Source organism: Eupeodes corollae, chromosome 3 (assembly GCF_945859685.1).
Source record: "Eupeodes corollae chromosome 3, idEupCoro1.1, whole genome shotgun sequence".
Classification (NCBI taxonomy): domain Eukaryota; kingdom Metazoa; phylum Arthropoda; class Insecta; order Diptera; family Syrphidae; genus Eupeodes; species Eupeodes corollae.
The window spans coordinates 71,468,380-71,540,468 of record NC_079149.1 but is presented as its reverse complement, the minus strand read 5'-3'; the positions used below and the strand labels follow the sequence as shown (position 1 = coordinate 71,540,468).

The 72,089-nt window shown below is 31.9% G+C and overlaps 3 protein-coding genes across 8 annotated transcripts; all 3 read right to left on the bottom strand.

The window, feature by feature from the left end:
• Nucleotides 1–14,491: 14,491 nt before the first annotated feature.
• Nucleotides 14,492–15,918, bottom strand: LOC129950291 (pleckstrin homology domain-containing family G member 3-like). Its single transcript, XM_056062184.1, has 4 exons — nt 15,777–15,918; nt 15,598–15,702; nt 15,394–15,525; nt 14,492–14,986 (listed from the first exon to the last, which is right to left on the bottom strand). Exons 1-4 carry the CDS (start codon nt 15,810–15,812, stop codon nt 14,579–14,581), a joined length of 681 nt encoding a protein of 226 aa, XP_055918159.1. The 5' UTR covers nt 15,813–15,918; the 3' UTR covers nt 14,492–14,578.
• A 3,687-nt stretch (nt 15,919–19,605) lies between these two features.
• Nucleotides 19,606–30,725, bottom strand: LOC129951798 (pleckstrin homology domain-containing family G member 4B). The gene is made up of 7 exons (XM_056064119.1): nt 30,468–30,725; nt 30,066–30,152; nt 29,653–29,980; nt 20,891–20,977; nt 20,712–20,816; nt 20,508–20,639; nt 19,606–20,100 (listed from the first exon to the last, which is right to left on the bottom strand). Exons 1-7 carry the CDS (start codon nt 30,587–30,589, stop codon nt 19,693–19,695), a joined length of 1,269 nt encoding a protein of 422 aa, XP_055920094.1. The 5' UTR covers nt 30,590–30,725; the 3' UTR covers nt 19,606–19,692.
• Nucleotides 30,726–39,750: 9,025 nt separating this feature from the next.
• On the bottom strand, nt 39,751–65,080 carry LOC129949875 (guanine nucleotide exchange factor DBS). Of its 6 annotated transcripts, none has more exons than XM_056061579.1 (9): nt 64,673–64,969; nt 64,297–64,560; nt 47,574–48,351; nt 44,197–44,295; nt 43,837–44,137; nt 43,683–43,769; nt 40,700–40,804; nt 40,513–40,647; nt 39,751–40,448 (listed from the first exon to the last, which is right to left on the bottom strand). In XM_056061579.1, the coding sequence occupies exons 3-9, from the start codon at nt 48,344–48,346 to the stop codon at nt 39,942–39,944; spliced, it is 2,007 nt and encodes a 668-aa protein (XP_055917554.1). In that variant the 5' UTR covers nt 48,347–48,351; nt 64,297–64,560; nt 64,673–64,969; the 3' UTR covers nt 39,751–39,941. The 6 variants fall into 6 exon arrangements, with proteins under 6 accessions (XP_055917554.1, XP_055917555.1, XP_055917556.1 ...); XM_056061580.1 differs by having other exon boundaries at nt 64,703–64,969; XM_056061581.1 differs by having other exon boundaries at nt 64,897–64,939.
• Nucleotides 65,081–72,089: the final 7,009 nt, after the last annotated feature.

The following is a 72,089-nucleotide window of genomic DNA, read 5'->3' as shown; positions in this document are numbered from 1 at the left end:
GATCTTAAAAATTTTCTTATCATCCCCAAACATTAGGATATCTGAGTTTTTTAATTTAAGACAGACATCGTTAACAGATAAGACGAAGAGAAGGGGGCCAAGGTGACTACCTTGTGGGACTCCAGAAGTTGCATGTATAGGACTGGAGACTGAGTTAAGGAAAAGGACTTTATGTTCTATTTGCAAGATAGGAGCGTATCCAGTTTATAAATATAGATGGAAATCCTAGGGCTCTTAGTTTGAGCTAAATTATCTTATGGGATATTTTATTCTAGGCTTTGCTGCAATCAGTGTCTACAACATCAACTTTTTTGCCATTCTCAAGGGATGACAAAAATTTGGATATAAATTCAATTAAGTTAGTCGTAGTGGATCTACCTTTAAGAAAACCATGTTGAGCGGGGGAGAATAAAGGTTTGCAATGGAAATAAACGAAATCATAAACTAAGCTTTCAAAAAGTTTTCGAATGCATGAAAGTTTAGGAATGGGTCTATAATTGTTAATTTCATTTTTATTGCCTTGTTTATGAATGGGAAATATAAATGAATCTTTCAATATATAAGGAAACACACCTTGGGAAAGAGAGAGTTCAAAGAGTGCAGTTAGAGGCTTTGACAGAGAATGCATACATTTTTTCAGAACAACTGATGGGAAGCCATGAGGACCAGGGCTAAAGTGGCTTACGATTTTGGCAAGTACCATTTCTTCAGTAATTGTGAACGAAGAAAGAGAGGTTTGAGTGCAACCATCTAAATAACTGAAGATGTTCAGTATACGATTTGCTAAAGTAATTAGCAAATAAATATAAATATACTTTCTACTTCGCATGATCATCAAAATATTGATATCTACTTCATTTTTAAGGTCTTTGTTTCTACCTACTTCAATTTTAATAAGAAACAGACTAGATCTACTCCTTTTGTCTCATTATCACATTTGTACGTAGTCTCAAAGTTTGCAAGAGAATTAAAAATCGCTTGAGTGTATGTATTTTCGGTGAGGTTCCGTTTTATCTATGTATTCTAGTTTAACCCTTTTATTATTTTTCCCTGCGACATATAGGACCTGTATGGCTAGTTTTGCATTCTTAAAAAAAAAACTTAAAGTAGATTTGTCTGTATTTCTTTCCTTTCTTAAACTAAAAATAACAATACAATTGTATACGGTCAAAAATCGATGATTCGAATTTTCTCAAAAACAAAACGGTAGATTTTTTTCAATATTTGCTAAAATGTTTATTCTTAGTTTGGCTTCTTTCAATACTAAACAAAAATTGTATTGCTCCAAAAGGGTACCTCATATTGAACCGTTATTTTGTTTTTAAGTTTTTTCAAGAATTAAACTACTTTTTTCTGCAAAAATTCTTATACTGTCTCAATACTATTTGATGACCAAAATTGTCATTATTTTTATTTTTTATTTTTAAAAAATATGATTTTTTCGTAATTTGATATGTTAAAAATGGGACATAATTTTTTACCAAACTGAAATGCATCACGTCTAATTATAAGTTCAAAACTCCATACCAAAAATATTTTTAAGCTAAAATTCAAAAAAAGAATTTCAAATAAAATTTTAAAAATGAATGTTTTTTGAGATCAAATATCATTTACATTTTTAAAACAAACAGTTTTTGCAGGTACATTTAAAATCTTTAATACAGGAAATAGTTTTTTTGTTTTCAATATGAAAAGATATTTTCAAGTTTTCAAAAGAAAAGACAAAAGTTGTGTTGATGTACTGAACTTGTAGAGCTCGTCCTTTGCAATCAAAACATTCTAAAGTCATTTTGTATTGTATTGTATTGTATTTATTGTAGCAGAATATTCTTACATTTTTTCTTAAACTATATTGCACAATTTACAGAGTTACGGTATAAATCTACCTTACTACTGACAAATAATAAATTTTTTAATACAAGTAATGAAAAGCAACTAACAGTATATTGAAGGAAAAGCTACATAAAAACCTTCATTAAATTGTTTTGAGGATTTAGAGAGGAGAAGGGTGGGCGGTGAGGTATTTAAATCAAACCCAACTTAAAGTTTTACATATATTCATTATATGGTAAATAGTTAACAAATGGATTAATAAATAAATAAACAATTAAATAAATAAATATATAAACAAAATTAAATAAATAAATAACAAAACATATATAAGACAGTTCAAAAAACAAACAAAGAAAAAAAAAGAAAAATTAATAGTAAATAAATTAATGAACAAACAATAATAAACAAAAAAATAATAAATAAACAAAAAATCAAATAAATTAAATAAATTAAACAAATAATTGATAAATAAATTAATAAATTAGCTATCAAATAAATAAATAAATAAATTATGAAATATATAAATATATAAATAAATAAATAAATAAATAAATAAATAAATAAATAAATAAATAAATAAATAAATAATAAATAAGTAAATAAATAAATTAATAGATAAAGAATAAATAAATAGAAAAATATTAATAAATAACTAAATTTAAAGTAAATTATAAAATTAATATCACAAATCAGTCTTAAAAGGAAAATAAGAAAAAAGAACGAAAATGTACTTTCAATAATAATTATATATAACTAAGAAGCTAGGTTTGAAATCAATATGTTATCTGAAGATAAACAAGATAAATTATAGCGTATATTGATTTTGTCAATTCTTTGCATAACTGGTTCTATGTTTGACATAGCGTGAAGTTCAGCTGTTGAAAACGACCATGGAAGCTTCAGAATCATTTTTAAAACTTTATTTTGAGCTATTTGAAGTCTACGAATATGGCTTTTTGCACATATCCCCCAACACGGTGAACCATAAAACATAATTGCTTGAAAAACTGCTTTAAATATCAGGAGCTTATTATCATTACTCAGTTTAGATTTGCGGTTTATGAATGGATAAAGAGTTTTGATAGTTATATTAACCTTCTTGATTACTTCTTGTACATGCAAGCCAAAAGTTAAAGTTTTATCTAAATGAACTCCAAGATACTTAGCACTTGAACGCCATTCTGTACTTATTCCACCTACTTGAAGATTATTGCTTGGCAAGAAACAGGCTTTTCTTTTTCTTGAGAAAAAGATAGCCTGACTCTTTGAGGCATTTATTTTTATCTTCCAATCAAACAAATAATCTTGAACTACATTAAGAGCAGATTGCAGATTTGTTTCAATAATGAAACCAACTGAATCTGATGAAAAGATACAAGTATCGTCAGCGAATATAGCTTTATCACAGTTTGTTAAACATGGAAAGTCGTAGGTAAAGATAGTGTATAAGATTGGACCTAGCACCGAGCCTTGAGGTACACCTGCCATGATATTGTAAGATTCAGAAGACCAATTATTTATTGAAACCTTAAACTTCCTTTCAGACAGAAAGGATTGAATGGTCTTTATAAGGTACATTGGGAAATTGAGTCTTAAAAGTTTGTGTAATAATGCATTATGCCAAACAGTATCAAATGCTTTTTCAATGTCAAGGAGTACCATGCCCGTACTTTTACCCATTCTAAAATTATTTTTAATGTGTTTGGTAATTCGATGAACTTGATGTACTGTGCTGTGGTGAGCCCTAAAGCCAAATTGCTCAAGCGGTAAAATATTATTTCTAGTCACTTGAGACACAAGTTTACTTTTTAGAATCTGTTCGAAACATTTGCTTAGTGAGCTTAATAAACTTATTGGTCTATAATTGCTTGGTGAATTTGCACTTTTACCAGGCTTCAAAATGGGTACTATTTTGGCTGTTTTCCAAACATTAGGAAAGTAGCTCACCTTCAAACAACAGTTAAATAAGAGTTGTAAGAACTTAATTCCCGATTTTGGCAAATTCCTTAAATACAAATTTTTAATACCATCAAAACCCGCAGATTTTCTTGTTTTAAGTGCCATAAGTACATCTTTGACGTCTTGAAATGAAACATGCCCATAAATATCATTTGGAGTACTTGAGTTTATAAAATTGATTGAGTCACTGACCACTGACTCAACTGTAGTATTACAAGGGATACCTGTAGTAGTCAAATGGTTTACATAAAAGGTTTCAGCCAAGGCATTCGCTTTTTCAACACTTGAAATCATTACATTATTCCCAACTTTGAAAGCTGGAATATACGTATTTTTCTTTTTGATTATTTTGACTAAATTCCAAAAAGGTTTACTCCCTTTGTCTAATCTCTGTAATTTTTGATTCCATGCTTGGTTCCTATAAGCTAAAATTGAATCCTTTATTAAGATATTAAGTACCTTAACTTCTGAATTATAATGAGGGTCTCTTGTTCTTATCCATTTTCTTCGGTTGCTGTTCCGAGTTTTTATTAGACGTAAAATGTTAGGTGGTAATAAGTTGGCCCTGTCATGACATAATATTTGTTTTTTAGGAACTGAAATGTCAACACTTTCTTCAACAGCAGTCGTGAAACAAGAAACTGCAAAGTCTATTTGTTGCTGATCGACAACATCGATTGAAGGTGCATGTATACATGTCAACTTGGATCTAATTTCTTTTTTATATCTAGACCAATTAGCATTTTTAATGTCTAATATTTCATTTTTGTTTATTCTAAAGTCATTTCATTTGACCAACACAAGTTGGCATTTCCGATGCCAACAAAACCAAAGAAGAAGAAGAAATGTTACATTGAAAAATATATTTAATAATATATTGAATTATATTAATTATGCAATATAATATATATATATAATGTAATGTAAAAAAAAGTAAATTAAAAAGTCTATGTTTCATTTTTCCGATTTTTTAAACAGTTTAATCATTTTAACAAAAAACTTAACTTCCACGCACCTAATACTTGTTTATGTTTATGTTTTTTTGTTAAGAACTTAATTGCTTTAACTTACAATTAAATGTATGTAAACAAAATATGTGCGTCTAATCAGGTGAAGAGCACTGTATGTTAAGCTTTTTCTTAGATAAATGCATTATAAAAAACATTCGACCAAAACAAATAATTAAAAACTTCGCTTCATACACCCACACACGAACATCAATTCCAAAAAACTTTTGAGGAATTTTTTAAAGAATGTTGTGAATATACTAAGAACAAATTTAAACGGTTCATTCGTTTTCGCAATTTTCACCCCATACGTATTAAAAAAATATTATGGAAATGTCGCAACACCCCAAATACTATTCTAACAATATCTTTTACTCTAATTCTTCTACTCATCTGTTGACTAACTCTCATTCAGAATTCATGAAAGTCGTTCCGAATGCTGACAACCACCCTGTCATGGTCCTTTAACCCCAGGGACAAACATAATGGATTGGTTCGTAAATAAACGAGGTGGGATGAAGATGCAGTGGGTTAATATAAAGCTTAATTTGAAGATTCTACATCTGTGCGTTTGAATGGTGGCAAAAAACTTGTTCTATAATGGGATGAAATCACGTATGATTCCGTAACCTTCGGGCAAATGGGATCAAATAAAAATGGGGAATTCATTTACTGCTAGGGTGCTTTAGTCTTTGGAGTTAAGTTAACTGTATTCAACAGACAAGCAAACCTTGATAATGAAAATGGATTTAGTGATGATTCTGAAATGGGTCTTAACAAAATTTTTAGGTGAATAGTGTGCAGACGATTCCCAAAAAAATATTCGATCGAAAAATGGTTTTGTGATAGTAAATTTATCCTTTCTTCAAAGCAAGAAGTCCAGATGGCTTTAAACGAGAACAATATTTCGATACAAATTTGTAACTTTCCTTGGAAAGTTATTGTAAGTTGTCATTCATTTTTTTTTATTTCTTGTTTCAACGTTCCTAGAATCTTAATTCAGGGTTTTCAGAAAGAAGCCGGTGTGTGAGTGTGTAAGTATGTTCATAAGTCCGTAAGTTAGGGATACTTTTTGTTTTTGTTTAACCGATCATAGGATTAGGAGATGGGGAAGAATTGGGGAATTGTAAGTATGCCAATTAAAACAAAAAGTTAATGCCCCTAGTATCTCCCGAGCCAATAACGCTTTGGCATCTAGTGTAAAAAATAATTATAAAAAATCGAAACCCAAAAACTTATGTAAATATATTGAGAACAAATCAAAATGAGGCTGGGATACCCACATCGATAACTTCCCATCCAGTTTGTCGATTGGTCTTGCTTGAAACTTTAACAAAATATTCATAACAATATTTTGTGTGAGATAAATAATTATAAGTCAAAAACCATTTCTTATTAGTTTTTGTATGTTTTCGTGTTTTCTTTAAAAAAGTTGGGCGTTTATTTTCTGTAAAAACTAAAAATTACCAACAATATTTTGGATACGATGAAATAGTTTAATTTCAATATCGATTTGTACTTTAGAGATTTTTACTCGAAACCCAATAATTAGAAATGTTGGTAGCATTTCTTGAAAGTTTTTATTTTTTATATAAACAAATACAGATTGGATTTTTCTAAGAAAATTTAGCACAAAATAAATTCAAGTATTTTTGAAGGTTTTAACTTCATGAAAAAAATTACCAGATATCAAAAACAATATTTTCTATAAGAAAGGTATTTAAGTCGAAGATCTATTTTTACCAACTTTCAGAAATGTTTTTCTTTGGACTTTTATGTTTTGAACAAAAAAAGAACTCGATTTTTCTCAAAACTTTACCAGATTTCAAAAACGTTATTCTTCGTTGCATTAAATTATTTTTGAGACAAAATCATTTTTTTCCATAAAATATTTGAGGTGACATTTATTTGTTTTCAGTTTGTTGTTACTTATAAAAAAAAAATTTAATTGAATTTTGTTTAAAAGTATTATTTGTTTTGTATCACGTCAAATTATATAATTTACATATTATTATTTATTATATATTTTGGGTTAGCCAAAATACTTAAATTGTCTGTTCAAATTGCTATGGTAAGAAACCACCCACTCCAATTTTTTGAGAGTCCTTTGTGCATTTTTCTGTGTTACAATCAGGTTGAGTACCGTAGCCCCAAAACAAAATCTCCAACAAAAAATCCCCAAATCTTAAATCTCAAAAACAAAAATCCCCAAAACCAAAATTCCCAAATTCAAAATCTACAAAATCAAAATCATTAAGTACAGATCCACCAAATTTAGAGTATATCTAAGAAATTATGTATGTTTGACGCCAAACATAATTTCTTAAATATACTCGAATTATGGTGAATCCATGCTTAAAGACTAGTGTCGAGTAGAACGATGACCAGGGTTCGGACTTCTGATTAAAAATTAAAAAAAAAAAATAAGCAGATCATTTTAGAAAAGGTAAGTTTATAAAAAAATGTTTCTTAGCTTAAATTAGTTTATCAAAATTAAAATTGAAAATTGAAAATGAAATTTAATCCCAATCTTAAACTAATGCTTAATAAACGAAAAAAATATATTCCTTCAGATGGTAATTACTTACGTTTAAAGTTTGTTGGAAACAATAGTGCTAAAATTTACTTATACGCTGTAGTTTATCTGTTGTATTTCCATGAATTGATTGACTATTTCGTTCAATACAAAAAGTAGAGCTTGGAAAGCGAAGTAGATTCTACACCCAAGTAAATCTACTTTGTTAAAATTAACATTTTTTTAAGAAAATGCACCACACAGTATAGGTATAAAGTCTTACACACAAATGATGAAAACCAACAGTTATTGAGTTAAAGTGTGGGGATTTTGTTTTTGGAAATTTTGAACTTGGGTATTATGTCGGTATCCCTTTGCAGGCACATTGTTACAATTTATATTTTATTTTTTTTTAAACTGTTCGAATTTTATGGACTATGGCTATATAATAATACAGGAAATGTAATGATCTTTTTTTTTGTAAATTTAGTATTCAAATTTGCCAAGCTTTCCAAAATCAAAAGAAAGAAGATGGAACCAAAAGTAACTCTGTCCAAAGTGATAAATGTTGACTGTATTTCAAGAAATTGTTTTCATTAAATTGAATATTTATTTAAGTTAAATTATTGTATTAATATGGTTGCTTCACTATGTTAATTGTTTTTTTTTTGTATAAGGTGAAAGAATGAACCAGATTCTGGACATTGGACACCAACACAACATTTGTAGGTTCACCCCGGACGGCTGAAGTGATAAACTAAAAACTAAAAGCTAAAACTGCTTTTTGACAATTAAATTGATTGTCATGTATGGTATTTCTAAATGAGGGTAAACAATTGCAGCCCACCTGCTATATTTAATAGGAAATAAGTTAAGGATGTAGTTTGTACCCAACCCACAGAATAAAAGAAAAAAACCCCTAATGATAAGCACCGATGATAGGTCCGAAAGCAGCAAGCACCTAATGATATGCTACTAATTAATGTTTTAACATAAAGGAATATTTCGAATATCGAATTATAACTGTTAACGGGCGGCGGAACTGTTCAAATTGACTAGGAATAAGATATTTTACCACGGTAAAGAGTATTTCTGTGACTGAACATGAAGGAATGCAACTGGTTATTTTAGTACATAAAAATAGCGATAAAATAATAATAAACATAAGACCCTACGACGACGGTGCTTAAGAAATACAAAAGTTTCAGTTAAACAACGGTCAATTATCATTTTAAGAGCTCTTTTTTTAATTCTGTCCTAGACACTTAAGTGTTTTATTGGAGTACCTGCCCAGATAGGGAAATTTTACTGGAGTTTTGGATGAATGTAGGATTAATAAATTATAGCCAGATCAGAAGATACAAAACTTCTTGCATCGACGCGACGGAGAAAACCTAAACACTTAGCAACGCTTTTGGCAACATCCCATTTGTGATCACTCCACAATAGATGGTTTGTGATGCACGTATTTAAAACTGAAAGCTGGTTCAGTCTCCTCAATGTAAGTACCACCAATGGATAGTGACATTGGGGGAGAGTTCCGCTTTTTTTTAACTATTTTTTTCAATCCCTATTGGACTATCCTGTCAAGATCAAAATTAAAATAGCTTATAACCAGGGCCTGGATTTGGATGCAAATGCATCCTTAAGTGGGGATGAAGAACAGTGTAATTCTCAGTTAATGAGGTTGTTTTCTTTGAAAATGCCCCACTTACGTCTGTTGACGTGGAAATGTAGTTTTCTATGCTAAAAAGTTTTTTGAGACCAAATCGCAAAGCTTTATTTTTTGAAAATTTTAGAAAAAAAAACTTCATGATCCCCGCTAACAAAACATAACATATTTAAAATACAATTTATTTATGTATATATGTATTAGAAATACTATTTATGTTTTTGTTAAACCTACATTAATTTTATTTTTTTTTCTAACTTCTTTAACATTTTGCTGTGAATAAAAGATGGTTTTTTTTTTAAAGTTCAGCAGAACATTTTAGATTTTTATGACATATTTAGTAATGTTAATGTTGTTGCATGAGAATCAAGGCACTATTCTAAGAAAAGAGACTGGGATGCGATCCATACTGATAAAAAAAAAATTGTTTATTCGATTTTTCTCAAATTTTGTCCGAATTTTGAAAACAATATTCAAAAAAGAGGCTGGGTGCGACTCACACTGATAACTTCCCATCCCATCTGTCGATTTGTCTTGCTTAAAAGTTTACACGTTTTCGTGTTGGATTAAAAAAGTTTTTAATTGAATTGTTCTTAAAAATTTTTAAATTACCAACAATATTTTTCATATAAAGAAATAGTTTAGTTTGAAAATCTAGTTTTGTTAAATAGATTTTCGGTCGAAAACTAATTTTTACCAGTTTTAGTAACATTTCTTAAATTTTTAGAAATTGGATGAATGAAATTAATTTGAGAGATATCAAGAACTGAACATCAATTTTTACTAAATGTGCGTACTATTGCTTGTAGATTGTATTTGTTTATGAAAAAAAAGAACTGTTGGATTTTTAAAAAAACTACTGAATATCAAAAACATTATTTTCTGTGAAATAAAAAAGTCTGAAGACAATATTTTTAATTTTTGAAAAGCTATTTGAGTCTAAAGAAAATGTTTACCAAGTTTTAGTATTGTTCTTTTTGTTAGGTTTTATTTTTTTGTAAAAAAAACTGTCAATTCGATTTTTCTCAAAATTGTACTGAATGTTGACAGCAATATTTTTCAAAAGATGGTTAAGAGAAGAACTAGCTTCGTTAAGTATCGAGAACATTCATCGCTTACAAGAACCTAGTAGTTTGAGAGATTGAAATAGGCGCTCGGAAGCGAAAGTTCCAATATTGATATTGAAATACGACAAAGAAAATATACTGTGTTTGAAAAGTAATAATTGAAAGTGTTGCATAAACGAGTTTGTGAGCGATTTGAATAAAGTGATTTGTGTTTCATTTACAAAGTTGATAAGTTTTAATTGTTGGACCAAGCCGAATATTACAATTATTTAAAGTCAAGTTTTTTCACAAATTATAAAATAATATTTAAAAAAATATAATTCGCTTAATCTACACACAAACTTTTTCTTTTGACACGTTAAATTGATTCAGTGTGTGAACCGGAAACGGCACACGTGTCACGCGATGTCCTCCGCGAAATATTTCGTTGGACCTTCGTATATACTGCTTTGAAATATTCCACTTAATTGTATTGACAAATATGAATTCTTTGTTTAACCGTACATATTCGCCTTTAAGCTGCTTTATTTTTTAGAATGAAAAACATTTTCCTTTATGTCATCAAAAGGGAATGTCAACACTTTACTTATGGAGACGATGAACCTCAAGAAATTATTTTATTTTATTAGGAAGACATGTGTCAACATTTATAGTGCCCTTCCTCAGATATGAAGATTTGATAGATGCAGTATGCTCGCTGACCGGAAAATCAAAAGGATATCAAGATTCAAGTTTTTGTATACAAAATGGTCTGCTGACTTTGTATCGTTATTAAAGTTCATAAGAAATCCCAAAGGCATTTATGAGACCTTTTCTGGAAAAATAATGGCAGAGACATGAATCACTCTCTGTTTGTAGGATGCAATTCATCAGCATACACATACAGTTATATTTGCAGTATTTTTTTTAAACTAAAGACCCATATCATTTCTTAGTTGGGTAAGTGTATTTGTTTAAAAATTATAAAACATTAATAAACAGGGTCTTCCAGCTTTCTTTTGCGTAACATACATGGTCAATTCCAAAAAGCATTTTTGAGAAATATCATGACAACTCTTTTTAGATATTAGCTAGACAATTTGGTTATTAAAATATTCGAACTAGAAAATGTGATTTTAATGTGTCTGGTATTATTGGCTACCGAATTCATATAAGTGTCAATGGCAAAAGCGATTCCTCCTCGGTCCATGATTTTATCAGTAAGTGAAACAGATGTAATTGAAAAAAGTATTCCTGAATTCGTTTATAGAGAACAAACTGGAATGAATATGAAATTCCTTTTATCATGCTCAAAAAAGTAAGAAACATGTGAAGTATAAAAATCAAACTAAAATATATATAACGTTTTTGGAAAAATCCAGAAACCATTGCTCTATCAAAGAAAGAAGGTAAGAATAGAACAGAAGTAACTTCTTACAGTCAAATCTCTAATACCAATCATGGCAAAAGTTTTCGAACTTTCTTACTGAGTGTCTTTTGAAGATTTCCATCGGATAGAAAAAAAGTATAGGGTGTAAACCGTGATTTTTTAAGAGCTTGAGAACTTTAAAAAAAAAACGCATAAAATTTGCAAAATCTCATTGATTCTTTATTTGAAACGTTAGATTGGTCCATGACATTTACTTTTTGAAGATAATTTTATTTAAACCGAGACCGCGGCTGCGTCTTAGGTGGTCCATTCGGAAAGTACGATTTTGGGTAACTTTTTCGAGCATTTCTGCCGGAATAGCCCGAATTTCTTCGGAAATGTTGCCTTCCAAAGCTGGAATAGTGGCTGGCTTATTTGTGTAGACTTTAGACTTGACGTAGCCCCACAAAAAATAGTCTAAAAGCGTCAAATCGCTTGATCTTGGTGGCCAACTTACCGGTCCATTCCTTGAGATGAATTGTTCTCCGAAGTTTTCCCTCAAAATGGCCATAGAATCGCGAGCTGTGTGGCACGTAGTGCCATCTTGTTGAAACCACATGTCAACCAAGTTCAGTTCTTTCATTTTTGGCAACAAAAAGTTTGTTAGCATTGAACGATAGCGATCGCCATTCACCGTAACGTTGCGTCCAACAGCATCTTTGATTGAAAAAATACGGTTGTGAACGGCGACGAATCGACATTTCACGGTCTTCAGCAACACTCTCAGAAACAGACGCAATATTCTCTTCTATACGCACTGTACGCATTCGTGTGGTTGGTTTAATGTCCAATAAAGTAAACTGAGTGCGAAACTTGGTCACAATCGCATTAATTGCTTGCGCACTTGGTCGATTATGTAGACCATAAATCGGACGTAAAGCGCGAAACACATTTCGAACCGAACACTGATTTTGGTAATAAAATTCAATGATTTGCAAGCGTTGCTCGTTAGTAAGTCTATTCATGATGAAATGTCAAAGCATACTGAGCATCTTTCTCTTTGACACCATTTCTGAAATCCCGCGTGATCTGTCAAATACTAATGCATGAAAATCCTAACCTCAAAAAAATCACCCTTTATTTATAAACGTAAACCTAACTAAGAACTCCGTTATCTGCATTCATAAAGTCAGATTTTCGAACGAACTAACCTAGTCGAACTGCAGTACCTACCGTTTATGAACGTCAACATGTTGTCACCGTCGGGCAGATTGTGCAGCTGAATTTTGTTTGGCTGCAGAGAGAGCGGGAACTATTAAAATAATTTTAACAACAACAACAAGGAGTAAGCGGCACTGACTCGTAAAGAATATAAGTAATGGCAAATATTTTGCTAATTTTTTGATAAAAATAATGTAACTATTGTTTTTAAAGGAAAAATGAAAGTACTGTAGATACTGTGTGGATAACTAACCACATTAAACTTTTAATTACATAGCGATAATCACAAGATATTCGTGCCAATTATAATTTTCTTTTTCGGTAAGCAAATCAAAAATCAAGTTTAACAAAATTTGTTTGGCAGCCATTTTTCTCTGACATTTATGAACTCTGTTTACATGCAAATCGGAATAAGTCAGACCTTTCTGTTAACTGCAGACATTCTGCATTGGGAAATGCATCAGAAAAGAAATTCGATTGTACTAGCGCAGATTTTCTGCGTTTATAAATACACCCACAGTCTTTGAACGCCATATAGTTTTTCACTTGTACTCAAAAATCGAGGATCACAAGAATATTGTGCAATTATAGCAATTTAAAATAAAATGCACGGCTGGGTTGCTAGGAATTGCTCATGTTTACATGTTTAAAATTATTTCCTTATTTAAAAACGTATCTGCAAGAAAATCTTTAGATCGTTTTTTTTAAATAATTTTGTACATGTAAAATTTTTCAGTTTAAGTTTAAAGAGCACGTTTCATAGTTCAATTTCATAAAAAAATAACATTGTCGAGATATCGAATTTCAAAAAAAATGTTTGATATTTTTTGTTTTAAATCAAAACTTAAAACAATGATATTTTTGTTCATCATAATATATTATAAAAACAATATAAGAGCTTTTGCAGAAAAATTAATTAGGTTAATTAATTCTTGAGAAAACTTAAGAACACCCTTCTGGACCAACATATTTTTCTGTATATGTTTTTCGAGGTCTACAACTATAACCAAAAAACAAAAATGTCGCGATGTTTTGTATTGTGAGTGCAATTTTTTCGATGGTTAAGAATAAGTACTACATATATTTTTTAATTACTAGTTGGAATATATTTTTATATTGAATTTTTTACTTTTAATATTAAAAGGCGAACCAACCTTTTTCATTTTGACCTATTTTGATAACCTTTTTGTTCTATATAAAACATTCGTCCGCCCCCATCTTCAATACGCTTCGAATAAAGCTTCTTCAGATGCACTTTACCCCAACCGAGGGTTAATAATAATGTTGACTTTATTCACCACGTAGATAACCAATGTACCACGCACTTAAATGTTTAGTTTTTTTACTTAATTGCATAAAACATATAAATTTCCTCAATTTTCTTTCATTTTAATTTAAGAAATTAATTTTTCAAACATTATTCACTCAGACAACTTAATAGTTATGTTTAGATATGGGTTTCTGGCTTTTCAAAATGCGTCATGGTTTGTGCGTGAGACCGCCATATTAGAGATCTTGAGTTGGAGTTCATTCCCTGTCGCTGCTTCTTGTGACGAATTCACATGAAAAGTGCTTTCTTAAATTGACCGATAGGATTCTAAACGGACTATTGCGCCTACCGCTGCCTTATTTATTTTATTCATAATAACAAAACTGTGTACCGTTGTTTTTTAATATTTTTCCTGTTTTAAGTTGATAACAAAAAACACACTTTTCAATGTGTTACTTTCATTTATTTATTTATAACACTGTCTTTCGAAACTTTTGCGACATATTTAACACACATTATGAAACTAAACTGCCTTTGCGATATTGTCCAATAACTGCACAAATTATTTGGCTGAGCTTACCTATTAACAAATCATCAAGTAACAAAATTAAAATAATTAATCTATTAAGTCATTATTTTTGTTCATAGCTTTCTATATTATTTAATCTTATACTTAATTCCAAAACTTAAAATAATCGAAACATAATCCACATCATGAAGACGACAAACAAGACCACTTCCATTGGTAACGTCAACTTTGTTTCACTTTCTAACCTCTCCTTTGTCGCTTCTGTAATTTTAAGAATACAGCGCATCCACTGCTTAATCACGTAAGCTTCCGCTGCTGCGAACTCAAATTCGGGTCGATTATGAACTTTATGGGTAACGAGTAATGATTTAGAACTATTGGCCGAAACTTCAATAGAGTCCCATGCAAAATGGCAACGATAAGCGAGTCTCTTTTTTTTTACTTCAGTACAAAGGAGACATTTTTCGAAAAGATACACCTTACATCGAAATTTCTTTCGAGATTTATGATTATACGCGTCGAATTCACTAGACTTTAGGAAATATCCTTGCTCAAGAATGTTAAGCTGAAATTATACAAGGCAAGTGATTAGAAAATGTTATTTGCTGTAATGGGAAAAGTTTAAATTAAAAATTAATACCCTTAAACTTTTCAGTCTTACTCATCTAACACTTTGTTAAGACTTTAAACATGTTAATGATATTTATAAAATACAAAACAAACATTTTCTTCAAGTAAACAAAATTAAGGTTTGTATAATCATTTTTTTCTAAATCGGTCTAATTTTGGCAACTATTGAAAATTTGGCATTTTTTTAGTTGAAAAATTGCAAAAAAAAAAGGTTTGAACTTAGCAATAAGATATTAACTTTTACATTTTATAATCGTCATTTTGCAACTTGGTTTAAATTTTGTTTGTTCTAAAAAATTTAGAAATATGAAGAAGGATAATAGCAAGTCTTATACCATTTACCTCATCAAGTTCTTCTATAGATTTGATTTCTTCAGATTGGTTGACTACGGCGAGGTGGTTCCTCATTCGAGTGTCTAATTTACAACATGATTTGAGAACAGGCTTGCAATTGATACCATTTTTAAAAAAATCCTATGAAATATAAAAGAAATGTTATCTGAATAAATAATAATTTTAGGTTAAAATTGCTTTCATTTAACTTACCAATATTAATTGCTGTAATAATAGTGGATAGCGGGTCAGTCTTTGGATGGGTTGCACTAGGAAGCTATCAATTCCCAGTTTGTCATTGAACTCTGTTTGGAGTGTCTGTTAAAAAAATGGTCAAAGAATCTTAATATGCATAAATTATGTACCTTTTAATTTTAAACTATTTAACAAACCTTGAAGTATTCTCGGTGCTCCTGGCGCAGTGCCATTGATGTTTTTTTGTTAATAGTGAAGTTAACGTAGCAATAAAACTGATTTTTCTACAAAAAAAATTTGTGGAATTGAATTGATTTGACCATGATAATAAACAAAAGATTTTTAAATATGTTTTAATATTATTTTTTCAAATAGATATTTTGTGTTTTTAAATACAAGTTCTGAAATAATTATGATGAAATTTGGAATTTTAATTGTGAAACAAATTTCAAAATATTAGAAATATCGTTGTTTAAGTTTTCACCACTTCATAAAAATCCTTACTTTTTCAGAAATTCAATTTTGATTTGATTGATATGTAAACAAAATTATTGAAATAAAACTATGTTCAAAAGCATTTTCAAACTAGCTTTGCGTTAAATTAGTTTTAATAAAACTCAATAATATGGGCACTATGAAATCTCAAATACCTACTATTGCTTTTTTACCTTTTTTTAGTGCTATTAATTACCTTTTAAACAGGTCATGTGCCTATTATAAATGTGTTCTTTTTTAGCACATAAACTAACTTGTTAGAATTTTTGTTTTCACCTTAATTAAGTACTTAAGAGTTACCTTATCCTCTTCACATGATATTTACTATTCGTTGAAGATTGATACTGTCTATAAAAGTTTGCCTTATATTTCAAATTATTTAATCAATAAAGTTAGAGGTAAAAATAAGTTCGGAATAAGGTGCTATAAGTACCCTAACAATTTAACTCTTAAAAGAAAATATAAGAAACTTTGTTCCGAACTTAAAAAAGAACAGAAGTAACTTCTTACAGTCAAATCTCTAATACCAATCATGGCAAAAGTTTTCGAACTTTCTTACTGAGTGTCTTTTGAAGATTTCCATCGGATAGAAAAAAAGTATAGGGTGTAAACCGTGATTTTTTAAGAGCTTGAGAACTTTAAAAAAAAAACGCATAAAATTTGCAAAATCTCATTGATTCTTTATTTGAAACGTTAGATTGGTCCATGACATTTACTTTTTGAAGATAATTTTATTTAAACCGAGACCGCGGCTGCGTCTTAGGTGGTCCATTCGGAAAGTACGATTTTGGGTAACTTTTTCGAGCATTTCTGCCGGAATAGCCCGAATTTCTTCGGAAATGTTGCCTTCCAAAGCTGGAATAGTGGCTGGCTTATTTGTGTAGACTTTAGACTTGACGTAGCCCCACAAAAAATAGTCTAAAAGCGTCAAATCGCTTGATCTTGGTGGCCAACTTACCGGTCCATTCCTTGAGATGAATTGTTCTCCGAAGTTTTCCCTCAAAATGGCCATAGAATCGCGAGCTGTGTGGCACGTAGTGCCATCTTGTTGAAACCACATGTCAACCAAGTTCAGTTCTTTCATTTTTGGCAACAAAAAGTTTGTTAGCATTGAACGATAGCGATCGCCATTCACCGTAACGTTGCGTCCAACAGCATCTTTGATTGAAAAAATACGGTTGTGAACGGCGACGAATCGACATTTCACGGTCTTCAGCAACACTCTCAGAAACAGACGCAATATTCTCTTCTATACGCACTGTACGCATTCGTGTGGTTGGTTTAATGTCCAATAAAGTAAACTGAGTGCGAAACTTGGTCACAATCGCATTAATTGCTTGCGCACTTGGTCGATTATGTAGACCATAAATCGGACGTAAAGCGCGAAACACATTTCGAACCGAACACTGATTTTGGTAATAAAATTCAATGATTTGCAAGCGTTGCTCGTTAGTAAGTCTATTCATGATGAAATGTCAAAGCATACTGAGCATCTTTCTCTTTGACACCATTTCTGAAATCCCGCGTGATCTGTCAAATACTAATGCATGAAAATCCTAACCTCAAAAAAATCACCCTTTATTTATAAACGTAAACCTAACTAAGAACTCCGTTATCTGCATTCATAAAGTCAGATTTTCGAACGAACTAACCTAGTCGAACTGCAGTACCTACCGTTTATGAACGTCAACATGTTGTCACCGTCGGGCAGATTGTGCAGCTGAATTTTGTTTGGCTGCAGAGAGAGCGGGAACTATTAAAATAATTTTAACAACAACAACAAGGAGTAAGCGGCACTGACTCGTAAAGAATATAAGTAATGGCAAATATTTTGCTAATTTTTTGATAAAAATAATGTAACTATTGTTTTTAAAGGAAAAATGAAAGTACTGTAGATACTGTGTGGATAACTAACCACATTAAACTTTTAATTACATAGCGATAATCACAAGATATTCGTGCCAATTATAATTTTCTTTTTCGGTAAGCAAATCAAAAATCAAGTTTAACAAAATTTGTTTGGCAGCCATTTTTCTCTGACATTTATGAACTCTGTTTACATGCAAATCGGAATAAGTCAGACCTTTCTGTTAACTGCAGACATTCTGCATTGGGAAATGCATCAGAAAAGAAATTCGATTGTACTAGCGCAGATTTTCTGCGTTTATAAATACACCCACAGTCTTTGAACGCCATATAGTTTTTCACTTGTACTCAAAAATCGAGGATCACAAGAATATTGTGCAATTATAGCAATTTAAAATAAAATGCACGGCTGGGTTGCTAGGAATTGCTCATGTTTACATGTTTAAAATTATTTCCTTATTTAAAAACGTATCTGCAAGAAAATCTTTAGATCGTTTTTTTTAAATAATTTTGTACATGTAAAATTTTTCAGTTTAAGTTTAAAGAGCACGTTTCATAGTTCAATTTCATAAAAAAATAACATTGTCGAGATATCGAATTTCAAAAAAAATGTTTGATATTTTTTGTTTTAAATCAAAACTTAAAACAATGATATTTTTGTTCATCATAATATATTATAAAAACAATATAAGAGCTTTTGCAGAAAAATTAATTAGGTTAATTAATTCTTGAGAAAACTTAAGAACACCCTTCTGGACCAACATATTTTTCTGTATATGTTTTTCGAGGTCTACAACTATAACCAAAAAACAAAAATGTCGCGATGTTTTGTATTGTGAGTGCAATTTTTTCGATGGTTAAGAATAAGTACTACATATATTTTTTAATTACTAGTTGGAATATATTTTTATATTGAATTTTTTACTTTTAATATTAAAAGGCGAACCAACCTTTTTCATTTTGACCTATTTTGATAACCTTTTTGTTCTATATAAAACATTCGTCCGCCCCCATCTTCAATACGCTTCGAATAAAGCTTCTTCAGATGCACTTTACCCCAACCGAGGGTTAATAATAATGTTGACTTTATTCACCACGTAGATAACCAATGTACCACGCACTTAAATGTTTAGTTTTTTTACTTAATTGCATAAAACATATAAATTTCCTCAATTTTCTTTCATTTTAATTTAAGAAATTAATTTTTCAAACATTATTCACTCAGACAACTTAATAGTTATGTTTAGATATGGGTTTCTGGCTTTTCAAAATGCGTCATGGTTTGTGCGTGAGACCGCCATATTAGAGATCTTGAGTTGGAGTTCATTCCCTGTCGCTGCTTCTTGTGACGAATTCACATGAAAAGTGCTTTCTTAAATTGACCGATAGGATTCTAAACGGACTATTGCGCCTACCGCTGCCTTATTTATTTTATTCATAATAACAAAACTGTGTACCGTTGTTTTTTAATATTTTTCCTGTTTTAAGTTGATAACAAAAAACACACTTTTCAATGTGTTACTTTCATTTATTTATTTATAACACTGTCTTTCGAAACTTTTGCGACATATTTAACACACATTATGAAACTAAACTGCCTTTGCGATATTGTCCAATAACTGCACAAATTATTTGGCTGAGCTTACCTATTAACAAATCATCAAGTAACAAAATTAAAATAATTAATCTATTAAGTCATTATTTTTGTTCATAGCTTTCTATATTATTTAATCTTATACTTAATTCCAAAACTTAAAATAATCGAAACATAATCCACATCATGAAGACGACAAACAAGACCACTTCCATTGGTAACGTCAACTTTGTTTCACTTTCTAACCTCTCCTTTGTCGCTTCTGTAATTTTAAGAATACAGCGCATCCACTGCTTAATCACGTAAGCTTCCGCTGCTGCGAACTCAAATTCGGGTCGATTATGAACTTTATGGGTAACGAGTAATGATTTAGAACTATTGGCCGAAACTTCAATAGAGTCCCATGCAAAATGGCAACGATAAGCGAGTCTCTTTTTTTTTACTTCAGTACAAAGGAGACATTTTTCGAAAAGATACACCTTACATCGAAATTTCTTTCGAGATTTATGATTATACGCGTCGAATTCACTAGACTTTAGGAAATATCCTTGCTCAAGAATGTTAAGCTGAAATTATACAAGGCAAGTGATTAGAAAATGTTATTTGCTGTAATGGGAAAAGTTTAAATTAAAAATTAATACCCTTAAACTTTTCAGTCTTACTCATCTAACACTTTGTTAAGACTTTAAACATGTTAATGATATTTATAAAATACAAAACAAACATTTTCTTCAAGTAAACAAAATTAAGGTTTGTATAATCATTTTTTTCTAAATCGGTCTAATTTTGGCAACTATTGAAAATTTGGCATTTTTTTAGTTGAAAAATTGCAAAAAAAAAAGGTTTGAACTTAGCAATAAGATATTAACTTTTACATTTTATAATCGTCATTTTGCAACTTGGTTTAAATTTTGTTTGTTCTAAAAAATTTAGAAATATGAAGAAGGATAATAGCAAGTCTTATACCATTTACCTCATCAAGTTCTTCTATAGATTTGATTTCTTCAGATTGGTTGACTACGGCGAGGTGGTTCCTCATTCGAGTGTCTAATTTACAACATGATTTGAGAACAGGCTTGCAATTGATACCATTTTTAAAAAAATCCTATGAAATATAAAAGAAATGTTATCTGAATAAATAATAATTTTAGGTTAAAATTGCTTTCATTTAACTTACCAATATTAATTGCTGTAATAATAGTGGATAGCGGGTCAGTCTTTGGATGGGTTGCACTAGGAAGCTATCAATTCCCAGTTTGTCATTGAACTCTGTTTGGAGTGTCTGTTAAAAAAATGGTCAAAGAATCTTAATATGCATAAATTATGTACCTTTTAATTTTAAACTATTTAACAAACCTTGAAGTATTCTCGGTGCTCCTGGCGCAGTGCCATTGATGTTTTTTTGTTAATAGTGAAGTTAACGTAGCAATAAAACTGATTTTTCTACAAAAAAAATTTGTGGAATTGAATTGATTTGACCATGATAATAAACAAAAGATTTTTAAATATGTTTTAATATTATTTTTTCAAATAGATATTTTGTGTTTTTAAATACAAGTTCTGAAATAATTATGATGAAATTTGGAATTTTAATTGTGAAACAAATTTCAAAATATTAGAAATATCGTTGTTTAAGTTTTCACCACTTCATAAAAATCCTTACTTTTTCAGAAATTCAATTTTGATTTGATTGATATGTAAACAAAATTATTGAAATAAAACTATGTTCAAAAGCATTTTCAAACTAGCTTTGCGTTAAATTAGTTTTAATAAAACTCAATAATATGGGCACTATGAAATCTCAAATACCTACTATTGCTTTTTTACCTTTTTTTAGTGCTATTAATTACCTTTTAAACAGGTCATGTGCCTATTATAAATGTGTTCTTTTTTAGCACATAAACTAACTTGTTAGAATTTTTGTTTTCACCTTAATTAAGTACTTAAGAGTTACCTTATCCTCTTCACATGATATTTACTATTCGTTGAAGATTGATACTGTCTATAAAAGTTTGCCTTATATTTCAAATTATTTAATCAATAAAGTTAGAGGTAAAAATAAGTTCGGAATAAGGTGCTATAAGTACCCTAACAATTTAACTCTTAAAAGAAAATATAAGAAACTTTGTTCCGAACTTAAAAAAGAAATTCCAATTTGCCGGGATAATTATTATCGTTGCCAATTCAACTCTGCAAAAGGTAATCTTAAAGACGAATGGAAAATCGTTAACACCATTTTAAATAAACCTTCTGTTTCAAAAAAACCTAAAAGTATTTCCATCAATGGTTGCGATGTAACGGACAAGCTCGCTATTGCTTATGCTTTCAATAGTTTTTTTTCTAATATTGCCAGCAGTTTGCAACCATGCCCCTCTCATCCTAATTGTACTCTTTGGGACCGATTTTGTTTCTGATTTACATCAATTCACTCTTTGCACTTGATTTTCGGGGTACACCAACTGCATTTGCAGATGATGTTGGTTTTTCATATGGCTCTAACGGTAGATTCAATCTGTTGTCCGATATAAACCATGATCTTGAGTTATTGAGAATTTGGTTTGCGGAACTTAATTTGGTTATGAGTTCCAAAACTAAAATAATGCTTTTTAGTTTGGCTTCTTTACAAAACTTTGAAGTAAACACATATTTTCATGCTCCAGAATGTCAAAAATATAAGCTACCGAGTTGGAACTGTGTGCATGGTAATTGTTCTCCTACTTATTTTGACAATATAAGCTGTAGCTCTAAGTGCTTTTTGATCGAAAAAGTTGATGAATTTAAATATTTAGGGCTCACTATTGATTCCAGAATGAATTTTTTAAATCATACGAATAATTTGAGACAGTATCTTCGATGCACACTTAGACACTTCTATTATTTGCGTAGTATCGTTTCAACCGATCTTTTAAAAACAATTTATTATGGAATTTTTCAGTCCAAGCTGCAATATGGAATTGCTTATTGGGGTGGTGCATACCTAAACAAAATTCAACCCTTGTTAGTCTTGCAAAAATACGTCTTAAGAAAAATTTGTCGCAAGGCGAGTAGACAACCGAGTTTCCCTTTATTTTGTGACCTAAAAATTCTACCTGTGCGCCATTTGTATTGTTTTAAGGTGCTTAAAACTTTCTTTATGAAGTCTGGTAATCGAAATTTTCGATTAATATCTAGTCACGGTTTGCGTGGAAACTCTTTGAACATGTACACGGTACCTTTTTTTCGAACTACTGCATTTCGTAACTTTAATTCTATTTTCTCTTTTCGTTTATTTAACAAGCTTCCTCAATCTATAAGAGCAATTTCATCACTTGGTTTGTTTATAAAACATTTGAAAATTTGGCTTTTTGGTTTCAATTATTCAAATTTTGAGTCATTCATTTCTGGCACTCTGGTTTAAATGAGTTTTTTTTTTTGTATATATTGCATCTTTTCTTTGCATTTTAAAAATATGTAGGCTAATAATAATGAATTTATTAATTGATTTTTGAAGTATGTAACTTGGTTAAATTTCATATTTTTTTCTTTTCTTTTATTAATTTACTAGCTATTTTTTAATCATTGTAATTTTTTACAGAGGGTCACCCCACCCATTAATTCATTTTCAATTTTTGTATTGCTTTTTTTTTGATGTGGCATTCAACACTACCACCATTTTTCTTATTTATATGATATATTACATTTTATATATATATTATTATTTTGTAATTATGAATTTATAAGAAATAAAAAATTATATCTATCTATCTATCTATCCATATAGTATAGGTAAGGTAGTGTTTAATTGGTGTATGTCAAACCATTTGCATCTATCGTCAAAAGCAAAAGTGTTGAAAGCATTTTATTTATTAGTTTACAAAAATTACTTGCAGGTAAAATTAATTATTAGCACTTTAAGTATTGTTTTTAAAAATCTAATTGAAATTTTTTTATTTATTTTCCCTTATGATTAAGATTTTTTTTCATATCAGTTTTGAATTTTGAATTTCTAAATTTAAAGTATGGAAAAAGAGCACATACAAATAACTGGTCTAAAAAAATTGTAAATTTAAATTTAAAAGCAAATTCAGTAGTTTGGCCAAAGTTATGTTCAGCTGAAACAGCTGATATTTTACATTATAGCCGTTTCCGCAAAATTCAAACTCAATGAAATTGCAACTGATGTATATTTCTTGATTCTGATGTCAGTTTGCTTAACTAAGAAAAATAGTCAATGCATAATTGCTTCAAAATCGACAGAATTTCGTATTTGTATTAATTTTTTTTCGTATGTACATATGTATGTATGTATGTATGTAGATGACTAAATTTCTCATTACCGAAATATTATATTGACTACTTGGACTGAATTTAAGTTATTGTACTCTCCAATCAAAAATACTTAAAACTGACACGAATAAAACGCATAAGCCTATTTTTCCTTGCAATTTAAAACAAAGAAATGATAACAATATTCTATTGAACATGCAGATCTTTTATTTTGAATAAGCGGGTTGTAGGCATCAGATGCCACCTTTTAAGGTGTTATCTTTTGATATTTGGCAAGTAAAAACTACGTCTTTACTAAATATTGAACGATACCGCTCAACAACGTATTCAAATTGTTCAAATTCACTTTAAAAAAATGACAGTCTCAATACGAAAACACCTTTCCGCCTGGCAACAGTAAAGTTGGTTTAAACATTTCGCGATGCTGGAAAAATCGCAAAAAGAGGAATATACGTTTCCCATACAAATCAGTATGGAACTTAATAAACTGAAGAAATTAACTTTTCCGTCACATCTAACATTTTATTTTAAAGTCTTATTTCAATATATTTTATTTTATAATTTGTTTTGTCCCTTGTTTTTAATTTGGTCAAAATATGATTAAAAGCTTAATTCATTTGATTCTTATTGATTTCTTAAAAACTTTTTAATCTAGACACAGGAATCGTTTCGTGTTGTAAGTCACTAATTCTCAACGGACTGCTGTTTTATTTATTTTATATGAGTTCAATGTACAAAATAGTCCCATAATTTGTATAAATTGTTGTATGTTTACAATTAAATGAACGTAACAAAAACTATTGAAATACTTTCTTGAGTAAGGAGTTTTTAAACCATGATTTGCTTGCATCAGATATAAAAAAAACTAAAACTGTCACTCTTTAGCTTGCACACTTGTGTAATGTTAAGAAAGATACATAGCATTATTTACTTCCCATATTAAGTTATTGTAATGTGTGTGTAGGTACGTACTTTCGTACGTCCGCGAAGTTTTCTTCGTTGTCCATAGCTCAATAACCAAAAGAGATATCGACTTCAAATCATTTTTTTATACAGACAAAAAGCAGAAAGATGCAGAAATGGCTCTCAAGAAAATTGCGTGGGCGGTTTTTTTACCATAGCAGTTTAAAAAAGTGCAAATTTTGGTTAACCCTCGAACCAAAAACGCTAGAGACTGGATTAAATTTTATATAATATATTGCATCGTGATACCTAACAAATGTATTTTTTTTAAATAATCCAATTAACAGTTTTTTTATAAATCAAAAAAACTGAAACAAAAAATTGTCAACTCGAAAATTGTACGAATCTAAAATGATTTTATCTCCAAGACAATTTTGATCATTGAAAAATAACGTTTTTAACATCTGGTAAAATTAGAGAAAAATGGAATTCACAATTTTTTTATAAAAAATAACAACCTAAAAAAACATTACTCAAAGTTGGTAAAATTGATATTCGGTTTTTGATATCTCTCAAATTAATTTCATTCATCCAATTTATAAAAATTTAAGCAATTCTACTAAAATTGGTAAACATTTGTTTTCGACTAAAAATCTATTTAACAAAACTAGATTTTCAAACTAAACTTATTCTTGATATGAAAAATATGGTTGGTAATTTTAAAATTTTTAAAAATTATTTAACTAACAACCTTTTTTACCCAACACGAAAACCTACAAACTTTTAAGCAAGACAAATCGACAGACGGGATGGGAAGTTATCAGTGTGGGTCACATCCCATCCTCTTTTTTCATTTGAATAAAAGCCCCTCACCTGCAGTCGCAAGTCTCTTTATAGTGTTTTACTCAAAATTTGATCAGTGAATTCTTTTTTATTTCAATATTTTCTGTTGTTACTATCAAGCCGAATAAATTTCAATACATACATACTCGTACATACATACGTGATTTGTTTTAATTTTTGACTAATTTTTGTTTTGCCATTGAAGCTCAATAAGATGATGCCATTTTTTAGTAGTTATGGTATTTTGCGATTGCGTTGGCAAAACTACCTTCTCTTTATTTCCTTCTATCATCTATTCATTGGTTTACAAGAAGATACACCTCTTGAAACTGTTCATACGTTCATGACTTTGTAAACGTTTCTTTTAACTTAGTAATGCAACAATAAAACCTTTTTTGGTGTCAATTCTTCACGTACATACTCGTTATGTAGTCTGGCTAATATGTGTCTATTCAAATTTCATTATGGAGTTTGATCACGTTAGCTTAACAAAATTGTGGCATTTGTGGTAGAAATATTTTGTGCTGCGAATTCTTTATTTTTGATATTTATACATAATGTGTTTGTATTTTTTTCATTTAGTTGTATATTATAGCTCATAATTTAAAAAAGGAATTTCAAAATAGTGGAATTAAGCATACATCGAGTATACTCCTAATAATTTTAAAAAGTTACCACAAATTAGAAAAAAAATTGAAGACACTTTTCAAGCATAACAGGTTTTTATGTTGTAAAACAAAGAATCAAACAAGCCAAAAGCTCCGATACAATTTCTATGGAAAACCAAAAAAAAGAAAAAAACAAGATGAGCAACCTTCATAATGTATATCAATGTAAAAGCTAAAATTTTAACAGGAGGTTTAATACAATAACCATAAATATGAGGTTTTACTCATTTTTATTAGTGTTTTTTGAAGGCTATTATTTTTCTAAAAAAAATGTACTGAATTTTTCTACGCATTTTATGAAAAGTTAACAATTGTTTTTACATATATCTACATTTAAAGAAGCTGGCGAAAAAAAAACTTTCCCATTTCTCTTAGAACCTTCGATTTGGATTGTTTAGGGAACTTGAAATTTTAATAATTTAAGCATTTTCAATTCGATAAATCAGACATTACTATAAGAAGTTAAAAATACAAAGACAAATAATGCAAAGTTTGGAGGAAGAAATTTCAAGCTTATAGAGATACTTATACGAACATATTTAAAATAATTAACTGAAACTAATGGGCAACTTTTAATTTCAAGAACTATATACAAAAAAAAACGGTATACAAAATAAATAAAGATTGTTTTTGCATTATTCCACTTCATAGTAGTTACTTATTACAAAAAGGTTATTTTATGACTTTGATTCCAAGCATTCAGAGAATTTGTTTTAATTGAAAATAAACAATGAACGAAGCTTTTTTCTGACATATATTCATGAGTCTGAAATATAAACAAAAGGCTTTAATCAGCTTTGAATGAAATAACTTTCAGTACGTGTTTTCAGCATAAACCTGGGTATGTGCTTTTTCTAAATACACAGGTTATAAATCGGAATAAATCACGAGTTCGATTATGCTATCGAAACTTGTTGTTCACTAAACAATTAACAATGTGAATATTAACAGAGTCATTTCAGTTTTAGGTTTTAAAAGTAAATCTAAGGAAAACCTATTTATATTTGGTTAACAATTTGGACTTTACCATTCAATTTTGTTCATTCAACTGATTTTTCTAATAACAATAATTTTTAATCACAACTAGCTACGTTTGGTCACAAAATGAATGAACCCATCACAAGAGACATGGTGTATATGTAAGTAAAAGAACAACTCATTGGTTTATATTATTATTAGTACTATCCTGGTACTATTCCATAGCAATGCAGCTTCAAATAATTTTTAAAGGTGTTCAAGATTTAGAATACACTGAACTGACTCAAATAACATTCCAAAAGTGCAGTAAAGCTATTAGCTTCGACAAAAATATTGTGTGCATTTCTTCATTTCTATTTTTAAGTTTTAAAATTTTAATTATATTTCTTATTAACTTGGTGAAATAATAATAATTGAAAACTAACTATTCTATGGTTATAAGGATATATTCAATACCTTTTTCTTAAACATTCTGATTCATTACAAATACAAAAGGTACAATGTTTTTCAAAATAGTGTTTAACTCTTCAAGACATCATATCAACAACAGAATTTATATAATTTTAAAAAAGTTTTTAAAAAATTCAATGCATAATTATTTTAAAAATTAAAAACAGATTTTATAAATAATGTGCTATAGATGCATGCTAGCGTTTTTTAAAACAAAACAAATTGACAGTAAAAAGAAACCAAAATGATACTGAATTCTTTCAAAATCTTGAATAGGTATTTCAACAGAAGTAATTTTAAACTTCAATTATTGATTATATACTTTTTAAAGTTTAATAAATGACAATTTTGAGTACATAGCGATGGTTAGTGTTTTGGACTGTCATGCAAGGGGTCTTGGGTTCAGTTCCTACCTGTGCCACCTAACTTTTTTCACGGGTACTGCCTCTTGCGAGGAATTGACAAATCCTCCAAGAGTAATTGTTGTCAAGAAAAAGTGTTTTCTCAAATAAGCGGTTCGGATTCGGCATTTAAACTGTAGGTGCCTTCTATCTCTGACAGCATTACTGGCACACAGGAATGGTTAAGAGTTGTAAGTCATTAGGCCCTGGTTCTTCATGAACTGTTGCGCTACCTAATTATTTAATATAAATGGCTATTTGACTTCTAGCAGGTAGCAGCTGTATCACATCACAGCCTCACTTTAAAAGTAAGAATTTTGATAATTTTTAAATCAAATCTATTTTATATGTTATCCGTATTAGTAAGAATAATTTCGAATACATTTTTATCAATGATTTTTAAAAAATATTCTTGACCCTTCTTACTTTCACTCAATTTTTTTAAGTAATGCGCATATTGAATATATAGAAACTGCTACAAACCTCGGCGTTAATTTTAACCACTCTTTAACATGTGACAACCATATCAATGGACTTATAGACAAAGTTAGACTTATAGACAAAGGATGGAGTGGACCTACAGTTTCAAGCCGATTTCGAACGGCTAACTTGAAAGCACTTTTCATGACAAGAATTACTCTTGAAGGATTTGTCAGTTATTCGCAAGAGGCAGTATCCGTGAAAAAAAAACTTTAGATGACACACGCAGAGTTTGGACCCAAGACCTATCGCATGACAGTTCAAGCCAAGGGTACTTAATGTTGCTTTTAATAATATTACTCACTATGTTTTAGGCCTACGAAGATATAGCAGTGTGTCCAATTTTTCTACCCTGCTGTTATACGAGTATATGACCTTTAATAATTACCTTAAACTTCGTAATATGTTTCTACACTCTGATGTACTTCTCATACACCAACCACAATATCTACTATTTTGACAAAAATAATTTCCCTTCCTTAAAAAGATCTTGTCAATTGATTCATCCTCGCTTTGCATATTTAACATTCAAACGTTAATTTTTTATAATCTCTGACCGATTGTGGAACTCTCTCCCACGCGCTATTAAGGATATCCAAAACGCAACAACAATTAGAAAAACTCGAAAAGATTATTTTTCAAACAGCATTTAAATTAATTCAATTTTACAGCTGAAACCATAGTCTTTTTCAACAAAATTTCGCTGTAATATTAGTTTGTAACTGATTTATAAAGTAATGTATCTTATAATTATAAAGTGTTAACGAATACAAAAATGAAATGAAATTAAATAAAATCCACATAATACATATAATTATATTCATATCAATATTTTTGTCTTTTTACTAAGTACCTTTTTTTAATAAGTATTTTTTTTTGTTTGATCTCAACTTCAGCTTCAAATATATGAATATACGTTTGCATATATGTACAATACATATGTACATTCCTGGTTAAACTTTTTGACGGAGTTTTAAAATATTTTTAGGGATTCAGCGGGATGAGCTTTTTCCCGAATTTCGTTTCTACAATCAAACCCGGGTAAGTGCCTCTCTCTTAAGTGCCTAATCTAGGGCCTTCTTTCACATAAAACTCATCTTCAAAATAACGATTAACTACTCGTACTCACTTCAAAATGTTCCGAAAATTCATCAAATAATGTTTTTAAATCTCTTTGGTTGCGTTGCATCATAGGTAGTATAATGTTCTCATGAAGATTCAAAATATCCTCAATGTGTCCGAAAAGCTCAGTTTTTGTTCCCTTTAGAGTAAGCGGCAAGTCGTCTCGAATATAGATATCACCATAATTTTTAAGACCTCTTTTAAGATTATCGACGTAGTTGACTTCCGTTTGTACCAATTCGTCAATAATATAACTTATCTTCTTGGAAGCATAAATCTCTGTCTGATCACAAGGAAAAAGATTGTCCAACGAGAGACTGTCCTCATCCTCGTGGCTGGAAATGTTTGATTTTATTTTTTTGATCCAAAGTTAAGAAATTTCAAAGCAGAAGATAGGTCTATAGTAGTTGCGTTTCTTACTATTCATCATTGTCGTACGGTTCTACTGTAGAATTTTGGGTCACCAATGAAGGCAAGCTCGTTGACCACGAGTCTTGTGAAGATTTCCTAAAAAACAAGCACAATTATCACACATTGAAAATATTATTTTTACATTATGTAGGTTTATCTAATCACTCATTGAATTAGATTTCATTTGCGAAAATGACATCAACCGCTTTTTTAATCACACATTCAAACAATTTTTTTTTCAAACAAACGAAAAACAAACACTGGCAGAGATCATTTTCCCTCGATTGGACACTGATGACAATAAAAAAGCAAACAATTCAACAAAGTAATTATTGGTCACAGCAAATTCATTATAATACAAAATTTGAATCGAATATAAGTTTAAAATAATCCAAAGACTATGGTACGTACTCCAATAGATCAATTATGTGGTGATTTCTTTTAGCCAGTGTCGTCACGCACAGTGCTGCCACAGAAAATATTATACATGAGCAGATGTCGATCCATGGTAAATAAATAATTTCCATAACCATTATTTTGAGGCGTCAAAATATAAATTTTATATTTAAAAAAAATGTCAACAACAATTAAGATTTAAAATATTTCGACTATAACCACCGCGCGCAACGACAAGCGACGAGATCACATTCCGTTCTGGTGGAATCATTTCAAACACGATGTCACTAAAATTTAAATAAAGCACAAATGTGGAGAGAACAACCACTGAGCTTTTCGAACAACAAAAACTTCTGCGATAAGATCGGTACAGAGATGTTAATTTAATGCAATAGTAGCATTTTAAAGTAAATTAAAATTATAAATTAGTACTTATATCTGTCATATTTTCATTTCTATTAATATTGGTGGAATGAAGACAATGGTGCAAAATTAAGCAAGTTATTGTTAAGGGTTAACAATTTACTAAGTGACTCCCAAATTGTAAACCTTTCTTTTGGTTTTGCTAACTAGTAAATTGCTAATTGCCTTTTGTACAGATGCTTAAAGTTAAAGTAGCCATTCCGTGATTTTAACTTTAGCAAATTGTTAAGAGATTGTTAATGTTAAAATCGTTTTAAATCTTTAAACTTTAGTAAATTGCTAAAAATGGCTTTAACATTTTAATGAATCGCTTTAATTTTAACACCAATTACGTTAGTACATTAATTTATGTATTTTTTGCAGTTAACATTTTAAAGCTTTCGATAGACATGAAATATGATATTTTTAATAAGTTTTTAAGTTCCTTTATTCAAAGAGAAAAGGTATAATTCGTAATAGTTTAGATGAATTTATTAAAACAATATACGCATATGCGTAGGGCAGTTAGTAATAGAAGAGAAAATCTGTTGTCATTTAATTAAACTAATAAATTTAATTAATTTATCTTCCAGATATATCTACAATTGTATCTATTCTTTAAGTTCGGTTTTGGTAAAGTGGGCATACGAAGGGTTTTTTTTTTTTGTTTCAAGAAAAATTATGTTTGGGTGGGTTTAGGATTAGTGGGTTACAGTAATAATGGCCATTTCGATTTTTTGTATGCAAAATAAATGGAAGTACTTCGGTTATGTAAGCATAAGTATTGTATTACAATACTTCGACAGCTCTGTTACCGCTCTATCAACATAATAAGAGAAAAGAGTTTCTTCGAAATTTTCTTTGTTGGCTGCTGTTAAGGTACTTATTTTAAAGCAGTTGGTTGTGACAATGCTATTAGAATATTTCACACATAAAGTCATCATTTTTACTAGTTTGTCCATTGATACGTATATTTAAAAACAGATTTAATATAATAATACTTTAGGAAAATAAGAAATACGATTAAAATTATTAAAATAAATGTAAATATAAATAGTTCGGCATTAATGTAGTCTCATTGAAAACAGTAACGTTACTGTTCATAGAAATACATCAAATTTGAATGTATATTGGAAATAATTAGGTAGTGTCAAATGCTTTAATTTGCAGCTGAAGTAAGAAATGTATGACATATCTCGCAATAAAAGTAAGGTAACTGGACGTGTTTATTGAAGCACTACCAACTATGCGGGTTCTGAGATGACATTGACAGCTGTCAATGTAAAACCTAGTGCAGTAAGAAAATGAATTTAGGGTAGGGAAAAAGGGTACTATCTCTTGCGAGGAATTGACAAATCCTCCAAGAATATTTTTTGTCATGAAAAGTGCTTTCCCAAATAGCCGTGCGGAATCGGCTTTAAACTGTAGGTCCCTTCCATCCCTGACAACAATACTTGCACACAGGAATTGTTGAGAGTTATGAGTCACTAGGCCCTAGTTCTAGTAGTAGTTTGTGATAGCACTGTTAAAAACCTTATTAAAAAAAAACAATTATTATTTACACTTCAGAGGCTCATCATAAGTGCATGTATTAGTTGTTAGTAAGATAATAATACAATTAAAGCCTAACACACGCGCAAAATACAAAACATAAATAACATTAACATGAATTAATACAGAACACAAAAGATGAACATTTTAAATTATATAAAATGCTTATTCGACTTAAAGCTTCATTTTTCCATAGTTAGTTCTATTTAAGTCAATATGTATAAAATCAAAAGAACGTAAGTGATGAGTTCCGCCTCGGTAATTCAAATTTTCACAATATAGTAAATAAGGTTCATCAATTTCACCATTAATGAGTTGATGAAAAAATACTAAGTCATTATTAACATGCCCTTTATGGAGAGATTGCAATTGAAGAAGCTTAATACGATGTTCACAGGGAGGCAGATCATAAGGATCTTCCCAAGGAAGACCCTTTAGGCCAAAACGAATGAAATTATGTTCAATTTATTCAATACGTTTTCTATAAATTTCGTAATAAGGAGTCCATACTTGCGATACATATTCAAGATGAGGACGAACATGGCAATTGTACAAAGAAAGAGTAACATAGGGATCATTGAACTCCAAAGCCAAGCATAGAACTTGCCTTATTGACAATAAAGTTAATGTGATGTGTAAACTCTAAGTTGGAACTGAAATAAACACCTAAATCTTTAAATGTGGAGACGCGACAGAGTTTTTGCTGTGATATACAATAATCAAATACACCAACGATTCGTTTTTTAGTAAAAGTTATCGTCTGGCATTTTAAAGGGTTGAGGGCAAGACTATTTTTTCCACACCAAAATGTGAAACTATTAATGTCGGCTTGTTTAAGGATACTATCATGGGTAGTATTTATAATCTTAAAAATGTTCATGTGATCAGCAAAAATGAAAACTTCACTTGAACATAGACATGACGATACATCGTTAATAGATAGGATGAACAGAAAAGGGCCAAGATGGCTTCCCTGGACACCTGATTGCGCAACAAAAGGTCCTGAAAGACAATTTCTAAATTTTACCTCATAAAATCTATTTTCAAGGAATGATTTGATCCAATCTATGAAAAATGGTGGAAAACCAAGAGCTTTTAGTTTAAATAAAATAATTCCGTGGCTTAGTTGGTCAAAAGCTTTAGAGAAGTCAGTGTATACACAGTCAACTTCATAACCCTGTTCTAAAACGTTTGAACATATGTTTGAGAATATGAGGAGATTAGTAACGGTTGATCTTTTTTTCACAAAACCATATTGCTAATCGCAAATGAGATTTTTACTAAGAACTGCCACTCTTTCACAAACAACTTGTTCGAACAATTTAGGAATGCAAGAAAGCTTTGCAATGAGCCTGTAGTCTATTGTATCTACCTTGTTTCCTTTCTTAAAAATTGGTGTTAGAAATGACTTCTTCCATATACTGGGAAATTTGCCTGTTTTTAGAGAAAGTTTGAATAAGAACGTAAAGGTTTAACTAAAGCATTACTACACTTTTTTAGTACTGGGGAATACCATAAGAGATATCGATCTCAAATAAATTTTGTTATACAGATAATACGGCAGAAAGATGCAGAAATGGCTCTCAAGAAAATTGCGTGGGTGGTTTTTTTACCATAGCAGTTTGAAAAAAAGGTGAAAATTTTGGTTAACCCTTAATATCTTACGAACCAAAAACGCTAGAGACTTAAATAAAATTTTATATAATATATTGTAACGTAATTCCAAAGAAGTATATTTTTTGAAACAAAATGACTTTAACGTTTTTTTTTATAAATCAAAAAAACTGAATAAAAATTGTTTCACCTCCAAAATTTCACTACTAAAATATCATCTCATCTCCAAAACAATTTTTTGCAATGAAGAATAATGTTTTTGACATCTGATAAAATTTTGAGAAAAATCGAACTGACAGTTTTTTTATTAAAAGTAAAAATCTAAAACAAACATTACTCAAAATTAAAAATTGAATATCGATTCAAATATCTTCAAACTTATTTTATCTTATAAGAAATATTGTTTTCAACATTCTGAAAAATTCTGAATTGACAGTTTTTTTACAAAAAATAAAATCCTAAAAAAAATAATAAAAGTTGGTAAAAATTGGTTTTCGACTCAAATATCTTTTCAAAAATTATAGATATTGGCTTTAAATCTATTTTTATCTTTCAAAAAAATATTGTTATTAACATTCAGTAAAATTTTGGAAAAAATCGAATTGACAGTTTTTGTACAAAAATTAAAAAACTATAAAACATTTAACAAAAGTTGGTAAAAATTGATTTTCGACTCAAACAACTTTTCAAAAATTTGAAATATTGGCTTCAAACTAATGTTATCTTATAAGAAATATTGTTTTCAACATTCGATAAAATTTTGAAAAAAATCGAATTGACAGTTTTTTTTTACAAAAAATAAAACTCTAAAAAAAAACAATACTAAAACTTGGTAAAAATTTACTTTCGACTCAAATAGCTTTTCAAAAATTTGAAATATTGGTTTCAAACTTATTTTATTTCACAGAAAATATTGTTTTCGTATTCATAATTTTTTTTATATATGTAAATCCAACAGTCATACAAAATAAAATCTACAAAAAATAGTACGCACATTTGGTAAAAATTGATACGAGTACCAGTACCAGTATAGACAAACTTTTAAGCAAGTTTGTTTGACAAATCGACAGACGTTATGGGAAGTTATCAGTGTGGGTCGCATCCCAGCCTCTTTTTTGAGTTTTTAATACAGCTTGTTTGCTGTAAGTCAGTAAGAAGGATTTTATCGAGAAAAGATAGTTCCAATTGTGAAGAAGAGAGAGAGGCTTCAAGGCAAGATTCGTCTTCTAATGGAATCCAGTCAATGTGTGGTAAATTTAAATCACCTAGAAGTAAAATATTGGTGTCAGCGGAAGACAAACTGATAACAAAGTCTAATGCTAAATAGAGTTCGCTATAAACAGACTCTAAACTTTTTTGAGGAATATAAACGTTTAAAATGAAAATAGTCTTGGTCTGTACCATTATCTTTACACATACGAGTTAAATTGATAATAGGAATATATACAGAAGAAGAGAAATATGTATTTTTTACAGCTATAAGAACACCTCCACCTAAATCCCTTGCATTACCAACATGACGATCATTTCTCTAAACTTCGTACTCTTGGCTGAAAATTTCTGTATCGAAAAAGCTTGAATTAAGCCAGGTTTCTGTCAAAACAAATACGTCATGTGGAAATTATTGGGAGTTGTGAAAAATGTCAGCAGTCTTGCTACGAAGTCCCCTTACGTTTTGGTGGAAGAGGACAAGTCTGTTGAGTTTTTTGGCTTGGTTTTCAAAGAAACACCTCGTTTTTGACTTTGTGTAAATTCTTTGACTAAAGTCTCTGCGGGCCATATATTTTTATTGCAAATTGAATCGAAGAACGTGGGATTCGTTACTTATTTAAAAGAAGAAACAAAGCTATGGTTTATTGATCTTAGTACACCTAATGGATGAGGTATGCTCTTGGTAGTAACTAAGTGAGAAGTTATATCTTCTGGCTAACAAAGTGGGTCTAGACGAGACATACAAATTATTTTTAGTTTTAAAATAGCTTTGATAGGGATGTAATTGTTTATAACTGTCCCAGTAACGGTTAAATGATGAGTCCCAGTGGTATCTGAAAGTATTGGGGTGATGTTAACATTAGTTCGTTTTGAGGGAGGGGTAGAATTTCTAGCAAGCACAGAGTTTTCTTGTCTTCTTTTTTAGACTTTTTCTCTTGTTTATCAGGTACACTTTCTGCGTTATTAACACCAGGACCTGATCGCGCGAGAATATCTCCACTTTCATAAGATAAGGTAGGCGGAATTTTGGGGCTAGCTAAATCATCGGTCGAAGTTTAACTATCAACCATGATGTTGGTTGCAGAATATGCATTTAATTTGCAAACTTCAGTATTAAACGAATTCAATAGCACTTCAAAATCTTTAGAAAGATTTAAAAAGTGAGCCCTAAAAGAAGACATTTTAAAAGCTAGTTGAGATAGAGACAGCTTACGGCAGTCGTGACAGTACCAGTAAGAAAATTTCGAGTTTGCTATTTTTTCGATAAACGCATTGGTTGAACCAACGCATTTTGCATGGTAAAGATTACCACAGGGTCCAAAACAGGCAAACAAAGGATTATTATTAGAACTCTTTTGGCAGTTTTTGCTGTAACAATCCATGTTTTGCAAAGAAGTGTTAAATGATATAAATTAAAAAAATAAGAATAAAAATATATTTAAATTGAAAAAAATAAAAAAACAAAAATCACTGGGGCTCAGTTGAATAACGCTCTTTTTTTGTTGTAAATTCATTTTTATTAATTCATTCTTAAACCTATCTTAAAACTAGAAATAATTCATAAAACTAGCCTAATTATCCATAACTTACAACTAACTTAATGGTCCCATACGGACCCTCTAAGTTAAACTATAACACTTAAAACTAATGCCTTTCGGCCCTAAGATCTATTTTACTTCAATTTATATTTTATTTATTTTTGCATTTATTAGAAAATTTGAATAAAAAAAACTAATATCGATATTCTTTTTTATTTTTACTTAAAAACTACTTAAAGTAAGGTCCTTAATATAAAACTCAAAGCTAACTTAAACCACCTAGTCTACCTATAAACTACTTAAAACAAGAACAACCACAGCCGAAAATTTAATTATCTAACATTTTTGTTTTTTATATTTTGTTGTCTTTTTTTTAATTACCCTACTGAACCGAAGGAGCTCTGCTTGTGCCATAACGTCCCGATTGTACAGGAGTTTACTATCCACGGTTCTTCGTCTGACGTGGTCGATTAGCGGAACTGCCAATCTATTCTGTATCAGACTGCATCTATATAAAAAGAGGAGTGTCTCTGATACACGTCATTCGGATAGAACGCCCCGAAAATTAAAGTGTTGGTCGAAGACATAGCTCTTGCAATGTGACCTCGAACGAGTTTTATTACGAAATTGTCAATTCTGATGATTTGAATAATAATGCACGTAAGAAGATTATGCTGTTCGATGTAAGTTAAAACTACCGCTCGAAAACCCGAAACTTCTAAATTTGGGAAGGGGCAACGTTGAATCACTCAGGACAACCGTAAACGATCATCGGCCGTATGAGGGCCATGTCGCAAATTAACTTCACACTAGGGTCAAGCCGACTGCTGTAAAACAGACGTTTTGTCAGAGCGAAGGCTGCTCTGGAACTGGTCAGAGCAGCATTTATACGTCTTTCGAAATATAAATACTGATCTAACCAGATACCGAGGTACTAAACTACACTTTTTCTCGCTAATCGCGGCCCGTGAAGACCAACGATAACCATCTTGCGCCAATTCTTGCACGTTTCTCTTTTGGCCCTAGCCAACGGAATCCTAAACGGAATTGTCTCCGAAGACCATTGTTAATTTGTAATGTTGTTAATAAATATCATAAAGTATAAACAACGGTTTTCTTATAAGCCTGCTAAGTTTTAGGTAAGGACCGTCTAACCATACGGTGTCAAAAGTCTTTCCCAAATCAACCAGAACAGCACCTTGGCATTGTTGTTTTGATTTATTCCATTGGATTTCAAAAACGAGTTTAGACGCAGCATGAATTGTGTCATGACCTGTTTTGAACCCGAACTGTTTATCCGGAATTATTTTAGTCAGAGCCCTATTGATGATCTTTTCGAAAACTTTGCTGATGCTCGGAAGAAGACTTATCGACCGAAGATTTGACGGATTGGAGTTGTCCTTTCCCTTTTCCGGGAGAGGATGAACCACAGCGGTCTTCCAATGCACTGGATAATATGCATTATTCAGTGCATTGTTGAAGAGTGTGGTGTAAATGTCAATTGCTTCCATCGGAAAATGTCTTAGTACAACGTTGGATATACCATCGACACCTGCTGACTTTTTATTTTTTATTGAATTGAAGATGAGCTGGAGCTCAACCTTTGTCACTAACTTGCTCCCGTTTGCTCGGCGATTATGGCATTTGCCAAGGAATCGTCATCGAACCGCAAGAAACCACGGTTTAAGATCGCCATTCTGTCATATCATTTCGAAAGTAAAAGTGATTAAGTAGGGCTCTGTTTTCCAGGTTGTGGTTGGGGCGAATGCTAACATTTACCTCGTACACTTGCTGGAAAGCAGCTTCCATGGCCCCCACTTTTTCCTTGGGTTCTTCAGTTATAAAAAAGTCATCGTCAAAGATGGCTTCATCTGGATCTATTTGAACTGTGTGAAGTACGTCTCTGTTCTTTTCAGTTCTTTGGACTTACAGACACGGAAAGTCATCATCGTTTTTTTTCTTATATATTTTGTTGGTTTTAGGGAACATACTTGGGTCACTGGAATTAACTAACCGGATCTTGCGGTCCCCATACTTGTTAATTGATAACCTGTAGCTCTCCTTAATCAACAGATTGACATTTTTTATTGACGACTTCAGTGTCCTAACCTCCAAGTCGTACAAGAGATTCGAACTTGGTTTATTCATTACTTTTGTTAATAAAACTGCATGCAATTTAAAATTTTTAATATAAATCGGCGCAATTCCAGACTCAACATAAATTGCATAAGTTGGAATTGAATTCTTCTAAATAAGAGTGACCAAAAACTTAAATACCGTAAGACTACCAAGTGCTAATGGTTGCTTGGAAAATTCGGTATTTAGATCCTAAGTCTATGTTTTTGTTTGAGAAGAATGTTCGCCACATTATGTTAAAGCTACTTTAGCTTCTTTATTCTTACGCTGAACATGTTTATTGAAGCTACCGTTAGCAGACATCAACACTTCTAGATATTTGAATTACTGTACTATTTCAAGAGGTTGGTTGTTCAGAAACCACCTTTCTTCTCTCAACCTTCTACAACTCCGTGCCTCAAATACCATTATCTTTGTTTTCTCTGAGTTTATTTTAAGGTCCTAGATATTGCAGTACGTTTGGACCCTATCGATTTGTAGTTGGAGAGAAGAAGGGTTATCCGCTAGCATAACCAAGTCATCGGCATACAAGATATTTAAGATACTTTTTTCAATAAAACTGATTAAATAAAATAAAAGAACTATTAAATTTAATTTTTTAAAAATGAGCACTACTTTTGAACACTCTACCGTTGATAAATCTAAAGTCACTGCCCTTTAATTATGTAATGTTATAGAATTTGTAAAAAGAAGTGTCTAATTTGCTATTTGAACTTTTTTATAAGCTTTAAGATCTAATGAAATGATATGAGTTGGAAGGTAATTGATATAAATATCGTTTTAAGGTGTTGAAAGTAACAAATATTCCTGAAAGTAGATGCATATCAAACAAAAATTATTACAAATGTTTTTTCCATTACGTTTATTAACAATTATTAAAGCTATCATAATTACAGAAACAATATATACAAAAGAAATAAATTAATACATTTGGTAATTAAAAAAACATACATATGTATACATATATGCTTGTATCTATCAAAAACGATGATTTATCACATGTACATTGTGCAATCATATGCAAAATTTAATTTCTCTAAACAGCATACCATGTTGACTTTTTATCTTCATCTTTCATGTCATCAACTGGCTTCGGTAATGACCACATATTTCCAATTCCACTATCTGAACTGAAACGATTTGAATTCCTAAATTGTGATAAGCTAGGTGGTCGACGGTGCGCATGATCGTTCTCTTTAGAATATTTTTCCTTCAATTTTCGACGTTCTTCTTTTGCAAATGAACTAATCATTTCGGTTATTAACTCGAGCCAATGCTCGCATTGAGCTGGATCTGCTGTAAAGTCACACTCCTGCGTTTTTCGTTTTTGATAAAAGAGGGTGAATGACTTCTTATTAGCTATTATTCCAATTCTCTCGCAGGGATAACAACCGCGGAATATCAATCGTTTGTCCTTGATTTCAGTGTAAATAAGACATTTTTCAAAAATAAATACCTTAGATCGATAGCCCCTTTTCAAATTATGATCGAAAACGACAAATTCACTGACTTTTCGGAATTTTCCCTGATAAGCAACATTGAACTATAAAATTGGAAAAAATATCTAAGTATAATAATCATTATTTTTTAATAGATGTTGTACTTACATCATTGGATTCAACAATATCGTTTATAACTTCTGACTCGTTTGTCATTGTAAGCAGAGTACGTATTTTTTTCTCCAGGCGACAACAAGATTCTATGACTGATTTGAAATAGAAGTCCCTATGTTTAAAGAGTGTCTATAACAGAAATATTTGTATTAAAGTAAATACATCTTCAGGCCTCTATTACCGTTATAAACTGCTGAAGAAGAAGCGGATATCTAGCCATTCTTTGGATCGGTTGTACAAGAAAACTATTAATACCCAATTTGTCATTCAATTCGGATTGCAGATTCTATAGAAAGAAAAAAGTCATACATTAAATTAATATTATAATAATTACTGAAATACACATTATAATAATCACTGAAATATACAATCACACTTTCATTTGTTTGTTGGAATGGCGAAACAAACAAAATCCAATTTTCTTGGTGTTATCGAAAAACTAGGCGTTTTCAGAAATATGATATAATACGGTAACAAAAAAAAAACGTTTTTCCTCTTTACCCTCCAAATGTCATAAGAGAACGAATAGAGATATAAATTAACTTTTCTTTCTTTTCGGCCTTGACCTAACAAATGTTCTTGGTCGTTGTTGTTAACCTTAGCGTCAAATTTGAATGACGTTCATTAAATAGGAATTCCTGTATTATTTTGATATTATTACTAACACAGAAATTGAGCACAAATCAACTTTTATTCACGTATAGAAATTGTAACTTAACATTCTTGCGATCTTAAAAACCCCATTACAAGGATGAATTTTGAGTTGATGAATAAAAGTGCTAAAAAACAGTAGTTTTTTTGTAATGGAATGTAAGAAAGCTTAATTTGTTTATCATAACGTCAACCGTTGATTATCATTTTAGAGACTTCTAAACCCAGTAGAAAAAACAGAAATTGCCATAAGGAAGGACTAGATGGAAAATAGGTTCATAACGGATGGTTCTTAAGCAGGGGAGCGGGTAGGGTCTGACAGTTTTTCATGTAATCTTCCCTAGAGAGATCAATAAATTTTCCAAATTGTTGCAGTGTCTTTTAAGCAGAAGTACTGCCGGTTTCTGAAGCTGCTAAGGATCTTTCTTCCCACAATTTGGAAGACAAATGCATAGACATATTTATCTACAGCAAAGCAGAAATTATGGCCATATCTGCCACTATCAAACAATGCTGAACAAACGTTCAGCTAGCCTATGTATAAGCGGATCGCTTCGCACGACCTCATCTGAGGCACTGGCAACCTTATTCAACCTAACACCTCTCGACATTTTTAGCAAACAAATAGCTACAAGCTCTGCTTTTCGCTTTTAAGCTTCGTCGCAGTAGACTAACAACAATATTGACCAATCCGTAATTCTTAGGTATTTAGAAACAATTTCAAAGCACACAGACTACACTATCCCCCACCAACTGCAATTCGACAAAAATTTCGAGATCTCTACACCTCCCAGATCTTTCTGGGAGGATAGGACATTCGAGGAAGATGGGTCAATCCATTTTATACAGATGGTTCAAAAACAAAAGAAGGGGTTGGTGGAGGTGTGTACTCTGAAGGACTGAAATTTAGTCTCTCATTCCGCCTTCCCAATCATTGTAGCGTGTTCCAGGTGGAATTTTTAGCGATAAAAGAAGTCTTATACTAGCTTAAAAAAAACGTGATATCAACATCTGATATCCGTATTTTCTCAGATAGTCAGGCTGCTATCAAATCACTGGACTCAGTCTCTACAAACTCTATAACAGTCCATAACTGTCGATCATCTCTAATGGAGATGGCAGAACAGTTTCATATTCACCTTTGCTGGGTCCCGGCCGTAGAGACATTCCAGGTAACTGTAAGGGAGATGAACTCGCCAGGAACGGTACAGTGCAGCTAATTCTACCACGTTTGGCGCATACTGGCATACCAATCGCTACTTGTAAACTGTTGCTAATGCAAGACGCCGTGAGGAGGGAAGGCACCAAGTGGAACAACATCGCCACTTGTCAGGTCACAAAAAACATCTGGCCAACACTGGATTTAAAACGCTTGGTATCTCTAAGCAGATCGCATATGACCTCGATAGTAGGTGTCATAAGCGGACACTGTCTAATAGGAAAGCACGCACGCGACTAGGCGTATTCTCAAATGACTTTTGCAGAAGCTGTTTGGGCGAGGAAGTGAAGGAAACAGTTTTTCATCTTCTCTGTACATGCGCTGCTGTAGGAAAATTTAGGAGAATTTTTCTTTAACTATCTTAACGACCTAAATCATATCAGCATAATCAGCATCTCACGTTTCGTAAGGAACTCAAACTGGTTCCATTGAGTTTAGGAGAAAGCCCTAAGATTCGTGTGGTATCACAATGGGCCATTAAACTGGCGTAAGTGTGTCCGTTTCCATCTCGGACAGCCACATCAACCTAACCTAACCTGCCACTATCAAAAAGTCAAGACTGGAACACCAATGCATTCCGTAGGGAGCTTCGTTTAAAACAGTCACAGACAAATTGGGCAAAACAGATCAATGGTCAGTCCAAGCTATATGGCATCAATGATATACAGGCCAATAGAGCTGGTAAATGAAAAATTCAACCAAAATTTCACTGAAATCCTTTTGCAACTAAGTAGGCCTCAGCTATCCTTACTAATAGGTATCCTAACGGGTCACAACTTATTAGGCACAAAAATGACAGAATGGGTATTGGCTCATCTGATTTATGTAGAGAATGTGAGGACGAGGACATGGAGGAATATACCTTCCTCTTGCTATGCGAATGCCCTAGCCTAGCCAAAAGAAGAATCACAACACTAGGAAACTACTTGTGCGATGTGTTGTCCTTGCCACTCAGAGATATTCTTGAATTTTCTCAGAAATTAGGATAGTTTAACGGATATATCTGTATGTAAACTATGAGAGTCTAGTACTATGTACTTACATAACAGTAAAGTATTTATGTGTGTATGTAAAACCACATTTTAAATACAAAAATATCTAAAATATCAATAGGTCATATCTCTGGTCTCTGGTCCCCGTGGTGGTTTAGCGACTTGTCACAATAGTATACAATTATGTTTTAGTGACAAGCTTTCATTTGGTGCCTATTTTAATTCTGTTGATTCCCAAATAATTAGTGAACAAATAATTTGTCCCCACTTATTTTATAGCTTAATTTTAAACAAAAAATTACCTTGAAGTAGTCCCTGTGTAATTCACACAACTTTAATGATCTTTTTTTGTTCATCGTAAACAGAACGTATCCATAAAAGCAGTTTTCCTTCATAAAATAGTTGGAAATTATAAGTATTAAATTTATTAATTAGAAATAATATATAGTCACCAACATCAATGAAAGTTGAAAATTCATCAAATAATCTTATAAGATCATCTTTATTCCTTTGTAGCATAGGTAAAAACTCATCCCGGTGGAACTCAGCAATTTGTTCAATATTACCAATCAAAACATACTTTTTTCCTCTCAGGCCGGGTGGAAGATCTTTTCTTGAAAATATGTTGCCATAATTACTTATACCCATGAATAAATTCTCCACGTATGATTCTTCGGTTTTTATCAGTTCATCTAAGATTGGTTGTATGGTTTTGTCGCATTTTTCCCGAAGAATCGCTTCTTCGTTTTCTCCATCTCTATAATCGAAGTTTATATACTTAAGAATTAGATTTTAAAAAATAAAGGATTTACATACACAGTGCTGCCGCAACGAAACGAATTGTACTTATTCGCAATCGTATAATCTGATTGCGCTATTATTTCAGTCTTCCTCCTTGGCTCCGATCTGTAATGTCTAAAATGATAAAATACATATTTTTAAAACCAAAAAATGAATGGAAATGAGAAACACAATGGGCAGGTTCAGGCGATGAAAGTAAGGCAAGTTTCTAGCATCTGATTGGCCTGCTGCCAAAAAATTGTATTCCAATTAAGGCAACTTTATTGGAAACTTGACTGGAAAGTTAGTCAAGACAAATCTAACTAACTATCAAGTCGAGGCAACTTATGTCAGAATGACAATCGATCATTTTTTTTAATTAACTAAAAGTTTAACTTTATTTCTCTACGATTTATTTATTTTTTGCACAATTTCATTTATTATTTTGTGTAAAAGGGTTTCTCGCCAAATTGGAAAAAAAAATAAGTAATATTTCTTTACAATACGAAATGCAATTTGGGATGGACTTGTAGTTTGCCTGAGGACTGTTTAGACAATAATGATTTTGGTAGTTTTTGTACGTGCTCGTACATTAAACTGAAGGTAGAAGTTAGGGAAGTAAAGTTCTGAGTTTGAAGTTTATGACACTTGTAAAACTAACTAGTTGCCTTGGTCAAAATGTAAAAAGAATGCAGTTGACTGCAAATGAAGTCCATTATGTTGTCTGAACCTGCCCAATGTAAGCATCTAAAAGAAAGAAAAACAAAGGGCATGGGACATATTTTCGGGCAGGGATATGTAAATTGGTAAAATTGATATACGACTACGAGTCTTCTTTACTTGTTATTAAATATTTAATGTATATAAAAACTTTTTTAGGGGCAGATTTGTTACAGTTCTGAAAATTACAGGTGCAAAGTTTTATCAAAGAAGCCATTTTAAGCAACTTTAAAATAATATAGTTGAGAAAGTTGCCCAAAAACGTTAAAACATCAATTTTTTTGACATAAAAAAGTCAACGAATAGTTCTATTTCAATGACCCTCTCTTATAATTTGTTACTAAACAATTAAAAGAATGGTGTTGTTGAATTTTTTGAAAGTATGAATAAATGTGCAGTTAAAATCACTTTGGGGAAACCCACTTATCTGAAACAATTTTGTTGACCAATTTTCTTATAAAACATTTCGCTTGAGCAAAATTTGCTTCAGAGAAAACCCTGGATACTTCAAGGTATTTCTAATGACATTTTATAAGTTTCATTGGAAAGTACTTTCTTAAGTGAAAAAAAAGTTATCAAGTTTTAATCGATATTCGATATTTAAATAATTTTATTTGAACTATGCAGCTGCAAGAGTTAGGCTAATGCATTTTTCTAACTGCTGCGACACAATGCAAAAATCGGAGCCGCAGTAGGAGCTGGAATCGGAATAATTGTCAGTGCTTGTTGTACCTTAACAGAAAGTACGCACACAATACGACTTTTTGACGTTTGATATAGATTTAGTTGTATTTTGAAATTATTGATTTGATACTTATCATTTGGTTTGAGTTTGGCTGAGTTTTAAAATTATTAAAGAAAATCGATTTCGAAAACGAAGATATGGTTTTAATAATCCATCCATTTTGTATTCTTTAATTTAACTTTTATTTGATTTAATTAAACTGTTAATTTGATTTAATTTAACTTTTTTTATTTATTCAAACAACCGCAATGAAAAATATTAATTTAATGCACAAACACAAACCACGAAATCAAATTTGATGTGCCTAAAAAGATAGATATCAAAAATGTCGTACGTCAAAGTTAAAAGTTGGTCAACTCTTCCGACTCCGGCTGCGGCTCCGATTCCAGCTCCGTCGCGTTGTGTTCGTTCATCTGCATTTGCGTACTTTTAATATTTTGACAAGTATTCCGGTTACGACTCCGGCTCCGTCACATTGTGGTCCAGCAGTAAAGCATCTTGCACATGAGTCACGAACTGCGAACTGTGGATGTTCGCATATTTTGACTTTTATTTCACATGAGCTTTATTTCTATTCGCAGACAGAGACGAATTGTCAATTTATAATTACCCGTTTCAACAAATAAAAGCAGAGTGGTATAATTTCGAGGTTAAGTTGACCGCGAACAATTTATTCGTTGTAGTGTGGATGGTATGTGGAACGCGAATTTGTTTGAAATTGACTTTTTAAAATGTGTAAAATCACGTTTGTTCGTCCATTCGTTCATTCTTTGTTCGCTCTCATGTGCAATGCTCTTAACTGTGTTTGTTTTTATTATTTATTTTATTGTGTAATAATTTTTGTTCAGGCGAATCCAAAAAATAAATATACATACACACATAACTATATCTTTGTAAATTATTACGCGTTTGTGTTAGAAAGATTTTGAAATATTGAAATGTTGTAATGTATACATATGTATATACGGTGAATATCCGTTCATTTTTATAATGAATAGTCCATTATGAATTAGTGTGTGTCGGACAACATAAATATGTTCATTATTTTAAAAATAGCTCATTATTTTATGACTTTTTTCTTTAAGGAAAGCCTAAACTAAACTTTCACCACTGGATTTTATTTCGAATAGTTATTGTATTTTCCAAAAGTTTTCTTGAGAGTGCACTCCGACTTTTGGAAGTATTGCTTTGTTGAAAAATCCTTCACTCCAAAAATAAATGAAGAGCTGAGGATTACACTCTTTCCTGGGACAAAGTGGAGATAAGTTTAATGTATATTATGAAAAATAGAACCAATATTTCATTTAATGACACTGATGTTTTCGACGAGCTTTCATGTGTAAAAAATTACGATTCTTCAGACGAAATTGTTGAATGGAGGGAGAGCCAAATAAGTGCTGGAGATAGGCGGGTCGAAATTTTCAAGTTTTTCAATAAATAAATGATACAGTATGAAAACATTTCAAAAATCGTAGAGACTTGTTTAACCTGGGCAATGTATGGACAAACGAAAAAAACAATATGAAAATGGAAACAATCAGGTCTATTTAAATTTGCTAATGAAATTATGAATTAAATTGCATCGAATTTAAGAATTATTTAAAAGGAAAGCCAGAATTAATTTAAAAAAATGATTCTTCCGAAAAGTACTCATTAATATATAGTAATTCGATGTAAAAGTTGTATAAATTGCAAATATGATATAAAAGAGTTTAAGGTTTTGTTTATTTATTTTTGTTAATAAATTAGAGACAGAAGGTATGTTCACCGTATGTATACACTACATTTCTTACATCTTAGATGTAATGTTCAAAAGCCTTGTAAATTATCAATAACCTAGTGTTTATATTTTAGATAAATCTAAAAAATCCTAAATACTTAATATATTTCATTTTACTTCATTGAAATCGAAAAACAATATTTTGTAAAACTGAAAGTATTAAATTACCTGGGGAAATCAAAGTTGTATGTTGCACTCTGGCTATTAGAATTATTCCTTGATTCCACAGGGATATCACTTGGCTGACCGACTTCATTAATTTTGTGTTCGTTGACATTCTCACTTTCATTTAAAACATTAATTATTTCAATGTTAGTCCCTTCAACCTCTATTATGCTTTGTTCCCTGGACAATGGTGGAGTTGATCTAGGAGGTGAAGAATCCGGTATTGGTGGTGGTATATCAGGTATTGACTCAGTTTTAATTCCATCGTTATCACTAAACCCATCGAGTTCATCTTCAGTTGCTGCCTCATCTATACTGTGGTTAGTTTCTTGCCGCCATCCACTAAGTGCCTTGTTTGTACTTTTATATGTTGGTGTCTTGAAAATTATCTGTTCCTGGCCATTGAGCTCCTCAAACCTTTGACGTAATGCTCTTACTGGTGTTCGTTGTATTTGGTCAAGTGATAATCGTTGTAAGTTCAAAAGGGATGGCTCACTTTGAGAATTCGACTGTAGTTGTTGTGTTCTTAAACGTTGGATGTCATCGCGAGGAGATTCCATTTTTTCAAGAGCTCTCCCTTTGATCGCCAAGGACTCACTTTGTGAATTAACAGAATATGAGAATTGTAAGGATGACGATGAGGTCGATGTTGGTTGGCTTAAACTATCAACACTACTATTGCTTTCAATGCTGACACGGCGGCCTTTTGAGTAACGTCGGCTTTTTCTGCTTTGACGATTGCGTATGAAAGGAATTGGAGCATCATCATCGTCCATTTTATCTATTTGTATATAAAAGAAATTACATGAATTACATATGTTTACATTTAAAGAAATTAAAACTTTATGTGCATACTAAATTTAAACAATCGTGTTTCGATAACTATGGAGTTTTTTTTTATTTTATTTCACTATTTTTTCTTTAACTTGAAATTTTCAAGGATTCGCGCTTTCACCTCAAAAAAAATATCCAACAGTTTTGAAACTTAACACACTTACTAAGGATGTCTGGTGATGACTCAAAAAAAGTCCTCAAGAATCCGATGTGAGCTCTAGCGGCAGTTAAGAGAAACATGGTGTTTGTTTTTAGTTTTTCACGTTTATCTCGAAAGCTATTTGTCGTCTTGGGAGACATCCCTTAATAAGTGTGCCAAGTTTCAAAACTGTTAGATTTTTTTCAGGTGAAAACCTTTATTAACTGGACTATATATTGAACGAAATTGTTCACATTCGAAATACTATCCCTATGATATTTAGCTAAAATCCATAATAATTTCCAGAAATCAAGTCGATGAATGGAACGTACAAGCTTACAAAGTTTTGATTCATTGCTTATACATTTTGTTTGTATTAAGAAAAAATCTTTAAGGTCCCACCCTATATACATTGTACAAACGCTGTGGAAATAAATTGAATATGCAATCTTAAGCACTTTTCACATGAGCACGACCAACGACTAACGAATAAACGAATATTCGTCGATTTTGACGTTTCTTTCACAAAAGAGTTTTTAATTCGTCGCGAATGAAGTTTGATTTTGACAACGGTTTTTTTTGTGTTTATTATTATTGTCTTTTGTTTTGAAAACACACGATTGAGAATATGCCGTCGAAGCTATATTTGTTTTAAAAAAAGTTACTGGTGTCCTTATTAATAAATAAAACGAGAAAAAGATTTCATGTCCATCCATTTAATGCAAATCTTAAAATTGAAGGAGAATACCATTCACCACCGAAACCAAAACAAGAATGATTTTTTTAGGTTAAGTACGCACGATTATTTTATTCGTTGCGAGTGTGGATAATGTGGAACGCGAATAAAATTTTCACAGTTCGTATCAACTGGAATTTTTTTCACGACGAATAAATTTGTTTTCTTAAATTTATTAATATATGATATTGAAAAGTGTAGTACCCGTGGCATGATGGTTAGTGTGTTGGACTGTCATGCAAGGGGTCTTGGGTTCAATCCCTGCCTGTGCCAACTTTATTAAAAAAAAAAAAAAATAATTTTCGCGGGTACTGCCTCTTGCGAGGAATTGACAAATCCTTCAAGAGTAATTCTTGTCATGAAAAAGTGCTTTCTCAAACTAGCCGTTCGGATTCGGCCTAAAATTGTAGGTCCCTTCCATTCCTGACAACAGTACTCGCACACAGGAATGGTTGAGAGTTGTAAGTCACTAGGCCCTGGTTCACAACGGACTGTTGCGCCACCCCATTTGATTTTTGATATTGAAAAGTAAAAGTATGCATCATAAATCAAATATAAACTACATATATTGCTATCGTTTTATTAAGAAATATGTCTTCATTGTGTTTGTGTGGAAATATGTCTTCAAACGTATATAAACTCACATTTTGTAATTCATTAGTCGTACGTTGGCCGCGCTCATGTGAATACGGCTTTAGAATTTAATTTAATTTCATTTTCGTAGATAGTGTCTAAGTTACGAACAATAGATTCTAATTTTACAATGTTTTTGAAAATGTATTGCCAATTATGAAACTGTGTATCTGGCTTTGATCTCAAGTTCTCATAAGACTAAAAATTGATCACAAATATTCAAATTTGAGTTAGTTTATATTTATTTTTTTCGAAAAAAAAATGTTTTTTTATTAATTATATGGAATCTATGTAAATTGCGTTATTCCTTCAAAAATTTAAAGTTATTACACACATTGTACTTCCTTAACTCGAATCGCATAAAATTGCAAAATTTTTTAGTTCGTTTTTGTTGGAATAATTATTTATTTGAATAATTTACTATTGGCAATGTCGGCTCCCACTGGAGATTGTATACCTGATTATATTGAATTCTTTATACTTAAATATACTAATAAAGTTAGTCTTTTCTCAGGTTATGGGCCCAGGTCACGTGAGCCTGCAGAAAGTATAAAATTAGGGTGTGTTTTTTTTTTATATTCAGAAATGGAGTCTGAAAGTTTTAAAATAGAAAAATTGCTTGATTCTGAACAATATTCCATATGGAAGTTTCAAGTTCAAATTTTACTTAAAGCTTCTGGTCTATTTGAACATGTAAATGACCCGAACAATAAACCAGTAAAGGGGGAAAATGAGACCCAGGTAATTTTTGATGCTAGGTTATTAAATTGGACGAAAGCCGATAGCAAGGCTCAACACATAATTACAACGAGCGTAGGTTCAACACCGCTTCGTCTGCAACACTGCACAGGAGATGTGGTCGAAGTTAAAGGCGGTATATGAACACACTTCTAGTACGAATGTTCACATGTTGCTACAAAGATTTTATAGTTTCGAGAAGGAGCCTGATGATGACGTTGCGACTCACATCTCCAAGTTGGAAAATATTGTTAAGCAGCTTAGAGATGTTGGAGAGCAGGTTTCCGACAGCATGGTGATTACAAATGTGTTCCAACATTTCTTTTGCGCTTGGGAATCCACGGCAAAGGAACAACTGACGTTAGAGAATCTGACTTCGCGGTTAGTGATGGAGGAAAAACGTATGCATTCACATTCATCTACTTTAGGTAATTCCATTAAAGGCACAGCGAACAAGAAGCAGCAACAGCAGAAAGTCTCCAAACCTGGAAAGTGCTTTGGGTTTAGGTGCAATGAATTTGGTCATTGGAAAAAGGACTGTCCGAAAAAGTTTGCCGATAGAAAGAAGACTGGAAACCGGAATGAAGTACAAAGGGGGGAGGCTCTCATCTGTAATTCTGAATTATGCTCTGTGCAAGGATGGACTGGAAGTACAAGTGAGGTTGAAACGGGGGAAAAAATATTTTCTGATGCTTATGAAGTGAGGACTGGAACTTAAAGTGATGCAATGGAAAAGAGGAAGATTTTGAACTTTGATGATGCTTTGTGGACTGGAAGCTCAAGTGAGGATAAAGGGGCGGTATATATATGTTGTGGTGGTGACCAACTGAAGACTGGAAGTGTAAGTGAGGAAAAAACGGAGAAGAATAATTTCTTGGCTGCATTGGATCGAACTAGGACTGGAAAAGGAAGTGCGGGGCGAAAGAATAATATATTGACAAGTACCTGCAATGCGTTGATAATGAATAATGGTGAAATTGATGATAATTGGTATCTCGACTCCGGTGCTAGCGACCACATGACCCATAAAAGAGATTGGTTTGTGCGTTTTGAAAGATTTTCTAATCCAATTGACATAAGAGTAGGAAGTGGTCAAAAGATTTTAGCACTGGGAACAGGTGATATAAATATTTTATCCTACAATGGAGAAAAATGGTGTGAAAGCATCTCTCAAACGTTTTGTATGTGCAAAAGATTAAAGCACACCTTTTTTTTACAAAGACGTGCTCTAGATAAGGGTTTCAAGTTTATGTCTGATAGTTTGCGATGCGAGTTCAAGAAAGACGATGGATCTGTTGTGGCAGTGGGAGAGCGAAATGGGCAGTTGTTCAAAATGTGTTTTGTTGTTCAAGGCCTGTCGGATCATAAGGTAATGTTAGCATCTTCTAAAGATCTGCCATTAAAGGTATGGCATGAAAGGATGGCTCATCAAAATGTCCTTTTATAGATGCTAAGGAATTCTCGTGCGATGCCTGTATGTATGGGAAACAGCATAGACTTCCATTTCCCAAAAGCATATTTAAAGCTAGTCAACCAGGGGAGTTAGTGCATGCAGATGTATGTGGTCCTATGGAGGAAACTTCTATAGGGGGTTGCAGATATTTTGTTCTTTTTAAAGACCATTTTTCCCATTTTAAGGTAGTTTTTTTGTAAAAAACAAGTCAGAAGTTTATTCATCAATAGAAGAGTTTATAAATAAAGCCAAATGTGAGATGCGACTCCCTGTGAAGTCACTTCGTACAGACAATGGGTTGGAGTTTGTTAACGAAGCTGTAAGATCGCTTCTGAGCAAAAATTCTATTCGACATGAAACCACCGTACCATATACTCAGATTTTTTGGAATCAAAGCATTTATCCACGTACCCAAGCAAAAGCGCAGAAAATAGGATAAAAAAGCTGAAAAAGGTTTGTTCATGGGGTATTCAGAGGCTTCTAAGGGATACCGTGTCTGGATACCTACTCATCGAAAAGTAGAAATAGTGCGAGATGTTACGTTCAAAAAATTTAAACAATATCAAAATATTTTAACTGAAGCTTCTCAAGAACCTTCAACATCCCAAGATTTGTCAATCGCAGAAAATGAAGGTGATGATGGAGAGCAAGCAAGGGAATACGTTTACGAGTCTGCTGACGAAGAAGTGGAAGGAGTTGAAATAATCTTGAATGATGATGGTGGGAGTAACAATGATGGCGGTGATGTGACACTTCCATTGAGGGATCGTCTACGTAACCAGAAAGCAGTAGACTATTCTGGTATGTGCAACATCATTCTGAGACATGCTTTTCTTGCGCAAGGAGAACCAAACACCTACCGCGATGCACTTGCTTCCGATGATGCAGCTAATTGGAAAAGAGCAATGGAAGAAGAGATGAATAGCCTTCATCGAACCATACCTGGGATTTGGTACAGCTTCCGCCGAACAGGAAAGCAATCGACAACAAATGGGTATATAAGTTGAAGGACTTAGGAGTTGATGGTTTGCAGAGATTCAAAGCTAGATTGGTGGTTCGCGGATTCAGTCAAGAACGGGGTGTTGATTATTTTAAACCTTTCAGTCCAGTGGCAAAATTTACTTCCATACGCTGTATTTTCGCAATTGTGGCAAACGAAGGATCCATGTGTATTTATTTCAGCCGATGTTAATAGGCGTATGATCCTGGCGATATATATTGATGATGGCCTAATAGCTGCACAGGATAAAGAGAATGCTTTGACATTAATAAATTTTTTAAAGACGCAGTTTGAGATAACAACATTGAATGCGGATTGTTTTCTAGGTATGCAGCTAAAAAGGAAACCCAATGGTGCAATTCATGTCACTCAATCACGTTATACAGAGCATATTTTGCGGAGATTCAATATGCTTAATTGCAAACTAGTTTCAACCCCGGCTGAAACCTTTTCTTATTTAGAATCCTCCAAAGAAGTCAAGTTTCCCTACAGAGAGGCTGTTGGATCGCTTATGTACCTGGCTGTTGCCACCCGCCCAGACATAGCCTATGCCGTAGGAGTAGTTTCACGATATTTAGACCACCGAACCAGGCCCAGGTCAACGCAGTCAAAAGACTACTGAAGTACATCAGTGGGACTCGAGAAATGGGTATAATTTTTGAAAAAAGTAAATGTTTTTCTTTGGTTTGTTACAGTGACACTGATTACCCTGGAGACCATATGACTAGACGTTCCACTACTGGTTTTATTGTTACTTTGGGAAGTGGACCGGTGTCTTGGTCATCACAGAGGCAAAGATGTGTGTCCTTATCTACCACCGAATCGGAGTACATCGCAGCGTCACAGGCAGTGAAAGAGATGGTGTGGCTTCAGCAACTTGTCTTCGAATTAGTTTCAACTGGCAATCTAAACATGGACAACCAGGGAGCAATAAAGCTAATCAAAAATCCTGAATTCCACAAACGAACGAAACATATTGATGTTCGTTATCATTTCATCCGTGAACGATTCAGCAGAGGTGATTTTAAGATTAATTATGTTCCGTCTGAGCACCAAAATGCAGACATCTTTACAAAGGCTCTATGCAAAGATAAATTTGAAAAATTTCGTTTTTTGATCAAAGTAATGTAATATGTTAATATTAATAATAACCTGTATGAATTATATTTTGTTTGAACTAAATCTATTGAAAAGTGGGAGTGTTGGAATAATAATTTATTTGAATAATTTACTATTGGCAATGTCGGCTCCCACTGGAAATTGTATACCTGATTATAATGAATTCTTTATACTTAAATATACTAATAATGTTAGTCTTTTCTCTTGTTATCATACACCACGGTTGTCTTCTTTTGTGACTCATAAGTTAACAGTTTTTATAAGACCTCGCCAGAAGTTGAACAATTTCACCCAGGAAATTCAACTGCAACTGACTGAAGATGAACGATCATAGATCATAGGGTGCCCCGATTTGACTCTCGAAAATTTGAAATGTGACGATTATTCTCATTGAAAAAATGGTGCCCTATTATTACATATAATAAGAAGTAAAAGTGAGGAACTGAAAATATGTGCAGGCCAAGAAGTACAGTTTTAACGTTTAGAATTTCATCGGGTGCTCAAGCATTGAAAATCTTTTTTATGTCTTAATTTGATATAAAACATTAATTTATTGGACTTTCAAATTATGGATTCTACCTGCTTTAAAACTTTTTTTATTCTTAACATTTGCAGTTGTAATGACAATGAACCTTAAGAAAGAGAGGAGAAAACATAAATAAATGCTATTGAATGCAATATTTCGAGCCCGTTTTTCCTTATAATTAAAAAAAAAATTTATAGTAACTGGTTTGAAGTTAATTTAATAGCCTTACAATCGTAGAACATGATATTATTATAAAAAAATGTTCTTCTTGGTAAAAAATACCATTAACTAACTAATGTAACATATTACCTACTATACATTCGCTTTCAAAAAGACAACATTGAAGTGATGTGCGTAAATATAAGCAAAAAAAATATGAATATATGAATATGAACAAATGTCGTACAAAGTTTTATTATATTTTATTGATATTACAATTTATTTTAAAACAATGGAAAGACATTTATTTAGTCACCATATTTCAGTTCTCCATTTTGAATACAAACTATTAAAAAAACACAATTAGTTCTTTGGCATGTCACTCAAAAAAAAAAATGGGGTGGCGCAACAGTCCGTTGTGAACCAGGGCCTAGTGACTTACAACTCTCAACCATTCCTGTGTGCGAGTACTGTTGTCAGGAATGAAAGGGACCTACAATTTAAGGCCGAATCCGAACGGCTAATTTGAGAAAGCACTTTTTCATGACAAGAATTACTCTTGAAGGATTTGTCAATTCCTTGCAAGAGGCACTACCCGCGAAAATTATTTTTTTAAATTAAGCTGGCACAGGCAGGGATTGAACCCAAGACCCCTTGCATGACAGTCCAACGCACTTTTTTTTTTTTTTTTTTTCTTCCAAATTCATTTTTATTTATTCAATCCTTAACCTATCTTAAAGCTAGACAAAAATTCATAAAACTAGCCTAATTATCCATAACTTACAACTAACTTAATGGTCCCATACGGACACTCTAAGCTAAACTATAACACTAATTACTAATGCCTTTCGGCCTTAAGATCTATTTTACTTCATTTAAATTTTATTTCATTTATTTTTGTATTTATTAGAAAATTTGAACAAAAAACTAATATCAATATCCTTTTTTTTTATTTATTTTTACTTACAAACTACTTAAAATAAGGTCCTTAAATAAAACATAAAACTAACTAAAACTACCTATTCTACCTATAAACTACTTAAAACTAGAACAACCACAGCAGCAAATCTAACTATCTAACATTTTTTTTTCATATTTTGTTGTCTTTTTTTTTTTTTTTTTTTTTTTTTATTCCATGTTTTCTTTTTTTTATTTTAATGTTTTTTTTTTGTTTTTTTTTTTTGGATTTTTGTATTTTTTTTTATTGTTTTTTTTTTCTATTTCTTTTTGTGCCACCATGCCTATTCTACTTAAAACTAAACCCTAAAACTATAAAACAAGTATGTAAGCCGGCCAAGGCTTAAAACCCCATCCCGACTACCCAATATCAAGTGCCGATTGAAGCCACCAAAACTGGTTCTCCTGCTTCACCCTATCAGTTCGGTCCCGTTCGGACACAGCCCTACTGAACCGAAGGAGCTCTGCTCCGCCTTGTGCCATGACGTCCCGATTGTACAGGAGTCGCCTATCCACGGTTCTTCGTCTGACGTGGTAGATTAACGGAACTGCCAATCTATCCTGTATCAGACCGCATCTATCTAAAAAGAGGAATGCCTCTGGGGGAATGAAGCTGCTCAAGCGTGCACTCTCAAAATACTCGTCGTTCGGATAGAACGCCCCGAAAATTAAATTGTTGGTCGAAGACATAGCTCTTGCAATGTGACCTCGAACGAGTTTTATCACGAAATTGTCAATTCTGTTGATTCGAGCCCCGTTGTACAGGACCTCGTTGGAATAATAATGCACATAAGAAGATTCGGCTGTTCGATATAAGCCGGTACAGCGTCGTAAACACTGCCGCTCGAACACCCGAAACTTCTCCATCTGAGAAGGGGCAACGTTGAACCACACAGGACAACCATACACGATCATTGGCCGTATGTGGGCCATGTAGCAAATTACCTTCACTCTGGGGTCAAGCCGACTGCTAAAAAACAGCCGTTTCGTCAGAGCGAAGGCTCCTCTGGCCCTGGTCAGAGCAGCATTTATATGTCTGTCGAAATATAAATACTGATCTAACCAGATAGCGAGGTACTTCACTACACTTTTGCTCGCCAATGGCTGCCCGTGAAGATCAACGATGACCATCTTGCGCCAATTCTTACACGTATCCCTCGTGGCCCTAGCCAACGGAGTCCGGAACAGAATTGTCTCTGACTTCTGGACATTTATTTTCAGTTTCCAGTCGTCGCAATATCGCTGAATCTTGTCGAAATCACGCTGCAAGAGAATTCTAATAACCTCAACCTTTCGGGCCGTTCTATACGCAATTAGATCGTCGGCGTACGCAATTGCCTTTGTAAGACTACCTATCAGATCGCTGGTGTAAATGTTGAAGAGAATCGGCGAATTCACCGCTCCCTGTTGAAGACCATTTTTAATTGAGAACGTTGTGGTAGAAGTTACATTGCCACTTTTGACAACAAACTTTCTACCGTTAAGCATATCATAAAGTATATACAACAATGGCTTGCTAATGCCAAACCTGCTCAATTTTAGGTAAAGACCCTCTAACCATACGGTGTCAAAGGCCTTTTCCAAATCAACCAGGACAGCACCTGTGCATTGTTGTTTTGATTTATTCCATTGGATATCAGAAACGAGTTTAGACGCAGCATGAATTGTGTCATGACCCGCCTTGAACCCGAACTGTTTATCCGGAATTATTTTGTTGTCCGCAGCCCACTTAGTCAGAGCCCTATTAATGATCTTTTCGAAAACTTTGCTGATGCTCGGAAGAAGACTTATCGACCGAAGATTTGACGGGTTGGAGTTGTCCTTTCCCTTTTTCGGGAGAGGATGAACCACAGCGGTCTTCCAATGCACTGGATAATATGCATTATTCAGTGCATTGTTGAAGAGTGTGGTGTAAATGTCAATTGCTTCCGTCGGTAAATGTCTTAGTACAACGTTGGATATACCATCGACACCTGCTGACTTTTTATTTTTTATTGAGTTGAAGAAGAGCTGAAGCTCAACCTTCGTCACTAACAAGGGACTTGGTCCCATTTGGTCGGCGATTATGGCATTTGCCAAGGAATCGTCATTGAACCGCATGAAACCGCGGTTCTCAGATCGCCAATGTGTGATATCATTACGGAGGTAAAAGTGATTAAGTAGGGCTCTGTTTTCCAGGTCGTGGTTGGGGCGAATGCTAACATTCACCTTGTACACTTGCTGAAAAGCTGCTCCCACCGCCTCCACTTTTTCCTTCGGATCTTCAATTATATAAAAGTCATCGTCAAGGATGGCTTCCTCTGGATCTATTTGCGCTGTCATGAGTACGTCTCTGTTTTCTTCGGTTCTTTGGAGTTTCAGACTCGGAAGGTCATTGTCGTTCTTTTTTCTGAATATCTTGTTGATTTTAGGGAACATACTAGGGTCGCTCGAATTAACTGCCCGGATCTTGCAGTCCCAGTACTTGTTAATTGATAGCCTGTAGTTCTCCTTAATCAACAGATTGACATTTTTTATTGACGACTTCATTGTCCTAACCTCCAAGTCGTGTGGGTCTGTAAGTCGTCTGTACAAGTTTTTGAGTCTTGTCAGTAAGCCACTCTTGTGCCTACGTAGTGCGTCAATTGTCGCGTTTCTGTAAGCGTCCATTTGGTCCCGTTCTTTGTACTTTGGGATTGTCCGTTCCATCGTTCGTTTTATTGTTTCGTCCATCTGTTGTAAGTGTTGGTCGATTTCTGTATTTGTCAGGTTTCTGTTGTTTGGTGGGGCTATGTCACTCGAACGAAGTTCTCTCGCTAAGGCGTTGGTGAAACGAGGCCACCGCATCTTACTGTAATTGTAAGAATGCGTTGGAACGTATTCCTCCAACTCCACGCGTTCGTTCGGAATCTGCATTACAGCAGCCAGTCCGCAGTGATCACTGTCGTACTCGACTGTCTGTAAGCAGTTTCGCGGGTGATTACCCACTTTGTCTGTAACTGTCAGTCTGGTGTCGTACAGCAAAAGGTCCAGAAAGGAGCCGCTTCTTGGATACGATGGCCTTTCAGTAGCCAGCAGGTCGACGCCATATTCAACGCTGTAAAGATTCATCAAATTAAAAAGATGATTACCTCTGGGATTACTATGTTGATTTCCCCAATCTTCATGTTTTGCGTTCAAATCACCGGCCAAGATAAAATAGTTTTCTTCCAAGCTCAGTTTAAGTTCCCTAAAAAGAATCTCGAGTTCTGAAGCAAAGTAAGTAACCTGCGGAGCTCCAGCCGCATAAGCCGCAATCATATACATCCGCTTCCCTTGAGAGAGAGAGATGCATACGACGCAAACTTCTAGCGTCTTTAGCTTTCGCAATTCATTGTTGTATATGACTTTATAATTAATGCCTTTTCGTATAAAGAGAGCGACACCGCCCCCTTGAGTGGAGTCGGGCCGGTCTCTTCTTACGATATTGTAATTTTTATGAGTCAATTTGTGGTTGTGGTTTAGCTTAGTTTCGCTAGCCATAAACACATCGGGACTGTAGTCTTTCAACAATTGAAACATATTGGCTCTTCGTTCAATCCTAATCAGTGAATTTACATTCACAGCTAGGACTTTTAGGCACGTCTCCGGCAGCGCGCCCATTATGGTCTTAGTTGCGCCAGGCCAGGCAACAAAGAGTAGAGATGATCTACCCCTTTGCCTTGCTCCTTTATCTGACTTTGCAGTCCTGTTAGTTGACCTTGAAAGTCCAACGCACTAACCATCATGCCACGGGTACTACATGTCACTCACAACCACGAAAACCAACAGTTAAGTGACTGTGAACATTTCGGTTAACCCTAAATATCTTACGAACCAAAAACGCCAGATATTTGAATTAAATTTTATATAACATATTGTAACGTGATATCAAAGAAGCATATTTTTTGAAAAAAAAAATCCATTTTTTTATAAATCAAAAAAACTGAAAAGAAAAATGTGTCACCTCCAAAATTTTACGACTAAAATATGATTTCCTCTCCAAAACAATTTTGTGCAACGGAGAATAATGTTTTTGACATCTGATCAAATTTTGAGAAAAATCTAATTGACAGTTTTTTTTTATAAAAAATAAAAATGTAAAAAAAAAATAACTCAAAGTTGGTAAAAATTGAATATCGATTCAAATATCTTTTCAAAAACTTGAAATTTAGGCTTCAAACTTATTTTATCTTATAAGAAATATTGTTTTCAACATTCTTAAAAATGTTGAGAAAAATAAAATTGACAGTTTTTTTTACAAAAAATAAAATACTAAAAAAAATTAATAAAAGCTGGTAAAAATTTATTTTCGACTCAAATATCTTTTCAAAACTTTGAAATATTGGCTTAAAATTTCTTTTATCTTTCAAAAAATATTTTTGTCAACATTCAGTAAAATTTTGAAATAAATCGAATTGACAGTTTTTTCACAAAAAATTATCAAAAATTGGTAAAAAATTATTTTCGACTCAAATATCTTTTCAAAAATTTGAGATAATAGCTTCTTTCTAATTTTTACTTATAATAAATATTGTTTTGAACATTAGGACAAATTTTGAGAAAAATCGAATTGACAGTTTTTTTACAAAAAAAAAAATAAAAACCTAAAAAATGTATACAAAATGGTAAAAATTGATTTTAAACTCAAATATCTTTTCAAAAATTGTAGATATTGGCTATAAACTACTTTTATCCTTCAAAAAATATTGTTGTTAACATTCAGTAAAATTTACAAAAAATCGAATTGACAGTTTTTGTACAAAAAATTAAAAACCTTAAAAAAATTTAACAAAAGTTGGTAAAAATTGATTTTCGACTCAAATATCTTTTCAAAAATTTTAAATATTGGCTTCAAACTAATTTTATCTTATAAGAAATATTGTTTTTAACATTCGGTTAAATTTTGAAAAGAATCAAGTTAACAGTTTTTTTTACAAAAAATAAAACTCTAAAAAAAAACAATACTAAAACTTGGTAAAAATTTACTTTCGACTCAAATAGCTTTTAAAAAATTAAAAATATTGGCTTCAAACTTATTTTATTTCATAGAAAATATTGTTTTCGATATTCAGTAATTTGTATATAAAAATCCAACAGTCCGTTTTTTCATAAAAAATAAAATCTACAAAAAATAGTAAGTAAATTTGGTAAAAATTGATACGAGTACATATAGACAGACTTTTAAGCAAGAGAAATCGACAGACGGAATGGGAAGTTATCAGTGTGGGTCGCATCCCGGCCTTTTTTTTTTAAATAAGAAATGTTGTGTTCAGTTCCATTCGTCAGTCCGTTGTGTTATATTTAAATTTGAAATTCGTGCGAAATATAAACTATACTATTATACTAAACGTCAAATCAAACTTTGAATTTTAATGTTGGTAATGAAGTAGTACCCGTGGCATGATGGTTAGTGCGTTGGACTGTATTGCGACGACTGGAAAATGAAAATAATTGTCCAGAAGTCGGAAACAATTCTGTTCCGGACTCCGTTGGCTAGGGCCATGAGAGATTCGTGCAAGAATTGGCGCAAGATGGTCATCGTTGATCTTCACGCAAGGGCAGCCGTTAGCGAGCAAATGTGTTGTGAAGTACCTCGGTATCTGGTTAGATCAGTATTTATATTACGACAGACATAAGAGTGAAGATAATTTGATACATGGCAGAAGTTTATGGTTGTCCTGTGTGGTTTAACGTTGCTCCTTCCAAGATGGAAAAGTTTCGGGTGTTCGAGCGGCAGTGTTTACGACGCTGTTCCGGCTTATATCGAACAGCCGAAACTTCCTACATACATTACTTTTCCAACGAGCCTATACAATGGGGCTCGAATCAACAGAATTGACAATTTCGTGATAAAACTTGTTAGAGGTCACATTGCAAGAGCTATGTCTTCGACCAACAATTTAATTTTCGGGGCGTTCTATCCGAACGACAAGTATTTTGAAAGTGCACGCTTGAGCGGCTTCATTCGACCAGAGGCATTTCTCTTTTTAGATAGATGCGGTCTGATACAGGATAGATTGGCAGTTCCGCTAATCTGCCACGTCAGACGAAGAACCGTGGATAGGCCACTCCTGTACAATCGGGACCCTATGGCACAAGGCGGAGCAGAGCTCCTTCGGTTCAGTAGGGCTGTGTTCGAACGGGACCGAACTGATAGGTTGAAGCAAGAGAACCAGTTTTGGTGGCTTCAATCGGCACTTGATAGTGGGTAGTCGGGATGGGGTTTTAAGCCTTGACCGGCTTACATACTTGTTTTATAGTTTTAGGGTTGAGTTTTAAGTAGAATTGGCATGGTGGCACAAAAAAAAAATACAAACAAAATGAATTAAAATAGAAAAAAAACATGGAATAAAAAAAAAAATAAAAAAAGACAAGAAACTATGAAAAACAAAAATGTTGGATAGTTAGATTTTCTGCTGTGGTTGTTCTAGTTTTGAGTTGTTTATAGGTAGAATAGGGAGTTTAAGTTAGCTTTAAGTTTTATATTAAGGACTTTATTTTAAGTAGTTTTTAAGTAAAAATAAAAAAGGATATCGACATTAGTTTTTTTTTTTCAAATTTTCTAATATATACAAAAATTAATGAAATAGAAATTGAAGTAAAATAGATCTTAGGGCCGTTAAACTTAGTTTAACTTAGAGTGTACATTTGAGACCATTAAGTTAGCTGTAAGTTATGGTTATTTAGGCTAGTTTTATGAATTTTTGTCTAGATTGAATTAATAAAAATGAAACATAAAAGTGCGTTGGACTGTCATGCGAAATGTCTTGGGTTGGATCATGCCTATGCCACCTAAAGTTTTTTTTCATGGGTGCTGCCTTTTGCGAGGAATTGACAAATTCTCCAAGAATAATTCTTGTCATGAAAGGTGCTTTCTCAAATTTGCCGTTCGAATTCGGCTTAAAACTGTAGGTCCCTTTCATCCCTGACAACAGTACTCGCACACAGGAATGGTTGACAGTTGTCAGTCACTAGGCCCTAGTTCTCAAACGGACTGTTGCGCCACACAATTTATTTTCATTATAATACTTTCAAAACTGTGTAGGTATAGACGTCAGTCCCCCGGTAGCCAAATTATGAAATTTTTAAACATCTCACAACGTACGAAAAAAAGTGACTGGCCCGATTAAAAACAATATAGTAATAAGATCATATACACCCGAATTTGTAGAAGTTTGATTTAATAACTATCGTAAACAAAATATCGTCAAAAGTTACCCAACTTTTGTATAGTCACCCATCCAAGAAACTAATCAACTGTCAGTTTTTGGTATGTGTACAACAGATCACTTTTTATGGAATGATCATATATTTGATATGGCCAAAAATGTTGCCAGGTGCTTAGGATATCTCTGAAGGTGCAAGAAATTTTTCACCCTTTCTGATCTGGCTGTAATTTACAAAGCCTTCATCCGTCCAAAGCTTGAATAAAATTCGCATATCTAGGCAGGTGCCCCAGGAATGCTCATCAGTTTACCCTTGAGCTCAATTTTTGGCGTACTGCCAAGTATAGAGATTCTTTCCTAAATCGCACATGGAGAGTGTGAAATGCTTTAGGCAATTCTGTTTTTCCCTCCCATTTTAATGTTCAGAACTTTAAGACCAATGTGCAATGGTATCTCCTTTTAAAAACTTCCCTATTTTCCTAATGCTCGCACTGTGTTTAAATATAAACATATAAAGGGTACTAATAACCCCTTGAGTGCCTGTAAATTATAAAAAAAAATATCTTGAAATATGTGGTGAAAAAAGTTATATACAAAAAATGAAACTGTCTATACAAAGTTTTTGTTTTGCGGCATAAACGTGAAAAATGTTAACACATGCATTTAAAATTTGTTAAGATAGCTGCCAGATGCATAATGATATTGATCTTTTGCTGAAGGACCTCATCTCTACACATAAAAACAAGCTTTTTTGACAGTACAGATGTTTTTCTTTTGTTTGTGTTTTCAAAATAACAATCTTGCGTTTATAGTTGGGTTTCCTAACAATTAAATTTAACAGAGCGTTAGCCCATAACCTGACTAATGAAGTGGAAATTTAGAGCCCAGTTAAATATTTAAATAATATTATTATTTTAATTATTGGTTAGGCCATTACCATAAAATACTTATATACATACATAAGTATTTGCTTTTTTTTTAACAATGATTTTAATTTATGTAAACAATAAATACAAACTAAACAAGTGAAAGTTAACGTGGGTGATCATTTTAACATTCAATAAATACACTGTTTCATCAAACTTCACACTGTTATTATGATCTTTCAAATCCCAAATAAAACAGAATATAGTTTAACTTTAAAAGTTTTTATGAAATCTTTTATGCCACTTGCCTTTTGTATGTAAATAAAAATTTTTATAATTTTATAAATTGAAAAGAAAAAACAAAAATTACTTTATTATTTTCTACTATTACATTCCTTACCTATTAAGATTTATTTTTAAACTTTACTCAAGTTAAAACAGCTGCAAAAACAAAATAGGAACTTTTCCAATACCTTATTATTTTTGTGTTTAACGAGAGAGCAAAACTCATGAGATCACAACGAGTCACATACGAGTGTGTCTCACCGACAAGTTGAGTGTTTCAGACCTTCTAGACCAAGGGAAAACAGACCGATTTACTTTTACTACTGTCACGTTAAGTTCTTGAAAGTAGCTATGCGTTAAAGCTTTTTTATATTGAAAACTGAAATGAGAAAAGTATTTTTACACTTGCCAAAAATATTAAAACTTGAACTTTTTAATGTTTTCACATTGGAAGAAAATCAAACACATTAATTTAATTATTTTATATTTACACAGTTATACGTATGTATTACATAACGCACTAAAATTAATTTTTCTTTTCGTCTTATAAGTCATCGGCCTTAACTTTCGACGAAGCATTTTCTTGGAGACATTTTTATATATTTTTTATTCTTTTGATAAGCTGCGATAATAATTAAATATAAGTATTTTGTTTTGTTGGTCTTGTTGAATCAGGTATTTGTATATGTAGATACATATACAAAATCGCACTCACGGGTTATGAAGTCGGAAGCGAAGCTAAAAAAATTGCAATTCGCTATCGATCGAATGTTAAACGTTACTAACTGTAGAGAGTTAGCCTGTGTTGAAATTGACTTGGCTACAATTTCGGTATGCTTCAGGCATACATATGTATGAGTGTGTTTCAAAAGTGAACTTATCATGTTATCTTATTATTTTTGATTGATAATATTTTAAGCATTCTCTGATAATTTTAAGTTTTACATAGGTTAGGGTGTAATTTCTAAGAAGTACTGAGCTTTTATACATTATTGATGTGAAGATTGCGTGCTTACACTTGCTTTTCGAATTCGAACAATTTTACCGGAAATCCATAATTTGTTCATTTTGGTATGAGCAAATGGATCAAGATTATTTTGTAGGTGAAATGGGAGGAACATTATTCTAATTGCAAAAAGCTTTCTACTCATATTTATATGCTGCTTGTGAAAATTACGCGCATAAAGTTATTCAAATAATGTTAACAACTAGAAAATTTAGAGTTTACCAATGATTTGCGTAGTACGAAGCTAGATGTATAATCGACATTTAACAAATAAGTGTTAAGTTGAAAACTGAATATATTAATGTGGTTATGTATACAAACTATAAAAACAATAAAGTCTAAATACCAACAGCAAAATGTTGGGTTGTGAAGGTTAACCGACGAAATAAGGATACGAATGCCTAGCAGGTATTGGTCGCAGCCGTAGTGTCGTGACAGCGGATCAAAAACTCAAAACTGGGCCGCACGAACCTGCTCATGTATCAAAAAGTCTGTTTAAAAATATTTCCTGTATTTTAACAAGTATTAAAAAAAAGAAAAATGTACCTAAAACAAAAAACTTTGTTTTCAAATATTTTAACACCATTCCATTTCTCAAAAACCTTAATTTTTTCAAAATTTTAATTTGAAAATCGTTACATCGTTTTTTTAATTAATTTTGAATATATGTATGCAATTTTTCAATTTTAGTTGAAAAATATTTTTGGTATATGCAGTTATTTAGAGCTTATTAATATACGTGTTATGCTTCAATTTTGTAAAAAAAAAAATGACACATTTTCAAGATGTTGAATTTCGAAAAAAAATGTTTAATAATTTTTTTAAATCAAAAAAAAAAAAAACAATGACATTTTTATAATTGAAATCGGTTGATTAGTTCTTGGAAAAACTTAAAAACAAAATATTTCGAGAAATACAAAAATATTTGTTTTGTACGGAAAGAAGCCAAGTTAAAATACATTTTTTTAAAGAAAATTTAATAAAAATCTATCGGTTTATTTTTAAGAAAATTCGAAATTTTAAAATGTTGTTCATCCCTCTCTAGGTATTAATCCCCTCATCATAAAAAAGTTGGTAGAAGACAAATTCATGGATTCAAGAATTCTTTTCGGGTTATTGATATGATTATTTTTAATTTATTTGAAAACCTATTTTTTTTTAAACTTAAAAAAAAAAACATATTTAAATATTTAAAAATAAATATTCGTCTAATTTATTTCGTGAATGTTTGGACTTTCTATAAATAAATACATTAGTCTGCCATCATTTTTTTACTGTGCAAACCCTGATACCGTTGTTCAGAATTTGGAATGTCTCGGTGAAAATGTTCACCCATATTCGCTTTGAATTGCTCAAATTGAGCATGTGGCATATGTACTTCAAGAGATTATAGAAAGCCCATTACTTTAATATTATTGAGCATACTTGATATAAACTTAGGTCTGTTGTTGCCAAGAACATTTAAAGCTAAAGGCTATTCCAATACTGCCATTGTTGGGTTTTGAGTAGTTTTGAAAATGTATTGCTGGCCTTAATTTAAAACTATGTTTCCGACCACTACCACGCAACATGGCAAAAGAAGAACCTCAAAAATATTTACTTATTCTCGTTTTTGCCATGAAGAGTTATGGCAAATATATTAAAAACCATTTGAGCCTGCAGATCTAACGTTTTTCAGAATACAGTTGTTCAAAAACTAGCTTAAAAAGAAAACATTAGGTTTAGGCTTAGGTACTCTTTTGGTTTTTGAGAAGAAAGCTATGAATCTAAGTAGTAACCAGGTATTTATTTTCAAAAGTCGGTTTTTAAGTTCAGAAACATTTTAAAGAGTCCTGATACATTCATTTGAAAATCATGAAAACAACATAAGGTTTATTCAAAGCTCCAAAAAGGGTCAAACGATGAATCATAAGTCATAACTTACACTTAAATCTAAATATGATTGTCATCAAGCCAACGCTTTTTTAACATTAATTTACTTTTTTTTACTGTATTTCAAAAACACTTTGCTTCATTTTTTAAATCATTTTCCCTTACTTAAATTTCATTTTTTTTTCTAAATTTTTCGATACAATATTTTCATTTGTTCATCAACTATATTCAACAATCAAAAAATAATTCAATTCCTGTTTGTTTCGCCCGTTATAAAATACCAATTTGTGAGTTTTTATTTATGTACGTATTTTACTTTTAGTAATTAAAGTATTTATTCTGTTTAGAAAATAAAATTCGACAATTCCAAGAATATTTCTTGTTTCCCGTTTTGAATTTGGAAGATTTAATCTTGGCCCGATATTTATTATTTGGAAATCCAATCGGCGAAGAAACAATGATATCTTTATAAAACTTGGAAAATTAAAGTAATGCTAAATAAAAATTGTTTGTCAATGCTTTCCCTTTACTGTTGAAGAAGTTTAGATTGTTTGAATTTATGTAAATAAGGTGTCACGACAGGATCTTTTTTTGAATCATTAAATCTACTTCAAAAATAGGAATTTTTTCTCTTCCTCGAACACCACCGCAATGTTTTATGCCTTTCGTTGTTTTATCGCTATTTGTACAAACAATGTTCTGTTAAATTAGCTAGTTGCATTTCACCCCTTAAACAATTCAGCAGTAATACTTGCACTTTCAGGAATGCTCATTATTTTACCTTTGAGTTCAATTTCGGGCGTACTATCAAGTAAAGAGATTCTTTCTTAAACTGCACATCGAGAATGTGGAATGCTTTGGCTAACTCTTTTTTCCCTCCCATTTTGATGTCCAGAACTTTAAGACAAATGTGCACCGATATCTCCTCTTAAATCCTTCCCTATTTTCCTAACGCTAGCACTTTGTTTAAATATAAACATAATAGAGAGTACTAATAACCCCTTGAGTGCTCGGTAGGGGACAAATTAAATTCACAAAATAACAACAACATTTACTTCAGTGTATTTTCCATTTTTGTTTATGTTTTTATATACTGAGCTTCCATGCGAAAGTGGATGAATTTTGTTTTTGTTTGTTATATCAATACATTTTTATATAAACAGAAAAGTAAAACAAATATGGCTTAACATTGTGTCTAATAAGGGAATGAAAGTAATATTTGCATGCTTACATCAGCTGTTAATGTTAATGTTAATGTTAATGTTAATGTTAATGTTAATGTTAATGTTAATGTTAATGTTAATGTTAATGTTAATGTTAATGTTAATGTTAATGTTAATGTTAATGTTAATGTTAATGTTAATGTTAATGTTAATGTTAATGTTAATGTTAATGTTAATGTTAATGTTAATGTTAATGTTAATGTTAATGTTAATGTTAATGTTAATGTTAATGTTAATGTTAATGTTAATGTTAATGTTAATGTTAATGTTAATGTTAATGTTAATGTTAATGTTAATGTTAATGTTAATGTTAATGTTAATGTTAATGTTAATGTTAATGTTAATGTTAATGTTAATGTTAATGTTAATGTTAATGTTAATGTTAATGTTAATGTTAATGTTAATGTTAATGTTAATGTTAATGTTAATGTTAATGTTAATGTTAATGTTAATGTTAATGTTAATGTTAATGTTAATGTTAATGTTAATGTTAACGTTAATGTTAATGTTAATGTTAATGTTAATGTTAATGTTAATGTTAATGTTAATGTTAATGTTAATGTTAATGTTAATGTTAATGTTAATGTTAATGTTAATGTTAATGTTAATGTTAATGTTAATGTTAATGTTAATGTTAATGTTAATGTTAATGTTAATGTTAATGTTAATGTTAATGTTAATGTTAATGTTAATGTTAACGTTAGCAGTTTACGATATCTTGGCCTCCAAGATTTGGTCAAAAACATGAAATTCTTACCATCGAAACGGGGTCTTATCTCTCTTCGCTTAGAAGCAGAAGTGATTTTAGAAAAAAGACCTTTAGTTGACAAAAAAAAAATATTAAAAGACAACGGCAGTATCTAGTGTCCGGATATTATCACATTCCGGATGTATTTATTCCCTATAAGATTTCATAAAATTGTTTTGTAAAGGGTTACCAATAGCTTTACAAATTATATTTCTAATATCTAAAATTTGATTTTAAAATCAAACTACAAATTTGTAATTATTCAATGCTTATATTCTTCCGCAGTACGAATATGGTTGTGTATACGCTTGAACAACGCTTAGAGAAGATGGCGATTTTGCCAAAAAATTAATCTTTTCAGATGAAACTCTTTTTGATCTTAGCGGGTATGTAAAGAATATGAGCAAGGAGTTATCTGGCCATGTTGAACGAATTTTTATTCACAAAAATTAAAGAGGAGGATATTGGAAACATTTGGTTTTAACATGACGGGTGCGCTACGCGCCACATAGCCGAAGGTAAACTCAATGTTTTTATGGTATTTTCAAAAAAAAAGTTATTTGGCGGGCCCTATACAAAGAAGGTACACTTAAATCAGACTTTTGTAAATAAAAACAAACATCGGTAAAAGATCCAATACTAAGCCATTTTTATTTTACCTATCCTTTTTTTTATAAAAGTGGATTGATATAAAAAACAAAAACATAATTAGTCGACCTTTGCATAGAAGCTCTGTATATGAAAACATAATACAAGGATGAGTCAAATATACCGAAAGGAAATTTGTTGCCATTTTGACTGGTAAATTAATTATCTCCTTACTGGCTGGCTGCTTATAGCAATGAAAATATTATATTTCTCCCGGCCCCGTGAATCTCTCTACCTTGCGACACCAACGCCAATAATACGGAATGTGGTGGCCCTAAAAGTTTGTGCTCATGAAAGTCTATAGTCTGTCCGATAAAAATTGGCAGTACAGGCCTTATGGGAGAGCTTTTTAAAAATCAGTGGCGCGCTATTTTCTACACCATACCCAATTGAAGGAAACTCCTTTAAAAAGTTTAATAAAACACCCATGAATTTTCGATGTCATCCAACGTAGATCCCACAACGACCTACCTGGCACACACTTGAGCATGCACTGATCGTTCTCTGCTGCTTTTCAACCCTCATTAAATCACACACATTCAGAGTTGCCTTTTTCAATTTCTTAACTCACTTCGTATTTTTTTCTTACTTTTTCAATGGGTTTCTGTTGAGGAGCTTTTGCTTTGAGAGCTTTTTTAAAAGTTCTTAACGATGAGTGTTATCGTGTTGTGTTTTGACTTTTGCATTTCTTTTAAAGTTCTGGAAATCAGTTAAAATGCAGTTATAAAAATCAAAGCCATTTTATTTGAGGAAGTATATTATTTGCGTAGATTCTTGTGCCGGGCGGTAGGTTTGTTCATTTTGAGAGTTATTTTTGTGCATTATTGTAATAATTTTGTTGTGCTGTTGTTGTTCTATTGTTGTGTGGTTTGTTTTTTAGTGTTGTGCCTTTGTTGTTTTGTTTGTATATTATCTTTATGATTTTGTGGTGTTGTTTGTATTTTATTGTTGTGTTTTTGTTGTGTTGTGCAAATTAAAAATGGCTTCAACATCAACAGGCTCAAAGGACTTGAGTGCCGACAAAAAAAAAAGAAATAGTTGAGGCGACAAAAGCTATTTGTAAGAACCTGCAAAGCAAAACCGAGGCTGTAAAGCAGGTTGTTGATATTTTTTCTGTATCTGAACGAACAGTATACAGACTTCTGAAGGAAAACAGCACCAAAGGCCACAACTCACCACCAAAAAAGAAAAACCAATCTGGTCGCAAAATTAAAATTGATGATTTTGATTTTGGTGTGGAAAAAGATAATTTTTATTTCATTTTCATATATAATTATGAACAAAATGAAATTTCAATGTAAAAAAGAAGAATGGTAACCCTGCAGTTATTTTGTTTAGCTTTTTCAAATTCAAAATGCGCATTACGGCAACCCTGTAAGAGCTTTTTTGAGAAAGGTACTTATGCGTAGGAAAAGAGTGCGAACGAGATGCAGATATCCCTATCTTCCCTGTACTGCCAATTTTTATCGGACAGACTATAGTTAATGATCACACCCTGGTTTGATTGTTATAAAAATGGTTCATAATAAATACCTTCACAAAAATTGTGGTATAAACGTTAGACCTATTGGTCATCTCCTATGTGCAACTAGCTTCTCCTTAAAAGTTATTTATGTCAAGACCATGTACATAATTCAATCTAAATGTTACAATAATTTTTAATAGATAGTTAGATGACAAAGGCACTCTATTTATAAGGCACTATTATTATAAACTTTTGACTGTAGGTTAATTTTTCTATAAAAAAATGCGTACAATTTGTTTATTTTAGTTCCCTTCATTGATGTAGATGGACCTAGTTAAACTGTCGATCGGTTTATCATGCAAGTTTGAATTGATAATTTTCATGTTTCTGTGCTGTGGTCAGCAAGGGCCGAAGTGGTATCATCATCTTTCACGCCAACATTTTAAATGGCACTCTAGGAAAATACAGTGTGAAAACTATAAATCGACTAAAAGTTTTTTTTTTCAAAATTCAGCAAAGTTTTGGAACTTTGGAGTAAATGTTTTCAAATATATCGAAATTCATGATCATACATATTTTATCATACATCACGATTAAAAAACAAATTTCACATTATAGAAAATATTGTTTTGAACATTTACACAAATTTTCATACAAATCATGGCGTTGAACCTCATACATGTAATGATTCTAGATCATTTTGGTCAAATGTACGCATTCTAGCTGGCTGTAATAATAAGTCAACGGTTTCTGCTATTAATGTGGATACAATGGCTAATTACTTCAAAACACTTTTCACAGCAGACTCTGGTCTAATAAACATAAGTTTTGCACTTCCATTCACTTATATTGATGAGTTAGATTCCCGATTTTTAATGCTAGAGCTTAAAGTGGCTTTGAAAAAAATGAAGGATAATAAGGTTCCGAGTTTAGATGGCATACCGGT

Coding starts and splice junctions, on each gene's coding strand:
- LOC129950291 (XM_056062184.1), bottom strand. CDS start 15,812: ATGGCACTGCGCCAGGAGCACCGAGAATACTTCAAG. Junction 15,703..15,776: donor AGCACCGAGAATACTTCAAG/GTTTGTTAAATA, acceptor TTTTTTTAACAG/ACACTCCAAACAGAGTTCAA. Junction 15,526..15,597: donor TATTACAGCAATTAATATTG/GTAAGTTAAATG, acceptor TATATTTCATAG/GATTTTTTTAAAAATGGTAT.
- LOC129951798 (XM_056064119.1), bottom strand. CDS start 30,589: ATGGTTATGGAAATTATTTATTTACCATGGATCGACATCTGCTCATGT. Junction 20,640..20,711: donor TATTACAGCAATTAATATTG/GTAAGTTAAATG, acceptor TATATTTCATAG/GATTTTTTTAAAAATGGTAT. Junction 20,101..20,507: donor CTATAGAAGAACTTGATGAG/GTAAATGGTATA, acceptor GTATAATTTCAG/CTTAACATTCTTGAGCAAGG.
- LOC129949875 (XM_056061577.1), bottom strand. CDS start 65,065: ATGATAAGTTCACTTTTGAAACACACTCATACATATGTATGCCTGAAG. Junction 44,138..44,196: donor TTTCGTTGCGGCAGCACTGT/GTATGTAAATCC, acceptor CTTCGATTATAG/AGATGGAGAAAACGAAGAAG. Junction 43,770..43,836: donor AATTTTCAACTTTCATTGAT/GTTGGTGACTAT, acceptor TATTTTATGAAG/GAAAACTGCTTTTATGGATA.